General features: G+C 40.8%; 2 long non-coding RNA genes across 3 annotated transcripts; both read right to left on the bottom strand.

The window, feature by feature from the left end:
• Positions 1-26,479: 26,479 nt before the first annotated feature.
• LOC123740286 (uncharacterized) lies at positions 26,480-40,068 on the bottom strand. Of its 2 annotated transcripts, none has more exons than XR_006768279.1 (3): positions 40,036-40,068; positions 38,982-39,071; positions 26,480-26,535 (listed from the first exon to the last, which is right to left on the bottom strand). It is a non-coding gene; the product is annotated as an uncharacterized lncRNA (long non-coding RNA). The 2 variants fall into 2 exon arrangements; XR_006768278.1 differs by lacking the exon at positions 26,480-26,535 and adding an exon at positions 32,446-32,486.
• Positions 40,069-40,119: 51 nt separating this feature from the next.
• Positions 40,120-55,690, bottom strand: LOC123740285 (uncharacterized). The gene is made up of 4 exons (XR_006768277.1): positions 55,277-55,690; positions 53,120-53,224; positions 47,898-47,996; positions 40,120-40,151 (listed from the first exon to the last, which is right to left on the bottom strand). It is a non-coding gene; the product is annotated as an uncharacterized lncRNA (long non-coding RNA).
• Between the last annotated feature and the right edge of the window lie 16,399 nt (positions 55,691-72,089).

Raw genomic sequence — 72,089 nt, 5'->3', positions numbered from 1 at the left:
CGGAGAGACATCTTGTCAGTATATCCATAATCTTTGGTGTAGCCAACCCAACTCTCACATGGCTCTATTGGGGGTCACGGTGTGTAGTAAAACATCACTACATTAAAATCACTACATGCCGTGGCCCCCAGTCTGCGGTCAGCAGATAGACCCTCCTCAAATATATATGTTAAGTCACTTTTTGGAAACGGAACGGAGAAAACAAGGGGTAGCTTGTCTCTACGCCCGTCTGATTCTAGACATATCAGTCATCATCCCAGGGCCCTCCGTTGAAGAGGTATTGACGAGCCAACTCCGAATATCCAAAGTTAAAAACTAATTGAAGGCGGTACTTACTGGTGTTACTCAGATCTCCTGTCTCCTCCTCTTCATCTTCCAATGTGACAGTAATCTCTCCTTCCTTCTTCACTCCAAAAACAGCATCATCCTCTTGTTTAACTGTAACGTCTTTCTCTTCTTCTTTCACTGTAACAGCCTCACCCTCTACTTCTTGTTTTACTGTAACATCCTCTTCTTCCTTCTCCTCTTTCACGACAATGTTCAGCCCCAGAGCTTCTTTCTCCGTCCAGCAGACCTCCTCTTCTTTAACAGGAGGGGAGTAGTTTAGGGAGCTCATGTTCGGGGGATGTTAGCTAGCTAGCTAGCTATCATTAGCGACTAGGCTAATGCTAACTTAACCAGCCAGCTACTATAGCTGACTAATAAAAAATAACGTAATATTAAATTAAATAGGTTAACAAGTAGATACGACAGAAGTGTGTCTAAAACACAGTAGCTAATATAGACCGAAAGCGTATAAATAGCTTGATTCTTTCGGCTATGTTGGCTAGCAAGCTACCGAGGTGGTTGACGAGCTGTTTATGAAGAACCGTCCACTAGATTATACGTCACGCTGCGCCTGAAAGACGCACATCGCCGTCTGCTGACTGGAGGGAAACGCAGTTGAGGATCAGATTTTATTTTCAGACAAAGATTATTTTACATGGATTTAATTAAATAATACTATTATATTGAGACATACAAACACAGGGATGTGTTGGTTGATTAGTGAGAATAAAACATGTTTACCACAGCACATTTAAGGCAGTTTAATTAAGTCAAACAACATCTAAATAAGTAGCCATCTACTATCGGTTGATACTGCTCCTACATGGACTAACAATACATCATGTAGATGTATATAATGAACAGACTAGGTCTATACTGCTCCTACATGGTGTAACAATACATCATGTAGATGTATATAATGAACAGACTAGGTCTATACTGCTCCTACATGGTGTGACAATACATCATGTAGATGTATATAATGAACAGACTAGGTCTATACTGCTCCTACATGGTGTAACAATACATCATGTAGCTGTATATAATGAACAGACTAGGTCTATACTGCTCCTACATGGTGTAACAATACATCATGTAGATGTATATAATGAACAGACTAGGTCTATACTGCTCCTACATGGTGTAACAATACATCATGTAGATGTATATAATGAACAGACTAGGTCTATACTGCTCCTACATGGTGTAACAATACATCATGTAGATGTATATAATGAACAGACTAGGTCTATACTGCTGCTACATGGTGTAACAATACATCATGTAGATGTATATAATGAACAGACTAGGTCTATACTGCTCCTACATGGTGTAACAATACATCATGTAGATGTATATAATGAACAGACTAGGTCTATACTGGTTCCAAATAATCCATAGTTATATCCAAATAGCTGCGTTTGGTCTTGCGATCAAGACACTATCCGAAGGGTGAAGCGCCGGCGCGTATCGTGAAAAAAAATTCAAAATATTCCATTACCGTACTTCGAAGCATGTCAAACGCTGTTTATAATAAATTTATATGCGATTTTTCTCGTAAAATAGCGATAATATTCCGACCGGGTCGACGTTGTTTTTGTTCAAAGACTGAAAATGTAAAATGGACTCTTCACGTGCACACGTGCGCCCGTTTCATTGTTCTCAGATCGACCACTATCCAAATGCGCTACTGTTTTTCAGCCAGGGACTGCAGAGTCATCATTCATAAACAGGTTAAACCGCAGCCGTCGACACAGCAGTTCTTAACCTGTTAGGGCTAGGGGGCAGTATTGACACGGCTGGATAAAAAAACATACCCGATTTAATCTGGTTACCACTCCTACCCAGTAACTAGAATATGCATATACTTATTACATATGGATAGAAAACACCCTACATTTTCTAAAACTGTTTGAATGGTGTCTGTGAGTATAACAGAACTCATTTGGCAGGCAAAACCCTGAGACATTTTCTGACAGGAAGTGGATACCTGATGTGTTGTATTACCTTTAAACCTATCCCATTGAAAAACACAGGGGCTGAGGAATATTTTGGCACTTCCTATTGCTTCCACTAGATGTCACCAGCCTTTACAAAGTGTTTTGAGTCTTCTGGAGGGAGATCTGACCGAACAAGAGCCATGGAACGATGATGGCCCATTAGACACCTTGCGCGCGAGTTCATGTTGGGTACCCTCGTTCCAATACGTTATAAAAGAGTATGCATTCGTCCACCTTGAATATTATTCATGTTCTGGTTAAAAAAGGCCCTAATGATTTATGCTATACAACGTTTGACATGTTTGAACGAACGTAAATATATTTTTTCCCCTCGTTCATGACGAAGTCCGGCTGGCTTAGATCATGTGCTAACAAGACGGAGATTTTTGGACATAAATGATGAGCTTTTTTGAACAAAACTACATTCGTTATGGACCTGTGATACCTGGAAGTGACATCTGATGAAGAGAATCAAAGGTAATGGATTATTTACATAGTATTTTCGATTTTAGATCTCCCCAACATGACGTCTAGTCTGTATCGCAACGCGTATTTTTCTGGGCGCAGTGCTCAGATTATTGCAAAGTGTGATTTCCCAGTAAGGTTATTTTTAAATCTGGCAAGTTGATTGCGTTCAAGAGATGTAAATCTATAATTCTTTAAATGACAATATAATATTTTACCAATGTTTTCTAATTTTAATTATTTAATTTGTGACGTTGACTTGACTGCCGGTTATTGGAGGGAAACGATTTCCTCAACATCAATGCCATAGTAAAACGCTGTTTTTGGATATAAATATGAACTTGATAGAACTAAAAATGCATGCATTGTCTAACATAATGTCCTAGGAGTGTCATCTGATGGAGATTGTAAAAGGTTAGTGCATCATTTTAGCTGGTTTCATGGTTTTGGTGACCCTGTCTTTGAATTGACAAAACATTACACACAACTCTTGTAAATGTACTGTCCTAACATACTCTAAATTTATGCTTTCGCCGTAAAACCTTTTTGAAATCGTAAAACGTGGTTAGATTAAGGAGATGTTTATCTTTCAAAGGGTGTAAAATAGTTGTATGTTTGAAAAATTTGAATTTTGACATTTATTTGGATTCAAATTTGCCGCTCTTGAAATGCACCTGCTGTTGATGGAGTGCACCACGGGTGGCACGCTAGCGTCCCACCTAGCCCATAGAGGTTAAAGAGGAAGTAAACATAGACAAATCTATGTTAAAATTGTCAGTCTAGAGCATCAGTGAAAGGGATTTCGAAATGGGAGAAGTTAGGAGCAATTTATATAAGGACGGTATTTGGTATCATGATAAGTTACCAATACTACCTAAGTCAATGTTTAGAGATGCAGCAAGATTGACACATGGGCAGAGCCATGTGTCAACAGGGGGGATAGTAGAGCAGGTTCGGAAACACTTTGTGGCCTATTGGATAACGAACTATTTAAAAAAACATTTTTTATAATAGATAAGTATATTAAATGGGAAGAAGCGGTCCCAACTTACTGGGTGGACACGATTAGGGTAGTTGGTTTACTAGGATCTATCTCTTTAAATAATGGATTACATTTTAGCTGATCAGGTAAACCATATAGAATGCCAGAGTTAGGGAGGCCAGAACAGGTAGACATAGAAGTTGAAGATATACTAACAGAACACATGGTTAACCAAACCCGTATGTCCGAGACTTTGTGTCCAACAGATGAATTACAGAAGACGATTCACTCAATCCAACCAGGAGACTGGGTGTGGATCCAGTCCCTGAGGAGAAAAGAACTGGAAGCAGCCACGGTGGGAGAGCCCATACCAAGTGTTCCTGGTAATAGCCTTCGCGGTGAGAATAGCTGAAAGAGCTACCTGGGTTCATATCACACATTGCGGGAGGGTAAGACACACTGACACTGTCGAACAATCACAGAGTTAGGAGAAGAACCGAATACCTATAAGGTTCGGGGGTTACCTCTCTAACGAAGATTCCCTAACCCGCGCGATACTCACTGTGTGCGTTCATAGAAGTGAAAGCGTGGATTGGCCTCTAGCCAGTGATATATTCTCCAGGAGGGGGTGGGGCTTTACAGGGGTACTGGTCAGTCTGAGCTGTCTGATTGTGGGAGCCATATTCCTAATACACCAGGAACTACTCGACAAGTCAGAAAGTGGTAACTTGACCCATAGTCTAGAAGATGAGGAGTTTTTATGGCCTAGGTACAAAAGGTCACTCGATCTGGATAAAAAGGAAGTGAGATTAGAGTTAGGGAAGGATGTCTCAATAGAGTTCTATGCAGACCAAATGGGGTCCCTAACCTCCTGGCAGTCTAGGACTCGGACTTCATGGGGAAGATATCTGTGTAGATCCCGGTGTAACTCATGGAATCATAGCTCACACAGAGAGAGAAGGCTATGTCAATCCACACACCCAATATAGAAACAGATGGAATATAGTGAAGGCCAGGGTTTTTGACTGCAATCCAGAGCAAGGGAAGTATTGCTTGAAGATAGGAATGACCATTAAAAGCATAAAGAAAGAGGATTTAGGGTTATGGTATGTTGGCCTTGACCAGACCATTGTCGACACTGCGGTACCATTCCGAGTAGTAGAGGTTAGGACAGGAGATAGTTCTACCGCCAGCCAGAATACCAGTAGTACCCCTGATAAAACTGACATTACCCGTGTAGTCATCCAGAGCCAAGGACCGGTGAGGATAGTTCAGACGAAAGATCTTAAGGAAGTGATTGAGGTGGAGACTTGGTTTGGGGATTCCAACCTATGGCTGGAATGGATTCAGTATACAGCTAGATCAGTAGCTAAAGAAGAAGGTTATGCCTGCGCAACAGCCAAACTTCAGTTGACAACCATCCCCTTTCTACTCGATGGAATTAATTTACCAAGGGGAATGGCCTGTATGGTAAAGCTGTTCATGAAGGCAAGGAAGCCAGACAGTTGCACTGATCTGCATTATCTGTATCCAATGTGCCCATTAGATCCAGACTTCCCCCTTTCACAGTCACAGGAGGAGACTATTATTGTGTGGTTGCCCTTCACCCTTATACAACACAAAGACCTAGTTTGATCTAGTTTGATTTTGTGTGACATTTCTGAATCCAATAAAAATAGATGTGTTATAGTGTATGTGAAATATTTAGCCAATAGGGTGGATTGTAATGGAAATAATATGATTAAAGGTTTGACTAAATGATATCACCCTGAAAAGGTATAACCGAGTGATTATAAGATGAATGTGTGTGTGTGTCGGAAAAGTTGGAGCTTAATGATTTAGCAATGCAAGCAACCAGACAGCAGACAACTGTCTGGTTGATTATGTAACATGGGGCAATATGATAAGCAATGTATGAGATGGAGAAGACTTGTAAATTAGCATTGACTGTGTTAATTGAAGTTCGGTTTATGAACATTGGGAACAGAATTCCCATGACAGAAGGTAGAAACTAAGGCCTGTAGGACCTGCCTTGTTGATAGTGTTGTTAAGAAGGTAGAGCAGGGCTTTATTATGGACAGACTTCTCCCATTCTTAGCTACTGTCGTATCAATATGTTTTGACCATGGCAGTTTACAATCCAGAGTTACTCCAAGCAGTTTAGTCTCCTCAACTTGCTCAATTTCCACATTATTCATTACGAGATGAACAGGTGAGCAGTACGCGTCTATGAAATGAGAGCATGAACAGTGTGAGGACCGTTAAAACGTCTTAGGGCTAGGGGGCAGTTTTCCGAAGTTCAGAGAGTCTGGCGAGCCCAAAGTAAAATGCCTGTTACTCAGGCCCAGAAGCTATGCATAGAATTGGTAGATTTGGAAAGAAAACACTCTGACGTTTCCAAAATTGTTAAAATAATGTCTGTGAATATAACAGAACAGATATGGCAGGTGAAAACCCAACCAAAAAAAATAAATAAATAAATAAAATCACAGGCTCATATTTTGTAAAGCTATTGAAAACTCCTATGTCCGTCACCCAGATTGCAATTCATAATAGCTTCCACTAGATGTCAACAGTATTTATTCAAGGTTTTGAGGCTTCTATTTTGAAAAATAAATAAATATTTACACTTTCAGTGAGCTGACTGCTTGGGTCACAGTGTTTTTGCGCGCGATGGAGAGGGTGCACACTTGCAAATTTGGCATTCCTATTGAACACAGTACTTTCCGTATTAACCTCTATGGGCTAGGCGGGACGAATTCGTCCCAACTACGTAACAGCCACTTGAAGCCTGTGGCGCGATTTTCAAAACCTTAAAAATCCTATTACTTCAATTTCTCAAACATATGACTATTTTACAGCTATTTAAAGACAAGACTCTCGTTAATCTAACCACACTGTCCGATTTCAAAAAGGCTTTACAACGAAAGCAAAACATTAGATTATGTCAGCAGAGTACCAAGCCAGAAATAATCAGACACCCATTTTTCAAGCTAGCATATGATGTCACCAAAACCCAGAAGATAGCTAAATGCAGCACTTTTTACATTAGCATGTGACGTTCAGAACTAGCATACCCCCCGCAAACTTCCGGGGAATTCGCTAACATTTTACTAAATTACTCACGATAAACGTTCACAAAAAGCATAACAATTATTTAAAGAATTATAGATACAGACCTCCTCTATGCACTCGATATGTCCGATTTTAAAATAGCTTTTTGGTGAAAGCACATTTTGCAATATTCTAAGTACATAGCCCAGGCATCACGGGCTAGCTATTTAGACACCCGGCAACTTTAGCACTCACCATAATCATATTTACTATTATAAAAGTTTGATTACCTTTTGTTGTCTTCGTCAGAATGCACTCCCAGGACTGCTACTTCAATAAAAAATGTTGGTTTGGTCCAAAATAATCCATCGTTATATCCGAATAGCGGCGTTTTGTTCGATGCGTTCCAGACACTATCCGAAATGGTAAAGAAGGGTCGTGCGCATGGCGCAATTCGTGACAAAAAAATTCTAAATATTCCATTACCGTACTTCGAAGCATGTCAACCGCTGTTTAAAATCAATTTTTACGCCATTTTTCTCGTAGAAAAGCGATAATATTCCGACAGGGAATCTCCTTTTCGGCAAACAGAGGAAAAAAATCACAAAGGCGGGGGCGGTCGGGTCACGCGCCTAAGCCCAGAGTCCCTTGATCGGCCACTTGAGAAAGGCGATAATGTGTTTCAGCCTGGGGCTGGGATGACGACATTCTGTTTTTTTCCCGGGCTCTGAGCGCCTATGGACGACGTAGGAAGTGTCACGTTAGAGCAGAGATCCTTAGTAAAAGATAGAGATGGAAAAGAAGTTCAAGAAATGGTCAGACAGGCCACTTCCTGTAAAGGAATCTCTCAGGTTTTGACCTGCCAAATGAGTTCTGTTATACTCACAGACACCATTCAAACAGTTTTAGAAACTTTAGGGTGTTTTCTATCCATATGTAATAAGTATATGCATATTCTAGTTACTGGGTAGGAGTGGTAACCAGATTAAATCGGGTATGTTTTTTATCCAGCCGTGTCAATACTGCCCCCTAGCCCTAACAGGTTAAATATTATAGTTTATTTACATTTTAGACAACCTGAAGATGATATAGACACGTTATTTGACTTGTTTGGACGAAATACACTGGTAGCTTTTAGAACTTCTTTGTCTGCATGTTGAAGGAGTGGATTTCTGAAGTCATGGCTCCCGCTAAACAGACTATTTTGGGATATAAAGAAGGACTTTATCGAACAAAACGACCATTCATTGTGTAGCTGGGACCCTTGGGATTGCAAATGGAGGAAGATCTTCAAAGGTAAGTGATTTATTTTATCACTATTTGGGATTCTGTGACGCCTGTGCAAGTTTGGAAAATATGTTATTGTGGGGTGCTGTCCTCAGATAATCGAAAGCTATGCTTTCACCGTAAAGTGTTTTTGAAATCTGACAACGGAGTTCGATTGCCAAGATTTTAAGATTTTAAATGATGTATGACACTTGTATTTTCATGAATGTTTAATATGTTTCTATGTTGAATTTGGCCCTCTGCAATTTCACCGGATGTTGTCGTAGGTGTTTTGCTAGCGGTCCACGAGCCCTAAGAATTATTAAAACCATGTGCCCTGATTTAGATAAAACTGGTTCCATCAGAGCCATTACAAAACCTTTTACAACTGATTCATCACTGTCATACCAGAGTTTTCCTGGTTAGGTCAACAGATAAGGACAAACTCTGGGCCCCAGGGCAAAAAAATTGCCCCCCCCCACTCTGGGACCTATGGTTGCCACCAGTCTGCTTGCCGTTCTCAGTTATCGTCAGGTACTGTATGTGCATGATCAGGGCTTTATTCAGAAAAAGTTTCTTGGGCTACTTTGGTTTGTCAAGTGGGTGAGATGTGAATTCCGTGTATATCTTCATGGACAAACTTGTTGTTTTAACCTACGATGGCTCAGCTTCAAGGGAACGTATCTGCTATTTGTATTTCCAGCTGAGTCCCCTCCTGTTCCATGATTTAACAAGCGATGACCACTCCACTACCATTCAACTACCTCCTCACATGAACTGGAAGCCACGTCTCATGTGGCCCACTCATCCACTGGCACATTGAATGTTTCCTCTCCAAGCACAGTGAGGGAACCCCTGTCAATTTTTCTGTCATTACTTTATGTAGAGTCAATCACAATCACATTATTACACATCTATGATTTGACTCCTTGCTTGGACTAACTCATTCTTAGCTCTTTTGTCTCACTGTGTAGTGTTTTTGTGTTATTGTCTTCCCGGTCAAATCCTGTCCTGCACTGGTCAAGCCTCTGAACACCTCAACTCATGCCTCATACCCTCATTCAATCACTACTGTGATCCCTTCCCAAAATGGTGTAAGAAGCCCTCTCATTCCTATTCCCCATAATATTGTACTATAAGTGTCTTTATTAAATGCTTCAGGTTAAAATAATTACTCTTTGACGATTTTTGAAAAACATTTTGACGTCTCTGTGGGTCTCCCATCCTCCTCAACAACAGAAATGTCTAATAACGTCTAATACAATTCATAATTAATAATTCTGCAAGTTTTCTGTGTTCAGAAGCCTGATTCTACTCACTGTGGTAGTGTGGAAGTGTTGAGCTGTATTATTTGGCCTGTGGTCCTGTTGCCCCCAGTCCCAGTGGTGAAGATAATGTCTTAATTGAGCTTCTTGTCTGTGACTGAGATACGTAATCTGCACATTTACTAAAACGTCAGCTCTCATCTCTCCCAATGTTCTCAATGTCAAACGATGAAGGCTGGGTAGTTTTTTTTCATGATTGCAACCCAGGTCATTTTAGTCGGCTGGCCCTCGCTACATATTCGTCGCCAGACCCACTGGCTCCAGGTCATCTACAAGTCTATGCTAGGTAAAGCTCCGCCTTATCTCAGCTCCCTGGTCACGATAACAACACCCACCCGTAGCACGTGCTCCAGCAGGTACATCTCACTGGTCATCCCCAAAGCCAACACCTCCTTTGGCCGCCTTTCCTTCCAGTTCTCTGCTGCCAGTGAATGGAACGAATTGCAAAAATCACTGGTTGGAGACTCATATCTCCCTCACCAACTTTACACATCAGCTATCTGAGCAGCTAACCGATTGCTGCAGCTGTACATAGCCCATCTGTAAATAGCCCACCCAATCTACCTACCTCATCCCCATATTGTTTTTATTTACTTTGCTGCTCTTTTGTACTCCAGTATCACTACTTACACATCATCATCTGCTCATCTATCACTCCAGTGTTAATCTGCTAAATTCTGATTACTTTGCTACTACGGACTATTTATTGCCATACCTCCTCACGCCATTTGCACACACTGTATATAGACTTTCTTTTTTCTTTTGTGTTGACTGTACGCTTGTTTATTCCATGTAACTCTGTGTTGTTGTTTCTGTCGCACTGCTTTGCTTTATCTTGGCCAGGTCGCAGTTGTAAATGAGAACTAGCCACCTTGTTAAATAAAGGTGAAATAATACAAATAAAAAGATCCTATATCATAATGAATCAGATTACATGGAGAGGGGGGACCTGATCCTAGATCATAATGAATCAGAATACATTGAGAGGGGGACCTGATCCTAGATCATAATGAATCAGATTACATGGAGAGGGGGGGACCTGATCCTAGATCATAATGAATCAGATTACATGGAGAGGGGGGACCTGATCCTACATCATAATGAATCAGATTACATTGAGAGCCGGATATATATAATATACTGTGGCAAACCTCTTCAAAGTTAGGAGCGTTTGTCACAAATTAAGTGGGAAACTGTCACCAAAGTCAGCCCAGAATGAAAGTTCTTTCGAACATGACAGTACCTGTGTGTTTGTTTCGCTGTCCTGGTCCACCCAGGCCGCAGGTAAGGTCAAGGATAGCAGGGTTCGGTACACAAATCTTCGGTAGGTCCAGGTCTAAACGGCAACAGGTAAGTCCAAAACAGTCCAGCTCGTACACGGTAAATCCAGCCAATGTAGATTGTCTCTTTCTCTATGGTTCATAGATCCTTCCCGCCCTCTCTCTCTCTTCCTGGTTTTTCTTGACCTTTTATCTGTGGGTCGGCTCCACCTTCTGAGGGTTCCCCTTGCTTCTGGGAATTGTAGTTTTGGCAGTCGGCCATTTTGTGATCTGTAGTTCTGATCGGGGTGGCCATTTTAGTGATCGGGCAGAGCCCGTTTATTAGTTCTGCCCTCACATATCTGCCATTTATCACTCGACCCCCTTCTTTGCCACAATACCCTACTATTTTTTAATATTTAATATGCCATAAACAGTTTTTTTTAACAGTTTCATTAATTCATTGTAATTAACTTAATCATTATGTCACACCCCTCTCTATTGTCATTGGTTGCATTAATTGCACTGTTCGTTTACATAACCTGGTTCAAGTATTGATGACATCACCCTGAAGAAGGCACAGTGATGCTGAAACGTTGGTAAATACTGTCGTGGCTTTGGCTATGCCGGATTAAGTGATATGACATGCTAACTTATAAAATGATTTCTCTGTAATTAATATTACCTGATTAAGCTAATCATGTAAAAGTAATTAACTAGAAAGTCGGGGCACCACGGAAGAACGTTTATAGAGCCGTTATCTTCCGAATAAACTCTTAAAATACTTTGTAATATTTTACATCGATAGCAGTCAATATTAACCCTTGTTTTATTTTCAGTCTCATAATGAAAGTTTTAAGTTCTTGGCTATTTTCATGAACCCTGGCTAACAAGTTGAATCAGCAATACAAAATTGGGTTTAATTATTTATTTACTAAATAAACTAAGCACACAGAATTACAAATACACAGAATACAGATGATGTCATACAGAAAACGTCCCGGTGGACGGAACCTGTATGACGGCTGGTTACACAAAGGAAAGGGGTTGGGCTTGAATGAAAGAGCGGGAAGATTTAGGAACACAGAAACAGCAGCTATGCTATCGTAAATACATTATCTTATGCATTCTAAATTACCGCCCATTTGGAAAAGGAAAATGCAATAAATATTTACTCTGAGCTGCGCTTCAGTAGATTGGTCGTAGATGCTGGCCGGGTTGGCCAACAGATCTTCCTGTTTTTGGAAGAATGTCAATGGTGGTCAATTGGATACGTGGTGGTATCTTCATCTGGTTGTTAGACTGGATCCGTCGTCCGTCCTTTCCTAGCCCACGTCTACAGCGGCCGCTGCTAACTCAACGGCTAGGAAGTATCACTTCTGTAGTGAATAAGCTCAAAGTTCATACCATTCGCCACCAAAGCTCACGCCGATGTTGGCTTAGTTCTGTACTTGACATGTGTGTCCTTCTAACGTAGAGGCTGAAGACCTCCCGTACTGGAACAACGTGATTATCTTTTCGTCAAAGGCTTATATAGTGGAGAGGGGGGAAGGATGTGTTTCATCGTTTATAACCCCTCCTCTTCACAGGGGTGGGCCACTGATCAAGCAGGGCACTTTCCTTATGAAAACCCAATTCTCTCATTTGGAAGCTAAAATTACATTTAATCTCCTAACAAACAATTCCAATATCAAACATTTCAATTGCATAACAATTCCATGTTACTCTGATAACTAGAGGGTGTATACTTTCTCAGGTACAGTTTATGTCGTCCTGTCATCAGTCATAATGTCTCAGATGACAACCGAACCTTACATGCATACTCATTACGTTCCCAAGCATATTTCCAACTGGTTTTATTACCAAAATATGGTTCCTTTCCCCATTTGTTTGATGTTCCCAGACTCTCTATATTTAACACAGGCTATTCAAGTCCTTCAGTAGGGTCAGAGAGGGGAAGGGAGAAAGGTATTTATGGGGGGGGGTCATAAACCTTACCCACAGGCCAACGTCATGACAATACCATTCCACTTATTCCACTCCAGCCATTACAAGCCTGTCCTCCCTAAATAAGGTCCCACCAACCTCCTGTGGTACAAACACAAACAGTAAAATATATCATAAAAAGGCAAAGTGGAAAAAGATCAGAAAATATTACAAGCCTGTCATGTGTGAGTGTCCAGTGTGTGTTTGTCCATTGTGTGTGTTCAGTGTGTGTGTGTTCATTGTGTGTGTGTGTGTGTGTGTGTGTGTGTGTGTGTGTGTGGTCCAGTGAGTGTGTGTGTGTGTGTCCAGTGGGTTTGTGTGTGTGTGTTCAGTGTGTGTGTGTGTGTGTGTGTGTCTGTGTTTATGTGTGTCAGTGTGTGTGTGTGTGTCAGTGTTTGTGTGTGTGTGTCCAGAGTGTGTGTGTGTGTGTATCCAGTGTGTTTGTCAAGCATGTGTGTGTCAAGCGTGTGTGTGTCAAGCGTGTGTGTGTGTGTCCAGTGAGTGTGTGTGTGTGTCCAGTGAGTGTGTGTCCAGTGTGTGTGTGTGTTCAGTGTGTGTGTCTGTGTCCAGTGTGTGTGTGTGTGTGTGTGTGTGTGTGTGTGTGTGTGTGTGTGTGTGTGTGTGTGTGTGTGTGTGTGTGTGTGTTCAGTGTGTGTGTGTGTGTCTGTGTTTATGTGTGTCAGTGTGTGTGTGTGTGTGTGTGTCAGTGTTTGTGTGTGTGTCCCCAGAGTGTGTGTGTGTGTATCCAGTGTGTTTGTCAAGCATGTGTGTGTCAAGCGTGTGTGTGTCAAGCGTGTGTGTGTGTGTCCAGTGAGTGTGTGTGTGTGTCCAGTGAGTGTGTGTCCAGTGTGTGTGTGTGTTCAGTGTGTGTGTCTGTGTCCAGTGTGTGTGTGTGTGTGTGTGTGTGTGTGTGTGTGTGTGTGTGTGTGTGTGTGTGTGTGTGTGTGTGTGTGTCCAGTGGGTTTGTGTGTGTGTGTGTGTGTTCAGTGTGTGTGTGTGTGTCTGTGTTTATGTGTGTCAGTGTGTGTGTGTGTGTGTGTCAGTGTTTGTGTGTGTGTCCCCAGAGTGTGTGTGTGTGTATCCAGTGTGTTTGTCAAGCATGTGTGTGTCAAGCGTGTGTGTGTCAAGCGTGTGTGTCAAGCGTGTGTGTGTGTCCAGTGAGTGTGTGTGTGTGTGTCCAGTGAGTGTGTGTCCAGTGTGTGTGTGTGTTCAGTGTGTGTCTGTGTCCAGTGTGTGTGTGTGTGTGTGTGTGTGTGTGTGTGTGTGTGTGTGTGTGTGTGTGTGTGTGTGTGTGTGTGTGTGTGTGTGTGTGTGTGTGTGGCCAGTTATTATTTCAGGGACACTGAGGAGTCAACATCACAAACCCTAAACCCTGGATAGAGGGGCTCAGGGAATGTGGAGGTGAATGTGATCAGGTGGGTCAGTGTGTCAGAGGAGGCTCTATAGAAGGACAGAGTGCCGGCTGGCCAGTCCAGATACACTCCTACTCTGTGGGGGCTGGAGGAGGGGACGTCTATGGTAGTGGGATTATTATTGTGACAGGCAGTGTATCTGTTGTCAGAGCAGAACAGACACCAGGACTTGTCATTGTATCCAAGACAACAGTCCTTAACCCCTCCTCTCCTGCTGATTCCTTTATATGTCACTCCTATATCAGCCCCCCCATTCCACTCTACCTCCCAGTAACAGCGCCCAGTCAGACCCTCTCTACACAGCACCTGTCTACAGTCCTCAAATCTCTCTGGGTGATCAGGATACAGCTGCTTCTCTCTCCTCCATGTCACATTTCTGTTCTCCTCAGACAGAGAGAGGAGTCTGTTTACTGTGTTTAGGTCCAGTGTGAGATCACAGACATCTGATGGATGAAACCAGACACAATATTAGAAATCATCATCATTCACATTAGAATGTTAACTCACTTTTCACTAATTCATTTAATGTAGATGTTTCTAGGTATCAAAAGGAGAAGTTAAGGTAACTTGAGACTTGTTGAATGATCATATGTTATACTGTATGGTAATATAATACACACTTATTCACATTAATTACACACACACACACACACACACACACACACACACACACACACACACACACACACCCACACCACCACACACCACACACACCCCCCCCACTCAACTCTTTGTAAACTTTGGTGTCCCTGATTTCTGCTTCTGTAGAACTCCAGCTGATATTTAATATGACCAAGTCAGTAATGATGGTGGTCTTTGACTTTGACTTAACTTGAATTAAGACTTATTCTTAGTCATATTCTTCACAGCAGTCAACACTCACATTTTCTAAGCCCAGGTTTCATTCTGATCTCTTCACCATGTTCCACACTGTAGCGGTAAGCAGAAAAACAGACAGTCATTGAGGGATACACCTGAACTCACACACACACACACACACACACACACACACACACACACACACACACACACACACACACACACACACACACACACACACACACACACACACACACACACAGCATATAATTTTGTCCAAGTGGTGGTCAGAATGTTTGTCTTAACTAGCCTGAAAAGTCAAACATGTCTGATATGAACATTGACATAAACCCTCTACATACTTGAGTTTCTCCAGTCTGCAGTGTGGATCCTCCAGTCCAGCAGTCAGCAGTCTGACTCCTGAGTCTCCTGGGTGATTGTAGCTCAGGTCCAGCTCTCTCAGGTGTGAGGGGTTTGACCTCAGAGCTGAGACCAGAGAAGCACAGCCTTCCTCTGTGACTAGACAGCCTGACAGCCTGCAAAGAGTAAAATCATATTAAAATCACACTGCTAGTCTTTGGTGGTGAAAATAGTGGCAGTATATTTCTTAAACATATTCAGATATATCAGTGTCCTGAAACCTTCCATATCTATTCATAAATTAATGTATCATATTATAAATTACAAATTATCAACGTTTTGCCTGCAGATAGAAACATGTATAGTACAAATATTTGAGTAGACTGACCAGACCAGTTTAAAAGCAGTATCAGTCAAAAGACAGACAGTGAGGTATCAGATTTAGATTGTATTGAGTATACAGTCCACACCATATCTATTTTGACAGTGAAGATAACATTTTAAATGTGGCTCTAAACTCCAACATTTTGGATTTGAGATCAAATGTTTCATATGAGGTGACAGTATATAATGTCACCTTTTATTTGAGGATATTTTCATACATATCTGTTTCACCATTTAGTAAAATGAAAGCACTTCATGTATCTAGTCCCCCTATTTAAATAAGTCATATGTTTTCTGACCAATTAAATCATAGTGTGTTAAAATAGTCAAAAGTTTAGTATTTGGTCCCATATTCTTTGACTGCAATGACGACATCAAGCCTGTGACTGCCATGATTGAGAAGGATCATGAAAAATAATGAGTGAAAAAAGTTACAGAGGCCACAACAAAACATGCTAACCTCTGTCATGACGTTGGCCTCTTTGGGTACAGGAAGGACAGTTGACCCCCCCTCCCCTTTGTACCAACACCCATACAGGACCAGGCTTCATTTGACAAGCTGTTCTATGGGCACTATAAAACACTCCCTGATTTACATTTCTCCAGACCAGGCCTACACTCCGTTGGCACATAGGTTCTACCTTCCAATTCCTCTACTGAAAGTGAACCATACCACGTGGTTAACTTTTAGACTATTGATACCGACAGAATAAGAACAAGTCTTTGATATTAATTATTAGTCTGCAGCTAAGTAAATTATATCATCGAACGCGAAGACCAACGAAACCACCATTCTATGACGACATTAATGAATGTTGCTTTGAAAGATCCATTCTAACCGAGAGAGAGACTCTCCAACAGAACCGAACTCTCCAACAAAGAACGACGACACACTGAGCGTAAATATATATTGATTGCAATTGTTCCCGAATGAGTGAGCCTTCAATTGTCAATTGTTAATATTAATGAACTCTGTGTAACTTCTCAGCGGACCGTTTATGACCCATTGTTCAACAGGCCGACCTGCCTGTTTAGCCCACAAGGGCACATTCCTCTACCAATCCTTTGTGACGATAATTACTGTTTGTATGTTTTTCTGTTAATTACTTAGTGTAGTAAATAAATGATTTTAAGACAATTGATGTATGGATGATTTTAGTAAAGACTGGGTTCGTGCAGATACAACAATTTATGACGTTTTGGAATGAGACTGGACTAGAGGTAAATACACCATTTAAACTTAGAAGATAATCGACCTATATTATAATAGAATATAATATTATAGTACAGGAAAGTTATATTAGGAAAATTATAGCTTTGTAATCTGAATATTCTCCTTGGTGCCCCGACCTCCTAGTTAATTACAATTAAATGATTAATCAGTTTAATCGCGTGATAATAATTACAGGGAGCTAATTGATAAACATATCTTCCGTTTAATGGTACCCCCAAAGACACGACACCTCTCATCATTACCAATAACAGAGGCTACAACAAAACATGCTAACCTCTCACCATTACCAATAACAGAGGCTACAACAAAACATGCTAACCTCTCACCATTACCAATAACAGAGGCTACAACAAAACATGCTAACCTCTCACCATTACCAATAACAGAGACTACAACAAAACATGCTAACCTCTCACCATTACCAATAACAGAGGCTACAACAAAACATGCTAACCTCTCACCATTACCAATAACAGAGGCTACAACAAAACATGCTAACCTCTCACCATTACCAATAACAGAGGCTACAACAAAACATGCTAACCTCTCACCATTACCAATAACAGAGACTACAACAAAACACTTGTGGACCAACTACAGGAATACTGACCTCAGAGTCTCCAGTCTGCAGTGTGGATCCTCCAGTCCAGCAGAGAGCAGCTTCACTCCTGAATCCTTCAGGTCATTGTTACTCAGGTCCAGCTCTCTCAGGTGTGAGGGGTTTGAACTGAGAACTGAGGCCAACACTTTACAGGATGTGTCTGTGAGTTTACAGCCAGTGAGTCTGCCAACACAGAAGAAATACAATGACAGACAGGTTGTATTAAAATTATATTCTTAGCTTTCCATGTTTACGCTGTTACCCGTTTACAAATAATGTGTTGGGTTTGACCACAGAGCTGAGACCAGAGAAGCACAGCCTTCCTCTGTGACTAGACAGCCTGACAGCCTGCAACGAGTAAAATCATCTTGTAGAGAGAAAAATATATAATACAAATATTTGAGTAGACTGACCAGACCAGTTTAAAAGCAGTATCAGTCAAAAGACAGACATTGAGGTATCAGATTTAGATTGTATTGAGTATACAGTCCACACCATATCTATTTTGACAGGAATAGATGAATGAGGCTGAGGGTGATGACTACAACAACGATGGTGATATTGATGGAGGAATAGATGAATGAGGCTGATGGTGTTGACTACAACAAGTATGGCAAAGTCAACAACGCAGCCACTGCTAGCTAGCCTACTTCACCAGCCAGCAGTACTGCATCATTTGTAATTTTAGTCAATAAGATTTTTGCAACGTAAGCTTAACTTTCTGAACATTCGAGACGTGTAGTCCACTTGTCATTCCAACGTGATATGGACCTGTGGACTATTGCGGAGGTTAGGAGGAGTATATCCAGGGCTTTGGAGGAATTAGGGGCAGGAGAAAAGCACCTCCCACGAGAACAGGTGGAGGCAGCGAGAGCGCGGCAACAAGGGAAGCACGAGAGGCAGACACACCCCCCCAAAAAATTAGGGAGATTGGCACAGTCAGGTTGGAGACCTGAGCCAGCTCCTCATGCTTACCGTGGGGAGCGAGTGACTGAGCAAGCACCGTGTTATGCGGTGATGCGCACTGTGTCGCCAGTGCGCATTCACAGCCCGGTGAGCTCTGTGCCTGCCCCACGTACCAGGCCTCCAGTGAGTCTATCCAGCCTGGTACGCCCTGTTCCTGCTCCTCGCACTTGCCCTGAGGTGCGTGTCACCAGTCGGGCGCCACCTGTTCCAGCCCCACGCATCAGGTCTCTAGTGCGCCTGCCCAGTCCGGTGTGTCTTGTTCCTGCTCCTTGCCCTGAGGTGTGTGTTACCAGTCTGGCGCCACCTGTGCCAGCCCCACGCATCAGGCCTCCAGTACGCCTTCCCAGTCCAGAGCTTCCGGCAACGTCCCCAGTCCGGAGCCTCCAGCGACGTTCCCCAGTCCGGTGAGACCTGTTCCGGCTCCATGTAAAAAGCCTCCAGTGATGATCCATGGTCCGAAGCCTCCAATGATGATCCATGGCACGAAGACTCCAGTGATGATCCATGGCACGAAGCCTCCAATAATGATCCATGGCACGAAGCCTCCAGTGATGATCCATGGCACGAAGCCTCCAGTGATGATCCATGGCCTGGAGTCTCCAGTGATAATCCATGGCAAGAAGGCTGTTGGGATGATCCATGGCCCGGAGCCTCCAGTGATGATCCATGGCACGAAGACTCCAGTGATGATCCATGGCCCGGAGCCTCCAGTGGTGATCCAAGGCACGGAGCCTGCAATGATGATCCAATGATGATCCAAGCTAATATTTTAAATGTGGCTCTAAACTCCAACATTTTGGATTTCAGATCAAATGTTTCATATGAGGTAACAGTATATAATGTCACCTTTTATTTGAGGATATTTTCATACATATCTGATTCACCATTTAGAAATGAAAGCAGTTTATGTATCTAGTCCCCCCATTTGAAGAAGTCATAAGTATTCTGACCAATTCATTTATAGTGTATTAAAGTAGTCAATAGATTAGTGTTTCGTTGTAAACTAGTTGGTTGCATTTGCAGTTTGTTTTGGTTGTGTTTTGCCCAATAATAAAATGGTGGATGATGACTGGATAATTTTCTGTCTAAGTGAGTAGATAACATGTTTCTAAACACTACTAAATGAATCCTGATTATGCCATGATTACTACAAATCATGAATGAATCATGAATAATAATGAGTGAGAAAGTTACAGAGGCTACAACAAGACATGCTAACCTCTCACCATTACGAATAACAGAGGATACAACAAAACATGCTAACCTCTCACCATTACCAATAACAGAGGCTACAACAAGACATGCTAACCTCTCACCATTACCAATAACAGAGGATACAACAAAACATGCTAACCTCTCACCATTACCAATAACAGAGGCTACAACAAAACATGCTAACCTCTCACCATTACCAATAACAGAGGCTACAACAAAACATGCTAACCTCTCACCATTACCAATAACAGAGACTACAACAAAACATGCTAACCTCTCACCATTACCAATAACAGAGGCTACAACAAAACATGCTAACCTCTCAACACTCCCAATAACAGAGGATACAACAAAACATGCTAACCTCTCACCATTAACAATAACAGAGGCTACAACAAAACATACTAACCTCTCACCATTACCTAAAACAGAGGATACAACAAAACATGCTAACCTCTCACCATTACCAATAACAGAGGCTACAACAAAACATGCTAACCTCTCACCATTACCAATAACAGAGACTACAACAAAACATGCTAACCTCTCACCATTACCAATAACAGAGGCTACAACAAAACATGCTAACCTCTCAGCATCACCAATGACAGAGGCTACAACAAAACATGCTAACCTCTCACCATTACCAATAACAGAGTCTACAACAAAACATGCTAACCTCTCACCATTACCAATAACAGAGGATACAACAAAACATGCTAACCTCTCACCATTACCAATAACAGAGGCTGCAACAAAACATGCTAACCTCTCACCATTACCAATAACAGAGACTACAACAAAACATGCTAACCTCTCACCATTACCAATAACAGAGGCTACAACAAAACATGCTAACCTCTCTCCATTACCAATAACAGAGGCTACAACAAAACATGCTAACCTCTCACCATTACCAATAACAGAGGCTGCAAAAAAACATGCTAACCTCTCACCATTACCAATAACAGAGACTTCAACAAAACATGCTAACCTCTCTCCATTACCAATAACAGAGGCTACAACAAAACATGCTAACCTCTCACCATTACCAATAACAGAGGCTACAACAAAACATGCTAACCTCTCACCATTACCAATAACAGAGACTACAACAACACATGCTAACCTCTCACCATTACCAATAACAGAGGCTCATTTATCATTATTCACGATTCATTCCTGATTATTCATAATCATGGTAGCATCCACATGAATGTAGAAGTGTTCAGAAACATCTTCTATTCTTACTGACAATACAAGTGAAGTGACTCCAAAATTACAGGACATTATTCACCATTAAGTTACTATTAGGAAAAATATTATCTAAAACACAACTAGGACAAACAGCAAATTAATTCAACAATTTAGTAGAATCACAAGCTTGATGTAATCACTGCAGGCATGAATATGGGACAAAACATTCAACTTTTGACTAAATACATTTGTCCAAATAATTAATAATTTTTAAATGTAAATATTGATTCATTGCTTCAACTTCATGTAATTGTCAATAAAAGCCTTTGACACTTATGAAATGCTTGTAATTATAATTCAGTATTCCACAGTAACATCTGACAAAAATATCTAAAGACACTGAAGCAGCAAACTTTGTGGAAATTAATATTTGTGTCATTCTCAAAACTTTTGGCCACGACTGTATATGTATGAATACGTTTAAATAAAAGGTGACATTCTGTACTGTCACCTAATATGAAACATCTCAAATCCAAAATGCTGGAGCATAGCACCACATTTAAAACTGTAAACTTCACTGTCCAAACACATATGGTGTGGACTATGTGTGTCTGGTAAACACATGTGGATCTGGTGAACAGTTATCACTTGTTGACCAACTACAGGAATACTGACCTCAGAGTCTCCAGTTTACAGTGTGGATCCTCCAGTCCAGCAGAGAGCAGCTCCACTCCTGAATCCTTCAGGTCATTGTTACTCAGGTCCAGCTCTCTCAGGTGTGAGGGGTTTGAACTGAGAACTGAGGCCAACACTTTACAGGATGTGTCTGTGAGTTTACAGCCAGTGAGTCTGCCAACACAGAAGAAATACAATGACAGACATTTTGTATTAAAATGATACGCTTAGCTTTCCCTGTTTACACTGTTACCCGTTTACAAATAATGTGTTGGGTTTGATCACAGAACTGAGACCAGAGAAGCACAGCCTTCCTCTGTGACTCCACAGGCTGACAGCCTGCAAAGAGTCAAATCATATTAAAATCACACTGCTATTCTTTGGTGGTGAAAATAGTGGCGGTATATTTTTTCAACATATGAAACCTTCCATATCTATTTGTAAATTAATATATCGTCATTAAAAATGACAAATTATCAAAGTTTTTCCTGCAGATAGAAACATGTATAGTACAAATATTTGAGTAGACTGACCAGACCAGTTTAAAAGCAGTATCAGTCAAAAGACAGACAGTGAGGTATCAGATTTAGATTGTATTGAGTATACAGTCCACACCATATCTATTTTGATAGTGAAGCAAAACATTTAAATGTGGCCCTACACTCCAGCATTTTGGATTTCAGATCAAATGTTTCATAAGAGGTGACATTGACGCATTTGCAGTTATTTTAATAATAATGAGTGAGAAAAGTTACAGAAGCTACAACAAAACATGCTAACCTCTCACCATTACCAATAACAGAGGCTACAACAAAACATGCTAACCTCTCACCATTACCATTAACAGAGGCTACAACAAAACATGCTAACCTCTCACCATTACCAATAACAGAGGCTACAACAAAACATGCTAACCTCTCACCATTACCACTAACAGAGGATACAACAAAACATGCTAACCTCTCACCATTACTAATAACAGAGGCTACAGCAAAACATGCTAACCTCTCACCATTACCAATAACAGAGGCTACAACAAACATGCTAACCTCTCACCATTACCAATAACAGAGGATACAACAAAACCTGCTAACCTCTCACCATTACCAATAACAAAGGACACAACAAAACATGCTAACCTCTCACCATTACCAAAAACAGTGGCTACAACAAAACATACTAACCATTACCAATAACAGAGGCTACAACAAAACATGCTAACCTCTCACCATTACCAATAACAGAGGCTACAACAAAACATGCTAACCTCTCATCATTACTAATAACAGAGGCTTCAACAAAACATGCTAACCTCTCACCATTACCAATAACAGAGGATACAACAAAACATACTAACCTCTCACCATTACCAATAACAGAGGCTACAATCTAAAACACAACCAAATGTACAACTGTAAGCTTCACTGTCCAAACACATATGGTGTGGACTATGTGTGTCTGGTAAACACATGTGGATCTGGTGAACAGTTATTACTTGTTGACCAACTACAGGAATACTGACCTCAGAGTCTCCAGTTTACAGTGGGGATTATCCAGTCCAGCAGAGAGCAGCTTCACTCCTGAATCCTTCAGGTCATTGTTACTCAGGTCCAGCTCTCTCAGGTGTGAGGGGTTTGAACTGAGAACTGAGACCAGAGAAGCACAGCCTTCCTCTGTGACTCCACAGCCTGACAGCCTGCAACGAGATCATCATGACTTCACAAACACACTGTTAATTTAACACCAGTAGTGTAGAAGGACAACGGTAGATGCATTTGGTTTATTCTCTCAAACAACATATAGATTCATCTTCCGTCTCCTAGAATTGTATGGTCATATTGTAATACTAGATTGAATATCTGATTCAATATGTTATTCAATTTAATATTATATACATATTATAATACACATTTTTCTCTAAACATAATATTTCTTTCTTCCTGATGATTACTTCTTATATGTCATTTTATTTACTCACAGAGCAGCTCTGGAGGCTTTGACCACTGGCAGCAGCCTCAGAAGACCTTCCTCTGATCTGGAGTATTTCTTCAGGTCAAACACATCCAGCTCCTTTTCTGAAGTCAGCAACACAAAGACCAGAGCTGACCACTGTGCAGGTGACAGGTTGGGTTTTGAGAGACTTCCTGATTTCAGGTAGCTTTGGATCTCCTCCACTAGAGAATGGTCATTCAGTTCATTCAGAGAGTGGAACAGATTGATGCTCCTCTCTGGAGAGGTATTCTCCCCTGATCTTCTCCTTGATGTACTTGACTGTTTCTTCATGGCTCTGTGAGCTGATTCTTGTCTTTGTCAGTAGACCTCGTAAGTGCTTCTGATTGGACTCCAGTGAGAGGCCCAGAAGGAAGCGGAGGAAAAGGTCCAGGTTTCCTGTCTCACTTTGTAAGGCTTTATCCACAGCACTCTTGTAGACAGTAACTTCAGGCTCGTCTCTGTACAGCAAAGAAAATATACTGGACTTTGTTTGCTGTTTGTCCATTAGATTCTCATTGTTGTTGATGAATGAGAGGAACACATACACAGCAGCCAGAAACTCCTGAATGCTCAGATGCACGAAGCAGTACACCTTCATCTGGTGCAGCACACATTCCTCTTTAAAGATCTGTGTGCACAATCCTGAGTACACTGAGGCTTCATTGACATCAATGCCAGCCTCTTTCAGGTCTTCTTCATAGAAAATCAGATTGCCATTCACAAGCTGTTGAAAAGCCAGTTTTCCCAGTGACAGAATGCTCTCGTTACTCAAGTGTGGATCTGTCTCTTCTTTCCCAAGATACTTTTCATTCTTCTGTTTGGTATGAAACACCACAAGGTGTGTGTACATCTCAGTCAGAGTCTTGGGCATCTCTTCTCTCTTATGTTTCAGCATGTGTTCGAGGACTGTTGCAGAAATCCAACAGAAGACTGGAATGTGGCACATGATGTGGAGGCTCCTTGATGTCTTTATGTGTGAGATGATTCTGCTGGCCAGGTCCTCATCACTGAATCTCTTCCTGAAGTACTCCTCCTTCTGTGGGTCATTGAACCCTCGTACCTCTGTCACCTGGTCAACACACCCTGAAGGGATCTTATTGGCTGCTGCAGGTCGGGTAGTTATCCAGAGGAGAGCAGAGGGAAGCAGATTTCCCTTGATGAGATTTGTCAGAAGAACATCCACTGAGGTTGACTCTGTGACGTCCCAACAGATCTTGTTCTTCTGGAAGTCTAGGGGCAGTCGGCACTCATCCAGACCATCAAAGATGAACAGAACTTTGTACTTGTTGTAATTGGAGATTCTTGATTGTTTGGTTTCCATTGAGAAGTGATTGACAAGTTCAATGAAAGTGTGTTTGTCCCCTTTCATCAAATTCAGCTCCCGAAAAGGGAATGAAAACACAAATTGAACATCCTGATTTGCTTTTCCTTCAGCCCAGTCCAGAATGAACTTCTGCACAGAGACTGTTTTTCCAATGCCAGCGACTCCCTTTGTCAGCACAGTTCTGATAAGTTTGTCTTGTCCAGTTAAGGGTTTGAAGATGTCGTTACATTTGATTGCAGTCTCTGGTCTTGCTTGTTTCCTGGTTGTTGTCTCAATCTGTCTCAGCTCATGTTCATTATTGACCTCTCCTGTTCCACCCTCTGTGATGTAGAGCTCTGTGTAGATCTTATTGAGAAGTGTTGGGTTTCCTTGTTTAGCGATCCCCTCAAATACATATTGAAACTTCTTCTTTAGATTAGATTTGAGTTCACGTTGGCAAATCACAGCAAGTTCATCTGAATGAAGAAATAACAAGGATTATATTAATATTACATTTGTTTTAATGCCTACAGTATTGTAGGACTGTTATAAAGTTAAATTATAATCATTTATTCTCTTAACTGACTGTATAAATGTGTAAATGTTTTCATAATGCATTACAGACTGGTGTGACTGATTACATTATTTTTGGTATTATTGATGGTATTATTAATGTTGTCTCTCTCTCTCTGCTGCTGCTACGTGATGAGGTCACTAGGTGTTGTGTTAAGGCTGCTACAATATCATTGAGTTACACAGCTACTTTAGCTGTACTTTAGCTACAGCTTTTAAATGTTATAAAACAGCATTCAACATGAGGCAGACAGATCTTACATTTCTCCAGTGTGTCAGCAAGCTCCTTCTGGTTCATTTTCCTCAGGATGTGCAGTGTGATCTTCAGAGCCCCCTCTCTGGCACTGCTCTCCTGCTTCTCATCTTCAGCATCCACCACTTCCTTATCCTGCTTCTGACTCTCAAAGCCTTCTGGGAGTTCTGGACTAAGAATCGTCTTGAACATCTTCAGCTCGTTCTTCACAAATGTCATCATTTTCTCTTCAAGCAACTGAAATAAATCAAGTAAATAAGTTAAGCAAGAGAAGAAAGGCTTTCTCATTAACACATTAATGAATGATTGACAGATCAACTTTACTTGAGGTCAACAAAAACAAATGTTCATAACAGGACCACATACACTGAATATGGAGGCCAGGTCTGTTTGATGACTCTGGGAAGACTGACCACTGAGAATCTCTGACTCTGATCTCTCCTGTTGGTTTCTGTGCACAAAACATGAGATTACATCTCCTCATCCAGGGAGTACACACACACACACACACACACACACACACACACACACACACACACACACACACACACACACACACACACACACACACACACACACACACACACACACACACACAAAGGGAGGGAACGTTGTGTTTGTTTAATATTGTTTTAGGACTATGAAAATGGACTAAAGAATTAGCCTATGGATTATGAAAACAACCAAAAGAAATGTGAAAATGGGAGAGGAGAAATGACTAGAGACAGTGTTGTTTAACTCACTGACCATGACCCATGAGTTCTTCTTACCTTTGTTCAGTAGAAAAGTCTCCCTCTCTAAACTTTATAGGTTGATCCATAGACTGGTCACTCTTCATGGACACACAGCTGGGTACAGGGGAGGCTGGTCTCTCCTGCTTGATTAGTCTTCAACACAACAGAGACAAACATTACATCTCTCATCTACTCTGAGCTCAGATGGGGAAACATAAGAAGAGTTTCATTACAAAACGCAACATTTCACTTTACAGAAATGTTCGTAAATTAGTCTTTATTGTTTAAAGAAATTAGTAAAGAGATTGGTGTGTTTTTTTCACTATCTAATCATTACATGGGGTAGTTCAACGACAGACATGTATTTGTTTAAAATCTATCACTTGATGGTTTCATTTCAGAGACAAATAATGTTTTTTGCTAAATGCAATATATCTGCCTCACTCTCAGAGAAATCAGTACTACTGCTAGGTTTAATACAGTAATAATATATATCTGCCTCACTCTCAGAGAAATCAGCAGTACTGCTAGGTTTAACACAGTAATAATATATATCTGCCTCACTCTCAGAGAAATCAGTAGTACTGCTAGGTTTAACACAGTAATAATATATATCTGCCTCTCAGAGAAATCAGTAGTACTGCTAGGTTTTACACAGTAATAATATATATCTGCCTCTCAGAGAAATCAGTAGTACTGCTAGGTTTTACACAGTAATAATATATATCTGCCTCACTCTCAGAGAAATCAGTAGTACTGCTACGTTTAATACAGTAATAATATATATCTGTCTCACTGTCAGAGAAATCAGTAGTACTGCTAGGTTTAATACAGTAATAATATATATCTGCCTCTCAGAGAAATCAGTAGTACTGCTAGGTTTAACACAGTAATAATATATATCTGCCTCTCAGAGAAATCAGTAGTACTGCTAGGTTTAACACAGTAATAATATATATCTGCCTCACTCTCAGAGAAATCAGTAGTACTGCTAGGTTTAATACAGTAATAATATATATCTGCATCACTCTCAGAGAAATCATACAGTCAAATATAACAAATTACTACATTTTTAATAAAGATATGTACAAATGATACATTTGTGACATCAATATATATATATATTTTTTAAAATATTCAAGAAATGTATATGTGATCTGTTTGTAAATTTTTTACATTTAACACTTTTTTAGCAGATGTTCTTATCCAGGGCCTGGTTTCCCAAAAAGCATCTGAAGGCTAAATTAATCGTTAGAACCTTCATAGGAACATCGTTAAATCTCAGAGCTTGAAAGAGAGCGACCCGTCTCTACCTATTTTACTGGTTTGTGACTCACTGACTCCACCCCCAGCCAGAGGGGAATAAAGTAGCCCAGGAGTTAACACACTCAGGTCAGGGAGAGTTGGAGAGGCAGGTTTATAGTTCCCCCTAGACACTCAGGAGTTAACACACTCAGGTCAGGGAGAGTTGGAGAGGCAGGTTTATGGTTCCCCCTAGACACTCAGGAGTTAAAACACTCAGGTCAGGGAGAGATGGAGAGGCAGGTTTATGGTTCCCCCTAGACACTCAGGAGTTAAAACACTCAGGTCAGGGAGAGATGGAGAGGCAGGTTTATTATTCCCCCTAGACTCTCAGGAGTTAAAACACTCAGGTCAGGGAGAGATGGAGAGGCAGGTTTATGGTTCCCCCTAGACACTCAGGAGTTAAAACACTCAGGTCAGGGAGAGATGGAGAGGCAGGTTTATTATTCCCCCTAGACTCTCAGGAGTTAACACACTCAGGTCAGGGAGAGATGGAGAGGCAGGTTTATGGTTCCCCCTAGACACTCAGGAGTTAAAACACTCAGGTCAGGGAGAGATGGAGAGGCAGGTTTATGGTTCCCCCTAGACACTCAGGAGTTAAAACACTCAGGTCAGGGAGAGATGGAGAGGCAGGTTTATGGTTCCCCCCTAGACTCTCAGGAGTTAACACACTCAGGTCAGGGAGAGTTGGAGAGGCAGGTTTATGGTTCCCCCTAGACACTCAGGAGTTAACACACTCAGGTCAGGGAGAGTTGGAGAGGCAGGTTTATGGTTCCCCCCTAGACTCTCAGGAGTTAACACACTCAGGTCAGGGAGAGATGGAGAGGCAGGTTTATGGTTCGCCCCTAGACTCTCAGGAGTTAACACACTCAGGTCAGGGAGAGATGGAGAGGCAGGTTTATGGTTCCCCCCCTAGACTCTCAGGAGTTAACACACTCAGGTCAGGGAGAGATGGAGAGGCAGGTTTATGGTTCCCCCTAGACTCTCAGGAGTTAACACACTCAGGTCAGGGAGAGTTGGAGAGGCAGGTTTATGGTTCCCCCTAGACTCTCAGGAGTAAAAACACTCAGGTCAGGGAGAGTTGGAGAGGCAGGTTTATGGTTCCCCCCTAGACTCTCAGGAGTTAAAACACTCAGGTCAGGGAGAGATGGAGAGGCAGGTTTATGGTTCCCCCTAGACACTCAGGAGTTAAAACACTCAGGTCAGGGAGAGTTGGAGAGGCAGGTTTATGGTTCCCCCTTGACGATCAGGCTCTGGTTGTGGGGGATGTTCAGCTTGGGGTTGTGAGGAGCTGATAACAGTAACCCGCATGGATTTCGTAAAAGAGCTGTTTCGTGAAACCATCAATAACATTACACTTGGAAAATGCTTGTGATCTACCTCCTGTCTTAGACCACTAGAACAGCTGAGTGATCTACCTCCTGTCTCAGACCACTAGAACAGCTGAGTGATCTACCTCCTGTCTCAGACCACTAGAACAGCTGAGTAATCTACCTCCTGTCTCAGACCACTAGAACAGCTGAGTGATCTACCTCCTGCCTCAGACCACTAGAACAGCTGAGTAATCTACCTCCTGTCTCAGACCACTAGAATAGCTGAGTAATCTACCTCCTGTCTCAGACCACTAGAACAGCTGAGTAATCTACCTCCTCCCTCAGACCACTAGAACAGCTGAGTAATCTACCTCCTGTCTCAGACCACTAGAACAGCTGAGTAATCTACCTCCTGTCTCAGACCACTAGAACAGCTGAGTAATCTACCTCCTGCCCAGACCACTAGAACAGCTGAGTAATCTACCTCCTGTCTCAGACCACTAGAACAGCTGAGTAATCTACCTCCTGCCTCAGACCACTAGAACAGCTGAGTAATCTACCTCCTGTATCAGACCACTAGAACAGCTGAGTGATCTACCTCCTCCCTCAGACCACTAGAACAGCGGAGTAATCTACCTCCTGTCTCAGACCACTAGAACAGCTGAGTAATCTACCTCCTGTCTCAGACCACTAGAACAGCTGAGTAATCTACCTCCTGTCTCAGACCACTAGAACAGCTGAGTAATCTACCTCCTGTCTCAGACCACTAGAACAGCTGAGTAATCTACCTCCTCCCTCAGACCACTAGAACAGCTGAGTAATCTACCTCCTGTCTCTGACCACTATAACAGCTGAGTAATCTACCTCCTGTCTCAGTCCACTAGAACAGCTGAGTAATCTACCTCCTGTCTCAGACCACTAGAACAGCTGAGTAATCTACCTCCTGTCTCAGACCACTAGAACAGCTGAGTAATCTACCTCCTGTCTCAGACCACTAGAACAGCTGAGTAATCTACCTCCTGTCTCAGACCACTAGAACAGCTGAGTAATCTACCTCCTGTCTCAGACCACTAGAACAGCTGAGTAATCTACCTCCTGCCTCAGACCACTAGAACAGCTGAGTAATCTACCTCCTGTCTCAGACCACTAGAACAGCTGAGTAATCTACCTCCTGTCTCAGACCACTAGAACAGCTGAGTAATCTACCTCCTGTCTCAGACCACTAGAACAGCTGAGTAATCTACCTCCTGTCTCAGACCACTAGAACAGCTGAGTAATCTACCTCCTGTCTCAGACCACTAGAACAGCTGAGTAATCTACCTCCTGTCTCAGTCCACTAGAACAGCTGAGTAATCTACCTCCTCCCTCAGACCACTAGAACAGCTGAGTAATCTACCTCCTGCCTCAGACCACTAGAACAGCTGAGTAATCTACCTCCTGTCTCAGACCACTAGAACAGCTGAGTAATCTACCTCCTGTCTCAGACCACTAGAAAAGCTGAGTAATATACCTCCTGCCTCAGACCACTAGAACAGCTGAGTAATCTACCTCCTGTCTCAGACCACTAGAACAGCTGAGTAATCTACCTCCTGTCTCAGACCACTAGAACAGCTGAGTGATCTACCTCCTGTATCAGACCACTAGAACAGCTGAGTAATCTACCTCCTGTCTCAGACCACTAGAACAGCTGAGTGATCTACCTCCTGTCTCAGACCACTAGAACAGCTGAGTAATCTACCTCCTCCCTCAGACCACTAGAACAGCTGAGTAATCTACCTCCTGTCTCAGACCACTAGAACAGCTGAGTAATCTACCTCCTGTCTCAGACCACTAGAACAGCTGAGTAATCTACCTCCTCCCTCAGACCACTAGAACAGCTGAGTAATCTACCTCCTGTCTCAGACCACTAGAACAGCGGAGTAATCTACCTCCTGTCTCAGACCACTAGAACAGCTGAGTAATCTACCTCCTGTCTCAGACCACTAGAACAGCTGAGTAATCTACCTCCTGTCTCAGACCACTAGAACTGCTGAGTAATCTACCTCCTGTCTCAGACCACTAGAACAGCTGAGTAATCTACCTCCTCCCTCAGACCACTAGAACAGCTGAGTAATCTACCTCCTGTCTCAGACCACTATAACAGCTGAGTAATCTACCTCCTGTCTCAGTCCACTAGAACAGCTGAGTAATCTACCTCCTGTCTCAGACCACTAGAACAGCTGAGTAATCTACCTCCTGTCTCAGACCACTAGAACAGCTGAGTAATCTACCTCCTGTCTCAGACCACTAGAACAGCTGAGTAATCTACCTCCTGTCTCAGACCACTAGAACAGCTGAGTAATCTACCTCCTGTCTCAGACCACTAGAACAGCTGAGTAACCTACCTCCTGTCTCAGTCCACTAGAACAGCTGAGTAATCTACCTCCTCCCTCAGACCACTAGAACAGCTGAGTAATCTACCTCCTGCCTCAGACCACTAGAACAGCTGAGTAATCTACCTCCTCCCTCAGACCACTAGAACAGCTGAGTAATCTACCTCCTGTATCAGACCACTAGAACAGCTGAGTAATCTACCTCCTGTCTCAGACCACTAGAACAGCTGAGTAATCTACCTCCTCCCTCAGACCACTAGAACAGCTGAGTAATCTACCTCCTGAGTAATCTACCTCAGAGCCCCCTCTCTGGCACTGCTCTCCTGCTTCTCATCTTCAGCATCCACCACTTCCTTATCCTGCTTCTGACTCTCAAAGCCTTCTGGGAGTTCTGGACTAAGAATCGTCTTGAACATCTTCAGCTCGTTCTTCACAAATGTCATCATTTTCTCTTCAAGCAACTGAAATAAATCAAGTAAATAAGTTAAGCAAGAGAAGAAAGGCTTTCTCATTAACACATTAATGAATGATTGACAGATCAACTTTACTTGAGGTCAACAAAAACAAATGTTCATAACAGGACCACATACACTGAATATGGAGGCCAGGTCTGTTTGATGACTCTGGGAAGACTGACCACTGAGAATCTCTGACTCTGATCTCTCCTGTTGGTTTCTGTGCACAAAACATGAGATTACATCTCCTCATCCAGGGAGTACACACACACACACACACATACACACACACACACACACACACACACACACACACACACACACACACACACACACACACACACACACACACACACACACACACACACACACACAAAGGGAGGGAACGTTGTGTTTGTTTAATATTGTTTTAGGACTATGAAAATGGACTAAAGAATTAGCCTATGGATTATGAAAACAACCAAAAGAAATGTGAAAATGGGAGAGGAGAAATGACTAGAGACAGTGTTGTTTAACTCACTGACCATGACCCATGAGTTCTTCTTACCTTTGTTCAGTAGAAAGTCTCCCTCTCTAAACTTTATAGGTTGATCCATAGACTGGTCACTCTTCATGGACACACAGCTGGGTACAGGGAGGCTGGTCTCTCCTGCTTGATTAGTCTTCAACACAACAGAGACAAACATTACATCTCTCATCTACTCTGAGCTCAGATGGGGAAACATAAGAAGAGTTTCATTACAAAACGCAACATTTCACTTTACAGAAATGTTCAGTAAATTAGTCTTTATTGTTGAAAGAAATTAGTAAAGAGATTGGTGTGTTTTTTCACTATCTAATCATTACATGGGGTAGTTCAACGACAGACATGTATTTGTTTAAAATCTATCACTTGATGGTTTCATTTCAGAGACAAATAATGTTTTTTGCTAAATGCAATATATCTGCCTCACTCTCAGAGAAATCAGTACTACTGCTAGGTTTAATACAGTAATAATATATATCTGCCTCACTCTCAGAGAAATCAGCAGTACTGCTAGGTTTAACACAGTAATAATATATATCTGCCTCACTCTCAGAGAAATCAGTAGTACTGCTAGGTTTAACACAGTAATAATATATATCTGCCTCTCAGAGAAATCAGTAGTACTGCTAGGTTTTACACAGTAATAATATATATCTGCCTCTCAGAGAAATCAGTAGTACTGCTAGGTTTTACACAGTAATAATATATATCTGCCTCACTCTCAGAGAAATCAGTAGTACTGCTACGTTTAATACAGTAATAATATATATCTGTCTCACTGTCAGAGAAATCAGTAGTACTGCTAGGTTTAATACAGTAATAATATATATCTGCCTCTCAGAGAAATCAGTAGTACTGCTAGGTTTAACACAGTAATAATATATATCTGCCTCTCAGAGAAATCAGTAGTACTGCTAGGTTTAACACAGTAATAATATGTATCTGCCTCACTCTCAGAGAAATCAGTAGTACTGCTAGGTTTAATACAGTAATAATATATATCTGCATCACTCTCAGAGAAATCATACAGTCAAATATAACAAATTACTACATTTTTAATAAAGATATGTACAAATGATACATTTGTGACATCAATATATATATATATTTTTTAAAATATTCAAGAAATGTATATGTGATCTGTTTGTAAATTTTTACATTTAACACTTTTTTTAGCAGATGTTCTTATCCAGGGCCTGGTTTCCCAAAAAGCATCTGAAGGCTAAATTAATCGTTAGAACCTTCATAGGAACATCGTTAAATCTCAGAGCTTGAAAGAGAGCGACCCGTCTCTACCTATTTTACTGGTTTGTGACTCACTGACTCCACCCCAGCCAGAGGGGAATAAAGTAGCCCAGGAGTTAACACACTCAGGTCAGGGAGAGTTGGAGAGGCAGGTTTATAGTTCCCCCTAGACACTCAGGAGTTAACACACTCAGGTCAGGGAGAGTTGGAGAGGCAGGTTTATGGTTCCCCTAGACACTCAGGAGTTAAAACACTCAGGTCAGGGAGAGATGGAGAGGCAGGTTTATGGTTCCCCCTAGACACTCAGGAGTTAAAACACTCAGGTCAGGGAGAGATGGAGAGGCAGGTTTATTATTCCCCCCTAGACTCTCAGGAGTTAAAACACTCAGGTCAGGGAGAGTTGGAGAGGCAGGTTTATGGTTCCCCTAGACACTCAGGAGTTAAAACACTCAGGTCAGGGAGAGTTGGAGAGGCAGGTTTATTGTTCCCCTAGACTCTCAGGAGTTAACACACTCAGGTCAGGGAGAGATGGAGAGGCAGGTTTATGGTTCCCCCTAGACACTCAGGAGTTAAAACACTCAGGTCAGGGAGAGATGGAGAGGCAGGTTTATGGTTCCCCCTAGACTCTCAGGAGTTAACACACTCAGGTCAGGGAGAGTTGGAGAGGCAGGTTTATGGTTCCCCCTAGACACTCAGGAGTTAACACACTCCAGGTCAGGGAGAGTTGGAGAGGCAGGTTTGTGGTTCCCCCCCTAGACTCTCAGGAGTTAACACACTCAGGTCAGGGAGAGTTGGAGAGGCAGGTTTATGGTTCGCCCCTAGACTCTCAGGAGTTAACACACTCAGGTCAGGGAGAGATGGAGAGGCAGGTTTATGGTTCCCCCCTAGACTCTCAGGAGTTAACACACTCAGGTCAGGGAGAGATGGAGAGGCAGGTTTATGGTTCCCCCCCCCTAGACTCTCAGGAGTTAACACACTCAGGTCAGGGAGAGTTGGAGAGGCAGGTTTATGGTTCCCCCCTAGACTCTCAGGAGTAAAAACACTCAGGTCAGGGAGAGTTGGAGAGGCAGGTTTATGGTTCCCCCCCCCTAGACTCTCAGGAGTTAAAACACTCAGGTCAGGGAGAGATGGAGAGGCAGGTTTATGGTTCCCCCCTAGACACTCAGGAGTTAAAACACTCAGGTCAGGGAGAGTTGGAGAGGCAGGTTTATGGTTCCCCCTTGACGATCAGGCTCTGGTTGTGGGGGATGTTCAGCTTGGGGTTGTGAGGAGCTGATAACAGTAACCCGCATGGATTTCGTAAAGAGCTGTTTCGCGAAACCATCAATAACATTACACTTGGAAAATGCTTGTGATCTACCTCCTGTCTTAGACCACTAGAACAGCTGAGTGATCTACCTCCTGTCTCAGACCACTAGAACAGCTGAGTGATCTACCTCCTGTCTCAGACCACTAGAACAGCTGAGTAATCTACCTCCTGTCTCAGACCACTAGAACAGCTGAGTGATCTACCTCCTGCCTCAGACCACTAGAACAGCTGAGTAATCTACCTCCTGTCTCAGACCACTAGAATAGCTGAGTAATCTACCTCCTGTCTCAGACCACTAGAACAGCTGAGTAATCTACCTCCTCCCTCAGACCACTAGAACAGCTGAGTAATCTACCTCCTGTCTCAGACCACTAGAACAGCTGAGTAATCTACCTCCTGTCTCAGACCACTAGAACAGCTGAGTAATCTACCTCCTGCCCAGACCACTAGAACAGCTGAGTAATCTACCTCCTGTCTCAGACCACTAGAACAGCTGAGTAATCTACCTCCTGTCTCAGACCACTAGAACAGCTGAGTAATCTACCTCCTGTCTCAGACCACTAGAACAGCTGAGTAATCTACCTCCTCCCTCAGACCACTAGAACAGCTGAGTAATCTACCTCCTGTCTCTGACCACTATAACAGCTGAGTAATCTACCTCCTGTCTCAGTCCACTAGAACAGCTGAGTAATCTACCTCCTGTCTCAGACCACTAGAACAGCTGAGTAATCTACCTCCTGTCTCAGACCACTAGAACAGCTGAGTAATCTACCTCCTGTCTCAGACCACTAGAACAGCTGAGTAATCTACCTCCTGTCTCAGACCACTAGAACAGCTGAGTAATCTACCTCCTGTCTCAGACCACTAGAACAGCTGAGTAATCTACCTCCTGCCTCAGACCACTAGAACAGCTGAGTAATCTACCTCCTGTCTCAGACCACTAGAACAGCTGAGTAATCTACCTCCTGTCTCAGACCACTAGAACAGCTGAGTAATCTACCTCCTGTCTCAGACCACTAGAACAGCTGAGTAATCTACCTCCTGTCTCAGACCACTAGAACAGCTGAGTAATCTACCTCCTGTCTCAGACCACTAGAACAGCTGAGTAATCTACCTCCTGTCTCAGACCACTAGAACAGCTGAGTAATCTACCTCCTCCCTCAGACCACTAGAACAGCTGAGTAATCTACCTCCTGCCTCAGACCACTAGAACAGCTGAGTAATCTACCTCCTGTCTCAGACCACTAGAACAGCTGAGTAATCTACCTCCTGTCTCAGACCACTAGAAAAGCTGAGTAATCTACCTCCTGCCTCAGACCACTAGAACAGCTGAGTAATCTACCTCCTGTCTCAGACCACTAGAACAGCTGAGTAATCTACCTCCTGTCTCAGACCACTAGAACAGCTGAGTGATCTACCTCCTGTCTCAGACCACTAGAACAGCTGAGTAATCTACCTCCTGTCTCAGACCACTAGAACAGCTGAGTGATCTACCTCCTGTCTCAGACCACTAGAACAGCTGAGTAATCTACCTCCTCCTCAGACCACTAGAACAGCTGAGTAATCTACCTCCTGTCTCAGACCACTAGAACAGCTGAGTAATCTACCTCCTGTCTCAGACCACTAGAACAGCTGAGTAATCTACCTCCTCCCTCAGACCACTAGAACAGCTGAGTAATCTACCTCCTGTCTCAGACCACTAGAACAGCGGAGTAATCTACCTCCTGTCTCAGACCACTAGAACAGCTGAGTAATCTACCTCCTGTCTCAGACCACTAGAACAGCTGAGTAATCTACCTCCTGTCTCAGACCACTAGAACTGCTGAGTAATCTACCTCCTGTCTCAGACCACTAGAACAGCTGAGTAATCTACCTCCTCCCTCAGACCACTAGAACAGCTGAGTAATCTACCTCCTGTCTCAGACCACTATAACAGCTGAGTAATCTACCTCCTGTCTCAGACCACTAGAACAGCTGAGTAATCTACCTCCTGTCTCAGACCACTAGAACAGCTGAGTAATCTACCTCCTGTCTCAGACCACTAGAACAGCTGAGTAATCTACCTCCTGTCTCAGACCACTAGAACAGCTGAGTAATCTACCTCCTGTCTCAGACCACTAGAACAGCTGAGTAATCTACCTCCTGTCTCAGACCACTAGAACAGCTGAGTAACCTACCTCCTGTCTCAGTCCACTAGAACAGCTGAGTAATCTACCTCCTCCCTCAGACCACTAGAACAGCTGAGTAATCTACCTCCTGCCTCAGACCACTAGAACAGCTGAGTAATCTACCTCCTGCCTCAGACCACTAGAACAGCTGAGTAATCTACCTCCTGTCTCAGACCACTAGAACAGCTGAGTAATCTACCTCCTGTCTCAGACCACTAGAACAGCTGAGTAATCTACCTCCTCCCTCAGACCACTAGAACAGCTGAGTAATCTACCTCCTGTCTCAGACCACTAGAACAGCTGAGTAATCTACCTCCTGTCTCAGACCACTAGAACAGCTGAGTAATCTACCTCCTGTCTCAGACCACTAGAACAGCTGAGTAATCTACCTCCTGTCTCAGACCACTAGAACAGCTGAGTAATCTACCTCCTGCCTCAGACCACTAGAACAGCTGAGTAATCTACCTCCTGTCTCAGACCACTAGAACAGCTGAGTAATCTACCTCCTGTCTCAGACCACTAGAACAGCTGAGTAATCTACCTCCTGTCTCAGACCACTAGAACAGCTGAGTAATCTACCTCCTCCTCAGACCACTAGAACAGCTAGTGAGTAATCTACCTCCTGTCTCAGACCACTAGAACAGCTGAGTAATCTACCTCCTGTCTCAGACCACTAGAACAGCTGAGTAATCTACCTCCTGTCTCAGACCACTAGAACAGCTGAGTAATCTACCTCCTGTATCAGACCACTAGAACAGCTGAGTAATCTACCTCCTGTCTCAGACCACTAGAACAGCTGAGTGATCTACCTCCTGTCTCAGACCACTAGAACAGCTGAGTAATCTACCTCCTGTCTCAGACCACTAGAACAGCTGAGTAATCTACCTCCTGTCTCAGACCACTAGAACAGCTGAGTAATCTACCTCCTCCCTCAGACCACTAGAACAGCTGAGTGCGTCATTAGATGCTTTTTTTGCCCTTCCACTTGACTTTATACACAGAAGATCTCTGCTAAACATAGAATCATATAGTTTATCCATCTCTCTGTGTCAGCAGATGATTTCAGAACAAAGTTGACTACAAATACGAAGTTGCCAATGTCTTTGCATTTGATAAAAACAAGCGACGCATAAAATTATTCTTCAAATGAAAACCGAGATGACTACATTAAAATATGAACAGTAGTCTTTAGGCCTATTTCAATCATATTGTTCAATATATTGAGTAATATTTTGATACTTGTAGGCTACTGTCTGAAATATGTCTCAATACATTTCATGATGTGTATCCAAACATGAACACAATGATGTGCCAAATCTGTGATTTAGTGCGTTTTTATTGGGTAAGCATTAGACTAAGCCTCCCCAATACTTGCAGCCATAGGTGCTAATAGAAGCTGATCCTGGGTCAGTATTGTGACATAACTATAATGTTAAGGAAATATCTGAATGGAGAAAACTGATCCGAGAGCAGCGCTCCCTTTCTTTCCATCCTAACAGTATTGATACATGCTCCACCAGACGTGATACCTTGTAGTGCTGCTGATCCAGATTCTACTGGTCTGACTGAGGATATGAACTCTGACCTGTCCACCAGACGTGATACCTTGTAGTGCTGCTGATCCAGTTTCTACTGGTCTGCCTGAGGATATGAACTCTGACCTGTCCACCAGACGTGATACCTTGTAGTGCTGCTGATCCAGTTTCTACTGGTCTGCCTGAGGATATGAACTCTGACCTGTCCACCAGACGTGATACCTTGTAGTGCTGCTGATCCAGTTTCTACTGGTCTGCCTGAGGATATGAACTCTGACCTGTCCACCAGACGTGATACCTTGTAGTGCTGCTGATCCAGTTCCTGCTAGTCTGCCTGAGGATATGAACTCTGACCTGTTCACCAGACGTGATACCTTGTAGTGCTGCTGATCCAGTTTCTGCTGGTCTGACTGCGGGTATGGAGCTCTGCCCTGTTCACCAGACATGATACGTTGACCTTATACCTTGTAAATAAAAAAAAGGAAATAGTAACACAAAATAACAATAATTACGCTATAAGGATTACCAGTACTGAGTCAATGTGCAGGGGTACCAGGTAGTTGAGGCAATAATGAGGCTATAAGGAGTACCAGTACTGAGTCAATGTGCAGGGGTACCAGGTAGTTGAGGCAATAATGAGGCTATAAGGAGTACCAGTACTGAGTCAATGTGCAGGGGTACCAGGTAGTTGAGGTAATAATGAGACTATAAGGAGTACCAGTACTGAGTCAATGTGCAGGGGTACCAGGTAGTTGAGGTAATAATGAGACTATAAGGAGTACCAGTACTGAGTCAATGTGCAGGGGTACCAGGTAGTTGAGGTAATAATGAGACTATAAGGAGTACCAGTACTGAGTCAATGTGCAGGGGTACCAGGTAGTTGAGGTAATAATGAGACTATAAGGAGTACCAGTACTGAGTCAATGTGCAGGGGTACCAGGTAGTTGAGGTAATAATGAGACTATAAGGAGTACCAGTACTGAGTCAATGTGCAGGGGTACCAGGTAGTTGAGGTAATAATGAGACTATAAGGAGTACCAGTACTGAGTCAATGTGCAGGGGTACCAGGTAGTTTAGGTGAGGTAATATGTACATGTAGGTAGGGGTAAAAGTGACTAGGCAATCAGGATAGAGATTATATCTCTTCATCCAGGGAGTGCAACCCCCCACACACACACACACAAAAAAAAAACACACACACACACACACACACACACACACACACACACACACACACACACACACACACACACACACAGGGAGGGAACGTTGTGTTTGTTTAATATTGTTTTAGGACTATGAAAATGGACAAAAGTATTAGCCTATGGATTATGAAAACAACAAAAAGAAATGTGAAAATGGGAGAGGAGAAATGACTAGAGACAGTGTTGTTTAACTCACTGACCATGACCCATGAGTTCTTCTTACCTTTGTTCAGTAGAAAAGTCTCCCTCTCTAAACTCTATAGGTTGGACCATAGACCGGTCACTCTTCATGGACACACAGCTGGGTACAGGGAGGCTGGTCTCTCCTGCTTGATTGGTCTTCAACACAACAGATACAAACATTACATCTCTCATCTACTCTGATCTCAGATGGGGAAACATAAGAAGAGTTTCATTACAAAACGCTATATATCACTTTCAGAAACGTTCATGAATTAGCTTTTAGGGTAGGGGGCAGAATTTTGAAGTTTCGATGACAAACGTGCCCAAAGTAAACTGCCTGTTACTCAGGTCCAGAAGCTAGGATATGCATATGCATGGTAGTATTGGATAAAAAACACTCTGACATTTCTAAAACTGTTTAACTTCTATGGGCTACGTGGGGCGCTAGCGCAAAAATCTAATAATTTCAATTTCTCAAATATATGACTATTTTACACCATTTTAAAGATACACTTCTCCTTGATGTAACCACATTGTCCGATTTCAAAAAGGCTTTACAGCGAAAGCAAAAGATTAGATTATGTTAGGAGAGTACATAGACAAAAATAATCACACAGCCATTTTCCAAGCGAAGACATGTGTCAATAAAACCCAAAACACAGCTAAATGAAGCACTAACCTTTGACGATCTTCACCACATGACACTCCTAGGACATTATGTTACACAATACATGTATGTTTTGTTCGATAAAGTTCATATTTATATCCAAAAACAGCATTTTACATTGGCGCGTGATGTTCAGAAAATGTACTCCCACCAAAACTTCCGGTGAATGTGCACATCAATTTACAAAAATACTCATCATAAACGTTGACAAAATATATAACAATTATTTAACTTCTTGGGACTAGGGGGAAGTATTTTCACGGCCGGATGAAAAACGTACCCAATTTAAACTGGTTACTACTCTTGCCCAGGAAATAGAATATGCATATTATTAGTAGATTTGGATAGAAAACACTCTGAAGTTTCTAAAACTGTTTGAATGGTGTCTGTGAGTATAACAGAACTCATATGGCAGGCAAAAACCTGAGAACATTTCAACCAGGAAGTGTAAGTTCTGAGAATTGTAGTTCTTATTTCTAGTCCCATTTCGAAACTACAGTATCTGTGGTTCAGTACGTGCACTCTGCCTTCTCGAGAAAACGAGGGCATGTTGAGGTAATTTTCTAACCACGAGGGTTGTACGATGTCATTTATTGGCAGGATGGAAGATGCAGTCTTGTCTTTTCTATTCCGAGGTTGTTTACTCACAATATCAGATATTTAAAATGATTTTTTATAATGCATCCTAATCTCAATGATAAGGTTGAGGTTCTGACTAGTGATTATTTACCCGGGGTTCAATACCTGCTATAGTCACTGTTTATTTGCTCTCCCAAAAGCAACACAGCCCAAATACAAGATATATAGCTACCTAAAGTAATGAGTGACCATTTTAGAAAATCATGGGACATATAGTCTGTGGTTGCATGCTATTTTATGTCAATCATATTGCTGCTTGTAGCCTATAACTGATGCTTCGTGGTCTTATGCTGCCATCTATGGGAAATATTTACCAATTAAAAGTTATTAATTCACATAAAGACGTAAGTGAGGCAGCTGAGAAATAAAGTGTATTTTTCTTGTAAATTCATTAGATCAGTCTCAAACCTGCCTCACCTATCCCACACCAATTGCTTGCTTGCGCGCCAGGAGGCTAGTTCCTTTTGGCCATTTATGCAAGTATATGGCGAAGCGCGTTACGCATATCTGTGAGTTATAAAAGTTATGAAAACAAAGTGTTTTGCAAATGTTGAACTTACAATATGGCTACTAATACTGGAGAAGCTAAATCAATGTCCAAGCATAGAGATTTTTGACGATATTCTTGCATACATTTTTTAGACAACAGCTAAAGGAGAGGACGCTAACGTTACCTGCTAACGTTACATTAGACTGGTAAGTGAAATACAAGTCTTCAGATTTATATTCTTTTATATTGAATCCGAAAGCCACAACATGTCAAAGTCAACATACAATATACATTGGCACCCGACTGGCACAGTTGTCTAACACACTGCCAGTACCTGGTTCGAATCCGTCCGTGATTTGGAGTCCCATAGGGAGGCGCACAATTGGCCCAGCGTCGTCCGGGTTTGGCCGGGTAGGCGTCATTGTAAATAAGAATTTGTACTGACTTGCCTAGTTAATACGTGTCACATATTAGTTTGCAAACAATGTAAAACAAATAATAATAAAGCTGCATACAAACATGCTTTTTTTGTTGTCTTGAGTTAGGCAGCTCCTAAATGCAGGTGTTTCAGCCTAGCTCAGTGCTTTCTGTGGTGGTGGGGCAGCCAGAGGAAAATACTGAGCGTAGGGGTTGGTAATGTTCTGTAGTTGCGCCTTGATTGGCTCAGTGTTCTGTCACTCATGGAGACACTACGTCACCGCAAAATCTACAGGGAGAGCTCAAAAATTCAAGCCCATTGGGTGCTGCCATAGAGTTACATTAGAAGTGCCCATCCAAAAGGCTCAAGGTCATTGGCCACAGATACAATTGTCAAATCACGTTATATCTACCATGGCTTTGATTGGACTGGTCCAATTCTGTGTTTAACCTGTCAAGGTATAGGGGGCAGTATTTTCGATTTCAGATGAAAAATGTGCCCAAATAAAACTGCCTGCTACTAGGGCTCAGAAGGTAGGATATGCATATTATTAGTATATTTGGATAGAAAACACTCTGAAGTTTCTAAAACTGTTTTAATGATGTCTGTGAGTATAACAGAAATCATATGGCAGGCAAAAACCTGAGAAAAATACAACCAGGAAGTGGGAAATCTGATGCATGTAGTCTTTTCAAGTCATTGCCTATCTAACACACAGTGACTTAGGGTTAATTTTGCACTTCCTAAGGCTTCCACTAGATGTCAACAGTCTTTAGAACCTAGTTTCAGGCTTTTGCGGTGAACACAGAGCGAACAAGAGGACCTGGAATTAGGTGACTCAGAAAATTACATGGGTTTTGTGACGCACATTCACGTGATGAGGTAGCTGTGTTCCATAACGTTTTTCAAGACATTGGAATCGTCCGGTTGGAATATTATTGAAGTTCTAAGTTAAAAAGACCCTAAAGATTGATGCTATACAACGTTTGACATGTTTCAACGAACGTAAATAGAACTTTTTTGTACTTTTTGTCGTGACATTTTGGCCGCGCTTTCTACATTTGGAGTAGCTTACTGAACGCGCAAACAACGAGGTATTTGGACATAAATTATGGACTTTATCGAACAAAACAACATTTATTGTGGACCTGGGAACCTGGAAGTGCCTTCTGATGAAGTATAATATACTGTCCCCTTCATATGTATTTGGACAGTGAAGCTAACATTTTTTAAATTATACTCCATTTTGGATTTGAGATCAAATTTAAGTGAATATTTAAGTGAATATTTCGAATGCGATTTTAGATGACTCCAAAATGGCGGGTACCTGTATTGCTTGATGTCTTTTTCTGAGCGCTGTACTCAGATTATTGCAAAGTGTGCTTTCCCCATGAAGCTTTTTGAAATCTGTCACAGCGGTTGCATTAAGGAGATGTTCATCTATAATTCCTTGAATAACAGTTTAATATTTTATCAACGTTTATGATGAGTATTTTTGTAAATTGTTGTGCTGATCCACCGGCAGTATTGGAGGCAAAATATTTTCTGAACATCACGCGCCAATGTAAAATGCTGTTTTTGGATATAAATATGAACTTTATCGAACAAAACATACATGTATTGTCTAACATTGAGTCCTAGGAGTGTCATCTGATGAAGATCATCAAAGGTTAGTGCATAATTCTAGCTGAATTTATGATTTTTGTGACCCCTCTCCTGCTTGGAAAATGGCTGTGTGGTTTTTCTTGTGTTTTCACTGTCCTAAAATAATCTAACTTTATGCTTATGCTGTAAAGCCTTTTTGAAATGGGACAACGTGGTTACATTAAGGAGAAGTGTATCTTTAAAAGGGTGTAAAATAGTCATATGTTTGAGAACCTTGAATTAGGACATTTTGTTGTTTTGAATTTGGCGCCCTGACATTTCACAGGCTGTTGAATAGTGTGAACCGTGGGTGGGATGGTAGCGTCCCAGGCAGCCCTGAGAAGTTAACCTCTGGGCGGGCTCCGTCCCGTATGCGGGACGGACATCCAGCGAAAAATCCTATCGCCATTAGCATAACAAAATGTACTATATATTTTTTCAAATATAGGACTAGGTTATATCGTTTTATAGATACACCTCTCCTGAATCGAACCACGTTGTCTGATTTCAAAAAGGCTTTACAGCAAAAGCAAAACATTAGATTATGTTAGAGGAGTATATCGTAAAAGTAGCCACATAGCATTTTCCGACCAACCACATGCATCACAAATAACCAAAAAACAGCTAAATGCAGCACTAACCTTTGACAATCTTAATCAGATGACACTCCTAGGACATCATGTTACACAATACATGCATTCTTTTGTTCGATAAAGTTCATATTTATATATAAAAACAGCATTTTACATCGGCGCGTGACGTTGACTAACAATTTTCCCTCAAATGCATCCGGTGAACAGCGCTACAATTTACTAAATTACTATTCGAAAACATTTTTAAAATGTAATATTGTCATTCTAGGATTTATAGATGAATATCTCTTGAAAGCACCTGTAATGCCAGATTTAAAAATAACTTTACTGGGTAATCACACTTTGCGATAAAAGGGGATGCGATACTCAGAAAAATAGGCTACCGTTACAGGTCAGCGCCATCTTGGAACAATCGCATATCAAATCTACTCTTGTATACCATTGTCAATAATCCCTTACCTTTGATTATCTTCATCAGAAAGCACTTCCAGGAATCCCAGGTCCACAACAAATGTATTTTCGTTTGAAAAAGTTAATCCTTTACGTCCCAATAGCTTGTTCTTGTTAGCGCGTTCTGAAGGCTGCTCCAAAAGTTCCGTCGGCCACGCGGGACTCCTCTTTCAATAAAATGCTATTTTTTTATTTAGGTTTGTTCAAACATGTCAAACGTTGTATAACATAAATCTTTAGGGCCTTTTTCAACCAGAGCTCCAATAAGATTCAAGAGGGACGATTGCATTGTCTTTCTAAACGTTTCGAAAGGGGAGGGTAGCCAGGGGCGCCGGCGTCATAATGGTGACGGCCCTCCTCATGTGACCACTTTCCACAGCCTCTCATTCTGTCAGTTTTCACAGTAGGAGACTCAAACCACTTTGTAAAGACTGGGGACATCTAGTGGAAGCAATAGGAAGTGCTCAATGAACCATTGCTCACGGTGTGATTTATAGGCAAAGTGATGAAGTTGAGTCCGCAATTCAGAATTCCACATCCTGTTACGATCGGTCTTGGGGTTTTGACTGCCATATGAGTTCTGTTATACTCACAGACACCAATCAAACAGTTTTAGAAACTTTAGGGTGTTTTCTATCCACAAGTATTAATTATATGCATATCCTAGCTTCTGAGTTTGAGTAGGAGGCTGTTTAAAATGGGCACATTTTTTTTTCAAAAATCGCTGTAGCGCCCCCTATCCTAGGCGACCGTCAAGAGGTTAATTAAGGGTCTCTTTTCCAAACTTAAAAGGATAAACATTCACATGCAACACCAAGGGACAGAAAATGTTGAATACATTGGCCATGCTGTGAATCCAGCATGACTTCTGCAACGTTCAAAACAACTGGAACCTGGGAAATATCAGACTTCAGTGAGTTCAGGACAACTAGAAACTCTGAAAAAAACGAGCTCCGACTGAGAAAATACGGTTTGAACGGTCATCCAACTCGAAATTCCAAGTGGGGATCTCGGCCTCTTTCTAGAGCTCCAACCTGAAGATCACTGACGTCATCATTAGAACTTCACATTTCCCAGTTGTCTTGAAAGCACCATAAATCCAGAGAATGACATACTTTGATGACAAATATTGCCCACAAGGACCGCCGCGCCACCCCACCCTATACGAAACACATCCCTTATTTTAAGTGTTTCTATAATTCCCTATGGGAAAACTGTACGGTAGAAACATGTTTGGATTTTGACAGCAATGCTAAGAAGTTACAGATAAATTCAAAATGAGAGGCTAAAAGGACAGAACTCTTGATGCAGCAATGATGAAAATATCTAAACAACCAACAGAGGAATTGCTAAAAACTCAACCAAAGAAGAAAAACAACCGTCTTTTGCACCAAGTACACCAAGTATTCTGATAGATAGCAATACTGGAAAAGCACTGGAATATTCTACAATCAGACAAAAATAAACACACACCTCTTCAAGGAACCTCCACTGGTGGTCTATAAGGAACCCCCACTGGTGGTCTATAAGGAACCCCCACTGGTGGTCTATAAGGAACCCCCACTAGTGGTCTATAAGGAACCCCACTGGTGGTCTATAAGGAACCCCCACTGGTGGTCTATAAGGAACCCCACTGGTGGTCTATAAGGAACCCCCACTGGTGGTCTATAAGCGTGGTCACAATATTGTAGATAGTTTGGTGAGATCTGACCTGCCCCCTGAGCCCATTCAGACACTCTTGACACCCATCCCAAATGGGAACTACAAACGTTGCTCATGAGCACAGTGCAACAGCACTATAAAAACATCCATCTTCAGACATCAACATACAGGTAGAAAAATCCCTGTTAGAGGGATCATCTCATGCAAGACCAAGGGAGTAATCCATCTCATCACCTGTTCATGTGGGAAAGCCTACGTAGGACAAACGAAAAGACAATTAAAACAACGCATAGCTGAACACCGCAGCTCAATCAGGTGTAAGAACATTGACTGTCCAATAGCAGCTCACTTTGTTGAAGCTGACCATCCAATCTCCTCCCTCAAATACACAGGCATTGAGCATGTTGCTCTACCAAGGAGAGGAGGTAACATGGAGATCCTACTACTACAAAGGGAGGCTTACTGGATATCCTGTCTAAAAACATGGACCCCTAGTGGTCTGAATATTGACTTTGATCTCAGGCCCTTATGAACAGTTCACTGTTTTAAATGGATATATTCTTTCTACAGCTTATCAGAGTACATCCAATATGTTCCCCTGTTGATGATGCTCATTATGCATTATGGTTGAACCAGATTGTATTCCTATTGAAATAGGAAACAATTAAATATGTGAAATTGAATAAAACAATAATGTATGTTGACGCTAATGTTATGTACAATTATCAGTTATGTTTCTATATGATAACAATAGCCTGATATATTCAATATGCCAGAAACTATAGTTTTTTTAACAGTTTCACTCAATTCATTCTAATTAACTTAATAATTATGACACACCCCTCTCTATTGTCATTAGTTGCACTAATTGCACTGTTTGTCTACATAACCTGGTTCAAGTATTGATGACATCACCCTGAAGAAGGCACAGGCTCTATAAAACTATTGGAACATTTCCCTGTTTGAACACAAGGTGTTATGGGTATTATAACACCTCCACTGTGGGGCTCTATAAAACTATTGGAACCATTTCCCTGTTTGACCGCTAGGTGTTATGGGTATTATGACACCTCCACTGTGGGGCTCTATAACGCAAATGAAGTGTGAGAATCTATGAATGCAGAATCTAGAGAATGCAACAATATTTGTGTCATCTTGCTGTGATGTTCTCAGTAAAATGGCATACGCTAAAATCTATGAATTTTAAATCTTAGAACAGTAATATTTTACACACCCATAAGCCTTAATTTCTGAAGAAAAAAACACAAATGAGAAGAAATGGTGGATATAGTGTTTTGGATATAAACTCTTGATAAATTCTTTACAAAACTAATCTCACCTCTTAGATTTGGTGCCATGTTCCCCAGAGACACTCCTTTTAGAGGCAGGGCCCTCCTCCTCTCTCTTCCAAGAGAGACTCATTTTAGAGCAGTGACCCCTAAACAGAGATCCAGCATGTTGGTTGTGGTTAACACAGTGGCAACTAAACAGAGATCCAGCATGTTGGTTGTGGTTAACACAGTGACAACTAAACAGAGATCCAGCATGTTGGTTGTGGTTAACACAGTGACAACTAAACAGAGATCCAGCATGTTGGTTGTGGTTAACACAGTGACAACTAAACAGAGATCCAGCATGTTGGTTGTGGTTAACACAGTGACAACTAAACAGAGATCCAGCATGTTGGTTGTGGTTAACACAGTGACAACTAAACAGAGATCCAACATGTTGGTTGTGGTTAACACAGTGACAACTAAACAGAGATCCAGCATGTTGGTTGTGGTCAACACAGTGACAACTAAACAGAGATCCAGCATGTTGGTTGTGGTTAACACAGTGACAACTAAACAGAGATCCAGCATGTTGGTTGTGGTTAACACAGTGACAACTAATTATTGATTGTCAATTGTTCTCATTTATTAATTATCTCTTTGAGAAATAAAACATTTACTAACAGACATAAAAACAGTCAGGTGACTTAAAGCTGTTGTTGTGACATTTCATCTCCATGGTAACTGTCAATAATAATAATAAGTCACTGTTTGTTAAGGTAGTTATAGACAGAACAGCAACAATAATAATAACAATAATAATAATAATAATAATAATAATAAGTAACTGTTTGTTAAGGTAGTTATAGACAGAACAATAACAATAACAATAATAATAATAATAATAAGTCACTGTTTGTTAAGGTATTTCTAGACAGTACAGCAACAACAATAATAATAATAATAATAATAATAAGTCACTGTTTGTTAAGGTAGATATAGACAGAACAACAACAATAACAATAATAATAATAATAATAAGTCACTGTTTGTTGAGGTAGTTATAGACAGTACAGCAACAATAATAATAACAATAATAATAATAAGTAACTGTTTGTTAAGGTAGTTATAGACAGAACAATAACAATAACAATAATAATAATAATAATAAGTAACTGTTTGTTGAGGTAGTTATAGACAGTACAGCAACAATAATAATAACAATAATATTAATAATAATAAGTAACTGTTTGTTAAGGTTGTTATAGACAGAACAATAACAATAACAATAATAATAATAATAATAAGTAACTGTTTGTTGAGGTAGTTATAGACAGTACAGCAACAATAATAATAACAATAATATTAATAATAATAAGTAACTGTTTGTTGAGGTAGTTATAGACAGTACAGCAACAATAATAATAACAATAATAATAATAATAATAAGTCACTGTTTGTTAAGGTAGTTATAGACAGTACAGCAACAACAATAATAATAATGATAATAATAATAATAATAATAATAATAAGTCAATGTTTGTTAAGGTAGTTATAGACAGTACAGCAACAATAATAATAATAATAATAATAATAATAATAATTCACTGTTTGTTAAGGTAGTTATAGACAGTACAGCAACAATAATAATAACAATAATAATAATATTAATAATAATAATAAGTAACTGTTTGTTAAGGTAGTTATTGACAGAACAATAACAATAACAATAATAATAATAATAATAATAATAATAAGTCACTGTTTGTTAAGGTAGTTATAGACAGTACAGCAACAACAATAATAATAATAATAATAATAATAATAATAATAATTCACTGTTTGTTAAGGTAGTTATAGACAGTACAGCAACAATAATAATAATAATAATAATAATAATAATAATAAGTCACTGTTTGTTAAGGTAGTTATAGACAGTACAGCAACAATAATAATAATAATAATAATAATAATAATAAGTCACTGTTTGTTAAGGTAGTTATAGACAGAACAGCAACAATAATGATAATAATAATAATAATAAGTAACTGTTTGTTGAGGTAGTTATAGACAGTACAGCAACAATAATAATAACAATAATATTAATAATAATAAGTAACTGTTTGTTAAGGTTGTTATAGACAGAACAATAACAATAACAATAATAATAATAATAATAAGTCACTGTTTGTTAAGGTAGTTATAGACAGTACAGCAACAACAATAATAATAATAATAATAATAATAATAATAATAATAAGTCAATGTTTGTTAAGGTAGTTATAGACAGTACAGCAACAATAATAATAATAATAATAATAATAATAATAATAATAATTCACTGTTTGTTAAGGTAGTTATAGACAGTACAGCAACAATAATAATAACAATAATAATAATATTAATAATAATAATAAGTAACTGTTTGTTAAGGTAGTTATTGACAGAACAATAACAATAACAATAATAATAATATTAATAATAATAATAAGTCACTGTTTGTTAAGGTAGTTATAGACAGTACAGCAACAACAATAATAATAATAATAATAATAATAATTCACTGTTTGTTAAGGTAGTTATAGACAGTACAACAACAATAATAATAATAATAATAATAATAATAAGTCACTGTTTGTTTAAGGTAGTTATAGACAGTACAGCAACAATAATAATAATAATAATAATAATAATAATAATAATAAGTCACTGTTTGTTAAGGTAGTTATAGACAGAACAGCAACAATAATGATAATAATAATAATAATAAGTAACTGTTTGTTAAGGTAGTTATAGACAGAACAATAACAATAACAATAATAATAATAATAATAAGTAACTGTTTGTTGAGGTAGTTATAGACAGTACAGCAACAATAATAATAACAATAATATTAATAATAATAAGTAACTGTTTGTTAAGGTTGTTATAGACAGAACAATAACAATAACAATAATAATAATAATAATAAGTCACTGTTTGTTAAGGTAGTTATAGACAGTACAGCAACAATAATAATAATAATAATAATAATAATAAGTCACTGTTTGATAAGGTAGTTAAAGACAGTACAGCAACAATAATAATGACAATAATAATAATAATAATAATAATAATATTAATAATAATAATAATAATAATAATAATAATAAGTCACTGTTTGATAAGGTAGTTATAGACAGAACAGCAACAACAATAATAATAAAAATAATAATAATAAGTCAATGTTTGTTAAGGTAGTTATGGACAGTACAGCAACAATAATAATAATAATTATAACAATAATTCACTGTTTGTTAAGGTAGTTATAGACAGTACAGCAACAATAATAATGACAATAATAATAATAATAATAATAATAATATTAATAATAATAAGTAACTGTTTGTTAAGGTAGTTATTGACAGAACAATAACAATAACAATAATAATAATAATAATAAGTCACTGTTTGTTAAGGTAGTTATAGACAGTACAGCAACAACAATAATAATAATAATAATAATAATAATAATAATAATAATAATAATTCACTGTTTGTTAAGGTAGTTATAGACAGTACAGCAACAATAATAATGACAATAATAATAATAATAATAATAATAAGTCACTGTTTGTTAAGGTAGTTATAGACAGTACAGCAACAATAATAATAATAATAATAATAATAATAATAAGTCACTGTTTGTTAAGGTAGTTATAGACAGTACAGCAACAATAATAATAATAATAATAATAATAATAATAATAATAATAATAATAATAATAATAATAATAATTAGTCACTGTTTGTTAAGGTAGTTATAGACAGTACAGCAACAACAATAATAATAATAATAATAATAATAATAATAATAATAATAATTCACTGTTTGTTAAGGTAGTTATAGACAGTACAGCAACAATAATAATAATAATAATAATAATAATAATAATAATAATAATAATAATAATAAGTCTCTGTTTGTTAAGGTAGTTATAGACAGAACAACAACAACAACAATAATAATAATAATAATGATAATAATAATTACTCTCTGTTTGTTAAGGTAGTTATAGACAGTACAGCAACAATAATAATAATAATAATAATAATAAGTCACTGTTTGTTAAGGTAGTTATAGACAGTACAGCAACACAAGGCCATGTCTCACAATATTTTTTATTCACTAACAGTAGGCTATTTATTGTCTTTCAATCTGTTCTTTTCTAAACGTATCTGAGAATGTAGACAGAAGGGCTAAAACGGACATGATTGATCTGAGGAGGAAATTGTTGATCCATTCAGAAAGTTTTTTTGCATCAAGTGAGAGATGTTATATTATGTAAAGTAAACTAGGTTATAATGTATAATAGCAGTTTGTTAGTGATATGCAGATCAAGGTCTATACCTCGGCTATAGCCTACATATCATAGATGACCAGTCTAAACCTGTTCAGATCAACATAATGTTATAGTCCTACCAGTAGCAGGACAGAGAATGTACTGTATATAACCTACATATCATAGATGACCAGCCTAAACCTGTTCAGATCAACATAATGTTATAGTCCTACCAGTAGCAGGACAGAGAATGTACTGTATATAACCTACATATCATAGATGACCAGCCTAAACCTGTTCAGATCAACATAATGTTATAGTCCTACCAGTAGCAGGACAGAGAATGTACTGTATATAACCTACATATCATAGATGACCAGTCTAAACCTGTTCAGATCAGTTCACATAATGTTATAGTCCTACCAGTAGCAGGACAGAGAATGTACTGTATATAACCTACATATCACAGATGACCAGTCTAAACCTGTTCAGATCAACATAATGTTATAGTCCTACCAGTAGCAGGACAGAGAATGTACTGTATATAACCTACATATCACAGATGACCAGTCTAAAGCTGTTCAGATCAACATAATGTTATAGTCCTACCAGTAGAAGAACAGAGAATGTACTGTATATAACCTACATATCATAGATGACCAGTCTAAACCTCTTCAGATCAACATAATGTTATAGCCCTACCAGTAGCAGGACAGAGAATGTACTGTATATAACCTACATATCATAGATGACCAGTCTAAACCTGTTCAGATCAGTTCACAGAGACCATCAGGTTTGTCGGCATGATAAGTGATCATAGCCTTATAATAGTTTGTAGGTAGTCTAGACCAACAGTACGAGAGTCTGCCCGTCTTTCCTACATACCAACACATTTATTCAATGTCACCGAGAAATATGTGCCACAGTTTCAACAGCCATTTTTGTAACTGCGTAGACAACACCCTTACTTTCACGTTCATATGAGGAAATCACAAAACTTCTGACAGTCACTGGTGCAGCCGCCTGTTTTCTTGCAGATGAAGTAGCTTTCACAGGCAACTCATTCAACCAGCCTAAACAACAGGAAATACAAGATGTCAAATGGTCAAAAGTGAATCTCAATAGAGCCATATACATTAGAGAGAGGTATATTGCTGCAGATGTTGGATCTTAATTTGAGCCAGTTTGCTACACCAGGAAAATAATCCTGCAGAAACAGGACATTTGAATTATTGTGTGGATTATAATTAATGAACAGTTTTAAAATGGAAAAGTGGAATTTATCATCTTCAGAAACCTTTTCTAAAGTTTAATTACACTCAAATACACTACAAGTTTAGTTTTTCTGCAACAGGGTGATCAAATTAAGATCCTACATCTGTACAGAGTTTATGTCTTTATCTGAAAAGGGCAGTTTGAGTTATTAGCAATAACATTGCAACTGTCAGCTGATGTAAACCTCTGTGATTGGATGTTATAGACCCCCATGCATATCCCCATGTACAATTATGTGTACAGATGTAGGATCTTAATTTGATCACCCCCCACTGCAGAAGAACTTTCCAGCAATGCAGGAAATGTAAAACTTGTAGTGTATTTGAGGTTTAAAAAGGCTTCTGAAGCTTGTAATTTCCACTTAGAAATTTCAGACTTGAGTTTTCTGTCTCAGTAGTAGTAGACTGTTAGGAGTGTTTTACTGTCATTCACTATACTAACATTACACCAACCTGTCTCAGTAGTAGTAGACTGTTAGGAGTGTTTTACTGTCATTCACTATACTAACATTACACCAACCTGTCTCAGTAGTAGTAGACTGTTAGGAATGTTTTACTGTCATTCACTATACTAACATTACACCAACCTGTCTCAGTAGTAGTAGACTGTTAGGAGTGTTTTACTGTCATTCACTATACTAACATTACACCAACCTGTCTCAGTAGTAGTAGACTGTTAGGAGTGTTTTACTGTCATTCACTATACTAACATTACACCAACCTGTCTCAGTAGTAGTAGACTGTTAGGAGTGTTTTACTGTCATTCACTATACTAACATTACACCAACCTGTCTCAGTAGTAGTAGACTGTTGGGAGTGTTTTACTGTCATTCACTATACTAACATTACATTTAATTTATCTACACACTTTACAATAATCCCTGGCAGTATTCTCACCTTGTAGCCTGACTTCATTGTGATTATTTTCTGTTCTGTTGTGTATATTCTGATGGGTGAGGCCTGAGCTGGAATGTGAAGCTAACTGAAGCTGGCTAGCTTTAGAAAACCAGTATATCAAGCCTGTATCATAGTATACCCCTCAGGCTACGTTCAGGTTTCAGCAAGAGGCAGGTATCAACATGCCGAGTCGTAGGCGACAACCTGGGTTGTATTCATTAGTTTACTCCACAGCCAACAGTTTTAAGATGTTAAATAAAACATAAACCGTTTACTCTAAACGCTGTACAATGTGACCTAAACGGTTTCTGTTGCCAAACGTTTTGCTACGGTGGGCACTAATGAATACACACAACCTGTTTTGAGGAAGTGTAAGTTGTTGTTAGTCTCTCGAACAATATTTTTTTGTCTCTCTTTCACAAAACATACCTTCCTGAGTGAAAAGAGTTAACTGTAGATTATAAAGAGAACATGTTTGTTTGTTACTTGTTGTGTTTTAAGCCTGTTTTGAGAAGACAAGTCTATAGACCTATGATACAGTACACTCTTAGAATAAAGGGTTCCAAACGGGTGCTCCTGCCGTCCCCATAGGAGAACGCTTTTGGGTTCCAGGTAGAACCCTCTGTGGAAAGGGTTCTCCACGGAACCCAAAAGTGTTCTACCTAGTACCAAAATATGTTCTACAAAGGGTTCTCCTATGGGGACAGCCAAAGAACCCTTTTAGATTGTAGATAGTGTAGGAGCGATCACCCTGGGGCACACAGATGGGCACAGAACGAATTCACCCCACGCATCTAATTTATATCCAAAACATTTTAAGGAGAGTAGGACTATTATAACACTGTCCACCAAAAATATCATCAACTATATGAATACACATAACAATATCACCAACTATATTAATACACATAACAATATCAACTATATTAATACACACAACAATCGTCGTCTTACCTTTTATCTCTCAATAGAAACAGTCTGAATGATCATTCGGTCGTTGAAAGTTGCTTTCGTTTGCTCTGCTCATTTACATATCAGGTTCTACCTGTTCTCTCTCCGAGTCCCTCTCTCTTTACAGCTCTTACAATGAGCCTTGGCAAACATTCTACAACTGTCTGGAAGTCTATTGGAGGGATGGTGGTGTTCTATTGTGTTGAGACCTGGTGACTGAGACGGCCGTGGCATATTGTGAAACATCAGCAAGTGCAGCAGTCTTCATTACTGAAGCTCCTGCCAATCATGCCCCAACAATCACCAATCACTAAGCTCTTCCCGAGCATGGTCGCAGTCTCTGCTGGTTGCAGTTCTTCTCACCCCAGGGGTAGCAGCTCCTCTCTCTCCCCAGGGGTAGCAGCTCCACTCTCCCCAGGGGTAGCAGCTCCTATCTCCCCAGGGGTAGCAGCTCCTCTCTCCCCAGGGGTAGCAGCTCCTCTCTCCCCAGGGGTAGCAGCTCCTCTCTCCCCTAGGATGTGAAGACATTGGTGGCTTAGCTCATAGCCAGTAGGGGGGTCCGGGACGGAATTTCAACTGCTAAAACCATGAATACAACACCAGTGTATTGCCAAAAATGACTCAACAACTTCAAACATAGACTCTGACCTGTCCAATGAGCCAAACTGATTAAAGTCTCTCTCTCTCTCTCTCTCTCTCTCTCTCTCTCTCTCTCTCTCTCTCTCTCTCTCTCTCTCTCTCTCTCTCTCTCTCTCTCTCTCACACACATATCCTATTCTTCTGTTGCTGTCTCTGTGTCTTGTCTGGTGTCTCTCCATCATATCCTATTCTTCTGTTGCTGTCTCTGTGTCTTGTCTGGTGTCTCTCTCCATCACCAGAATAATTGGTGAGGGTTAGGCCTACTGCAATACAACATTCAAAACATGAAAACACAACTACATAACTAGCCTGTTCAACCTCTCTTTCGTATCGTCTGAGATCGCTAAAGACTGGAAAGCTGCCGCGGTCATCCCCCTCTTCAAAGGGGGTGACACTCTAGACCCTAACTGTTAAAGACCTATATCTATCCTGCCCTGCCTTTCTAAAGTCTTCGAAAGCCAAGTTAATAAACAGATCACCGACCATCTCGAATCCCACCGTACCTTCTCCGCTATGCAATCTGGTTTCAGAGCTGACCATGGGTGCACCTCAGCCACGCTCAAGGTCCTCAACGATATCATAACCGCCATTGATAAAAGAAAATACTGTGCAGCCGTCTTCATCGACCTGGCCAAGGCTTTCGACTCTGTCAATCACCGTATTCTTATCAGCAGACTCAACAGCCTTGGTTTCTCAAATGATTGCCTCGCCTGGTTCACCAACTACTTCTCAGATAGAGTTCAGTGTGTCAAATCGGAGGGCCTGTTGTCCGGACCTCTGGCAGTCTCTATGGGGGTGCCACAGGGTTCAATTCTCGGGCCAACTCTTTTCTCTATATACATCAATGATGTCGCTCTTGCTGCCGGTGAGTCTCTGATCCACCTCTACGCAGACGACACCATTCTGTATACATCTGGCCCTTCTTTGGACACTGTGTTAACAAACCTCCAAACGACCTTCAATGCCATACAACTCTGCAACAAAGCATCCTTCACTCATGCTGCCAAACATACCCTTGTAAAACTGACTATCCTACCGATCCTTGACTTCGGTGATGTCATTTACAAAATATCCTCCAACACTCTACTCAGAAAATTGGATGTAGTCTATCACAGTGCCATCCGTTTTGTCACCAAAGCCCGATATACTACCCATCACTGCGACCTGTATGCTCTCGTTGGCTGGCCCTCGCTTCATATTCGCCGCCAAACCCACTGGCTCCAGGTCCTTTGCTAGGTAAAGCCACGCCTTATCTCAGCTCACTGGTCACAATAGCAGCACCCACCCGTAGCATGCGCTCCAGCAGGTATATTTCACTGGTCACCTCCAAAGCCAATTCCTCCTTTGGCCGCCTTTCCTTCCAGTTCCCTGCTGCCAATGACTGGAACGAACTGCAAAAATCACTGAAGCTGGAGACTCACATCTCCCTCACTAACTTTAAGCATCAGCTGTCAGAGCAGCTTACCGATCATTGCACCTGTACATAGCCCATCTGTAAATTGCCCAACCAACTGCCTCATCCCCATTTTGTTTTTTTTGTTATCCTTTGCACCCCAGTATCTCTACTTGCACATTCATCTTCTGCACATCTATCACTCCAGTGTTTAATTGCTAAATTGTAATTATTTCTCCACTCTGGCCTATTTATTGCCTTACCTCCCTAATCTTACTACATTTGCACACACTGTATATAGACTTTTCTATTGTGTTATTGACTGTACGTTTGTTAATTGTCATAAACTTCATCGTCTGAAGAGGAAAAATCATCGGACCAATATGCAGCGGGTATATTGCTCATCTTCGTATTTATTGAAGGTAAACACACTCAAACAAAATAACGACGATAACAGTCCAGTAAGGTGCACAGACTAAACCGGAAACAACCACCCACAAACACAAGTGAAAACGAAAACACACTAAATATGGCCTCCAATTAGAGACAACAACCACCAGCTGCCTCTAATTGGAGGTCATTGAAAAATACAACATAGAAAGAGAAACCTAGAATAAACATAGAAATAGAAAATATAGAACATACATTAAAACCCCGAAACACACAAAACAAACACCCCCCTGCCACGCCCTGACCAAACTACAATAACAAATAACCCCTTTTACTGGTCAGGACGTGACATTTATCACATGTGTAACTCTGTGTTGTTTCTGTCACACTGCTTTGCTCTATCTTGGCCAGGTCGCAGTTATAAATGAGAACTTGTTCTCAACTGGCCTACCTGGTTAAATAAAGGTACATAAAATAAGAAATAACACAGAACTCTCAACTAGTTCCATCAAACAGAAAAACAACAAGAAAGCTGGATAAACACATTCAGATTTCTAGATATTACACTTTTCTTTTGTGTTTTAGGGGTCATAGGTCAGATCAGTGGTCATGGTTGATATGCATGGACTAAAAAACAAACTTGAAACCATTTTTCTCAGATTCACTGTGTGTGTAGACTGCCCCTTGTCTTTTCTAGGGCAGTAGTTCAGGTGGCTGTTTGTGTAGACTGCTCCTTGTCTTTTCTAGGGCAGTAGTTCAGGTGGCTGTTTGTGTAGACTGCTCCTTGTCTTTTCTAGGGCAGTAGTTCAGGTGGCTGTTTGTGTAGACTGCTCCTTGTCTTTTCTAGGGCAGTAGTTCAGGTGGCTGTGTGTGTAGACTGCTCCTTGTCTTTTCTAGGGCAGTAGTTCAGGTGGCTGTTTGTGTAGACTGCTCCTTGTCTTTTCTAGGGCAGTAGTTCAGATGGCTGTGTGTGTAGACTGCTCCTTGTCTTTTCTAGGGCAGTAGTTCAGGTGGCTGTTTGTGTAGACTGCTCCTTGTCTTTTCTAGGGCAGTAGTTCAGGTGGCTGTTTGTGTAGACTGCTCCTTGTCTTTTCTAGGGCAGTAGTTCAGGTGGCTGTGTGTGTAGACTGCTCCTTGTCTTTTCTAGGGCAGTAGTTCAGGTGGCTGTTTGTGTAGACTGCTCCTTGTCTTTTCTAGGGCAGTAGTTCAGGTGGCTGTTTGTGTAGACTGCTCCTTGTCTTTTCTAGGGCAGTAGTTCAGGTGGCTGTTTGTGTAGACTGCTCCTTGTCTTTTCTAGGGCAGTAGTTCAGGTGGCTGTGTGTGTAGACTGCTCCTTGTCTTTTCTAGGGCAGTAGTTCAGGTGGCTGTGTGTGTAGACTGCTCCTTGTCTTTTCTAGGGCAGTAGTTCAGGTGGCTGTTTGTGTAGACTGCTCCTTGTCTTTTCTAGGGCAGTAGTTCAGGTGGCTGTTTGTGTAGACTGCTCCTTGTCTTTGTAGTGCAGTAGTTCAGGTGGCTGTTTGTGTAGACTGCTCCTTGTCTTTTCTAGGGCAGTAGTTCAGGTGGCTGTGTGTGTAGACTGCTCCTTGTCTTTTCTAGGGCAGTAGTTCAGGTGGCTGTGTGTGTAGACTGCTCCTTGTCTTTTCTAGGGCAGTAGTTCAGGTGGCTGCCCTTGCTCTTAGTCTGCCTCCTGTCTCTCCTATCATCATAGACAGTTGTGGAAAAAGTACTCAATTGTCATACCTGAGTAAAAGTACAAAAATATTTGGTTCTAAATATACTTAAGTATGAAAAGTAAAATTAAAAGTATAAATCGCTTCAAATTCCTTTTGTTAAGAAAATCAGGCGTCACCATTTTCTTGTTTTTAAAATGTATGGATAGGGGGCACATACCAAAACGAAGACGTAATTTACAAAAGATGCATTTGTGTTTCCTGGCTCCGCCAGATCAGAGGCAGTAGAGATGACCATTTTCCTGTCCTGTCTAAGCATTCAAAATGTAATGAGTTATTTTGGGTGTCAGGTCAAATGTATAGATTAAAAAGTACATTATTTTCTTTGGGACTGTAGTGATGTAAAATTTGCAAAAATATAAATTCAAAAGTAAAGTACAGATACCCCAAAAAAACGACTTATGTAGTACTTTATAGTATTTTTACTGAAGTACTTTACACCACTGGCCATGGGTACACCTTCCTGAAAACAATGACTCCATACTTTGCTGAAACCTGTTCTGCCAGTTCATGTCCTTAAAGACTAGAATGTTCCAATGTGGTTACCCAAAGAGATGACAAGATAGTTCACACATTCATCATCCAGGGTTACTATCAAACAGACATGTGACATTTCTGGTTCGTCCATAACTTGTTTCCTGCTTGTAGCAGCCCGTGTTTACAGGAATCCTTTTCTCTAACTAGAAATCATGTGATTTCATGAGAATATTTTTTTCTGCAGTGAGAGTGTAATGCAAGTCAAGCTGTCCTTGGATGTATGTCAACAAGATTTATAACCAGCATTGTTAAATTAACTGTTGTTATATAAAAAAAAAAATCAATGCTGTCATTTTCTATGTTAGCTTGCTTTAAAAATGTTTTATTGTCACAGACAGCGGATAGATGCAGTGAAATGTGTTGTTTTACAGGGTCAGCCATAGTAGTATGATAGGTGTTGTTTTACAGGGTCAGCCATAGTAGTATGATAGATGCAGTGTAATGTGTTGTTATACAGGGTCAGCCATAGTAGTATGATAGGTGTTGTTTTACAGGGTCAGCCATAGTAGTATGATAGCTGTTGTTTTACAGGGTCAGCCATAGTAGTATGATAGATGCAGTGAAATGTGTTGTTTTACAGGGTCAGCCATAGTAGTATGATAGGTGTAGTGAAATGTGTTGTTTTACAGGGTCAGCAATAGTAGTATGATAGATGCAGTGAAATGTGTTGTTTTACAGGGTCAGCCATAGTAGTATGATAGCTGTTGTTTTACAGGGTCAGCCATAGTAGTATGATAGGTGCAGTGAAATGTGTTGTTTTACAGGGTCAGCCATAGTAGTATGATAGCTGTTGTTTTACAGGGTCAGCCATAGTAGTATGATAGGTGCAGTGAAATGTGTTGTTTTACAGGGTCAGCCATAGTAGTATGATAGGTGCAGTGAAATGTGTTGTTTTACAGGGTCAGCCATAGTAGTATGATAGGTGTTGTTTTACAGGGTCAGCCATAGTAGTACGATAGGTGCAGTGAAATGTGTTGTTTTACAGGGTCAGCCATAGTAGTATGATTGGTGCAGTGAAATGTGTTGTTTTACAGGGTCAGCCATAGTCGTACGATAGATGCAGTGAAATGTGTTGTTTTACAGGGTCAGCCATAGTAGTATGATAGGTGCAGTGAAATGTGTTGTTTTACAGGGTCAGCCATAGTAGTATGATAGATGCAGTGAAATGTGTTGTTTTACAGGGTCAGCCATAGTAGTATGATAGGTGCAGTGAAATGTGTTGTTTTTCAGGGTCAGCCATAGTAGTATTATAGGTGCAGTGAAATGTGTTGTTTTACAGGGTCAGTCATAGTAGTATGATAGGTGTTGTTTTACAGGGTCAGTCATAGTAGTATAATAGGTGTTGTTTTACAGGGTCAGCCATAGTAGTATGATAGGTGTTGTTTTACAGGGTCAGTCATAGTAGTATGATAGGTGTTGTTTTACAGGGTCAGCCATAGTAGTATGATAGGTGCTGTTTTACAGGGTCAGTCATAGTAGTATGATAGGTGTTGTTTTACAGGGTCAGTCATAGTAGTATGATAGGTGTTGTTTTACAGGGTCAGCCATAGTAGTATGATAGGTGTTGTTTTACAGGGTCAGCCATAGTAGTATGATAGGTGTTGTTTTACAGGGTCAGCCATAGTAGTATGATAGGTGTTGTTTTACAGGGTCAGCCATAGTAGTATGATAGGTGTTGTTTTACAGGGTCAGCCATAGTAGTATGATAGGTGTTGTTTTACAGGGTCAGCCATAGTAGTACGATAGATGCAGTGAAATGTGTTGTTTTACAGGGTCAGCCATAGTAGTATGATAGGTGTTGTTTTACAGGGTCAGCCATAGTATTATGATAGGTGTTGTTTTACAGGGTCAGCCATAGTAGTATGATAGGTGTTGTTTTACAGGGTCAGCCATAGTAGTATGATAGGTGTTGTTATACAGGGTCAGCCATAGTAGTATGATAGATGTTGTTATACAGGGTCAGCCATAGTAGTATGATAGGTGCAGTGTAATGTGTTGTTTTACAGGGTCAGACATAGTAGTATGATAGGTGCAGTGAAATGTGTTGTTTTACAGGGTCAGCCATAGTAGTATGATAGATGTTGTTGTACAGGGTCAGACAGTAGTATGATAGGTGCAGTGTAATGTGTTGTTGTACAGGGTCAGACAGTAGTATGATAGGTGCAGTGTAATGTGTTGTTGTACAGGGTCAGACAGTAGTATGATAGGTGCAGTGTAATGTGTTGTTGTACAGGGTCAGACAGTAGTATGATAGGTGCAGTGTAATGTGTTGTTGTACAGGGTCAGACAGTAGTATGATAGGTGCAGTGTAATGTGTTGTTGTACAGGGTCAGACAGTAGTATGATAGGTGCAGTGTAATGTGTTGTTGTACAGGGTCAGACAGTAGTATGATAGGTGCAGTGTAATGTGTTGTTGTACAGGGTCAGACAGTAGTATGATAGGTGCAGTGTAATGTGTTGTTGTACAGGGTCAGACAGTAGTATGATAGGTGCAGTGTAATGTGTTGTTGTACAGGGTCAGACAGTAGTATGATAGGTGCAGTGTAATGTGTTGTTGTACAGGGTCAGACAGTAGTATGATAGGTGCAGTGTAATGTGTTGTTGTACAGGGTCAGACAGTAGTATGATAGGTGCAGTGTAATGTGTTGTTGTACAGGGTCAGACAGTAGTATGATAGGTGCAGTGTAATGTGTTGTTGTACAGGGTCAGACTGTAGTATGATAGGTGCAGTGTAATGTGTTGTTGTACAGGGTCAGACAGTAGTATGATAGGTGCAGTGTAATGTGTTGTTGTACAGGGTCAGACAGTAGTATGATAGATGCAGTGTAATGTGTTGTTGTACAGGGTCAGACAGTAGTATGATAGGTGCAGTGTAATGTGTTGTTGTACAGGGTCAGACAGTAGTATGATAGGTGCAGTGTAATGTGTTGTTGTACAGGGTCAGACAGTAGTATGATAGGTGCAGTGTAATGTGTTGTTGTACAGGGTCAGACAGTAGTATGATAGGTGCAGTGTAATGTGTTGTTGTACAGGGTCAGACAGTAGTATGATAGGTGCAGTGTAATGTGTTGTTGTACAGGGTCAGACAGTAGTATGATAGGTGCAGTGTAATGTGTTGTTGTACAGGGTCAGACAGTAGTATGATAGGTGCAGTGTAATGTGTTGTTGTACAGGGTCAGACAGTAGTATGATAGGTGCAGTGTAATGTGTTGTTGTACAGGGTCAGACAGTAGTATGATAGGTGCAGTGTAATGTGTTGTTGTACAGGGTCAGACAGTAGTATGATAGGTGCAGTGTAATGTGTTGTTGTACAGGGTCAGACAGTAGTATGATAGGTGCAGTGTAATGTGTTGTTGTACAGGGTCAGCCAGTAGTATGATAGGTGCAGTGTAATGTGTTGTTGTACAGGGTCAGACAGTAGTATGATAGGTGCAGTGTAATGTGTTGTTGTACAGGGTCAGACAGTAGTATGATAGGTGCAGTGTAATGTGTTGTTGTACAGGGTCAGACAGTAGTATGATAGGTGCAGTGTAATGTGTTGTTGTACAGGGTCAGACAGTAGTATGATAGGTGCAGTGTAATGTGTTGTTGTACAGGGTCAGACAGTAGTATGATAGGTGCAGTGTAATGTGTTGTTGTACAGGGTCAGCCAGTAGTATGATAGGTGCAGTGTAATGTGTTGTTGTACAGGGTCAGACAGTAGTATGATAGGTGCAGTGTAATGTGTTGTTGTACAGGGTCAGACAGTAGTATGATAGGTGCAGTGTAATGTGTTGTTGTACAGGGTCAGACAGTAGTATGATAGGTGCAGTGTAATGTGTTGTTGTACAGGGTCAGACAGTAGTATGATAGGTGCAGTGTAATGTGTTGTTGTACAGGGTCAGCCAGTAGTATGATAGGTGCAGTGTAATGTGTTGTTGTACAGGGTCAGACAGTAGTATGATAGGTGCAGTGTAATGTGTTGTTGTACAGGGTCAGACAGTAGTATGATAGGTGCAGTGTAATGTGTTGTTGTACAGGGTCAGACAGTAGTATGATAGGTGCAGTGTAATGTGTTGTTGTACAGGGTCAGACAGTAGTATGATAGGTGCAGTGTAATGTGTTGTTGTACAGGGTCAGACAGTAGTATGATTGGTGCAGTGTAATGTGTTGTTGTACAGGGTCAGACAGTAGTATGATAGGTGCAGTGTAATGTGTTGTTGTACAGGGTCAGACAGTAGTATGGTGACCCTGGTTTGTTATCCCTTTCCCTTAGTCTGCCTCCTGTCTCTCCTATCACCATGGTTGCACCTTCCTGAAAACAATGACTCCATACTTTGCTGAAACCTGTTCTGCCAGTTCATGTCCTTCAAGACTAGAATGTTCCATTGTGGTTACCCAAAAAGATGACAAGATAGTTCACACATTCATCATCCAGGGTTATTATCTAACACATATATGTACAATTTATGGTTCAATAACATGAGAATATTTTTCTGCAGTGAGAATGTAATGCAAGTCAAGGTGTCCTTGGAGGAATGTCATCAAGATCTGTTACCAGCATTGTTAAATGAATTGTTGTAATTGAGAGAAAAATACATAAAATGTTTTATTGTCACAAACACCATATTGGTGCAGTGAAATGTGTTGTTTTACAGGGTCAGCCATAGTAGTACGGTTCCCTTGGAGCAAATTAGGGTTAAGTGCCTTGCTTAACGGCACATAGACAGATTTACACCTTGACAGCTCAGGTATTCAAACCAGTGACCTTTCAGCTACATTCCCAACACTCTAACCACTAGGCAACATGACCAGTTTTATCATTGGAATGTGATACAAAATGAGGAAACGGTGTGATTTAGGACCATGTGGACACCTCCTAGTGGTGAGGTTGTTAGGAGTGTTTATCCGACCATGTGGACACCTCCTAGTGGTGGGGTTGTTAGGAGTGTTTATCAGACCATGTGGACACCTCCTAGTGGTGGGGTTGTTAGGAGTGTTTATCAGACCATGTGGACACCTCCTAGTGGAGGGGTTGTTAGGAGTGTTTATCAGACCATGTGGACACCTCCCTAGTGGTGTGGTTGTTAGGAGTGTTTATCAGACCATGTGGACACCTCCTAGTGGTGGGGTTGTTAGGAGTGTTTATCAGACCATGTGGACACCTCCTAGCGGTGGGGTTGTTAGGAGTGTTTATCAGACCATGTGGACACCTCCTAGTGGTGGGGTTGTTAGGAGTGTTTATCAGACCATGTGGACACCTCCTAGTGGTGGGGTTGTTAGGAGTGTTTATCAGACCATGTGGACACCTCCTAGCGGTGGGGTTGTTAGAAGTGTTTATCAGACCATGTGGACACCTCCTAGCGGTGGGGTTGTTAGGAGTGTTTATCAGACCATGTGGACACCTCCTAGCGGTGGGGTTGTTAGGAGTGTTTATCAGACCATGTGGACACCTCCTAGCGGTGGGGTTGTTAGGAGTGTTTATCAGACCATGTGGACACCTCCTAGTGGTGGGGTTGTTAGGAGTGTTTATCAGACCATGTGGACACCACCTAGTGGTGGGGTTGTTAGGAGTGTTTATCAGACCATGTGGACACCTCCTAGTGGTGGGGTTGTTAGGAGTGTTTATCAGACCATGTGGACACCTCCTAGTGGTGGGGTTGTTAGGAGTGTTTATCAGACCATGTGGACACCTCCTAGTGGTGGGGTTGTTAGGAGTGTTTATCAGACCATGTGGACACCTCCTAGCGGTGGGGTTGTTAGGAGTGTTTATCAGACCATGTGGACACCTCCTAGCGGTGGGGTTGTTAGGAGTGTTTATCAGACCATGTGGACACCTCCTAGCGGTGGGGTTGTTAGGAGTGTTTATCAGACCATGTGGACACCTCCTAGCGGTGGGGTTGTTAGGAGTGTTTATCAGACCATGTGGACACCTCCTAGTGGTGGGGTTGTTAGGAGTGTTTATCAGACCATGTGGACACCTCCTAGTGGTGGGGTTGTTAGGAGTGTTTATCAGACCATGTGGACACCTCCTAGTGGTGGGGTTGTTAGGAGTGTTTATCAGACCATGTGGACACTGCTGCATCAGTTGATACAGGTGATAATGTAGATAGACATACCCCATGCTTCAGCCTATGTATTTATAGACACTATGCTGCATCAGTTGATACAGGTGATAATGTATATAGACAAACCCCATGCTTCAGGCTATGTATTTATAGCCACTGTGCTGCATCAGTTGATAATGTTTATTGCTAATAGCTGATAATATACCATCCATACAGGTTTTTTGTTCCAATGTGTTAAAATCATTTATCATGTTTACCAATATCTTATTGGGCTCATTTCTGGAGGTGGAAATTATATTTTAGATGGTGTCAGCATAATTTTATTTTGATACATTTTGGAGTAGAATGTACTTTTATTTGGTCACCAGAACTGAGTTTCTCAGAACAGAGCTTCTCAATAAGTATCCCCAGGAGGAAGGGGACTGGAATTGTTAAAATGCACAGTTTAATACATTTACATAGTGATCCTCTATCACAGTTTAATACATTTACAGAGTGATCCTCTATCCCAGTTTAATACATTTACAGAGTGATCCTCTATCCCAGTTTAATACATTTACAGAGTGATCCTCTATCACAGTTTAATACATTTACAGAGTGATCCTCTATTCCAGTTTAATACATTTACATAGTGATCCTCTATCCCAGTTTAATACATTTACATAGTGATCCTCTATCACAGTTTAATACATTTACAGAGTGATCCTCTATCCCAGTTTAATACATTTACAAAGTGATCCTCTATCACAGTTTAATACATTTACAGAGTGATCCTCTATCACAGTTTAATACATTTACAGAGTGATCCTCTATTCCAGTTTAATACATTTACATAGTGATCCTCTATCACAGTTTAATACATTTACAGAGTGATCCTCCATCCCAGTTTAATACATTTACAAAGTGACCCTCTATTCCAGTTTAATACATTTACAGAGTGATCCTCTATCACAGTTTAATACATTTACAGAGTGATCCTCTATCCCAGTTTAATACATTTACAGAGTGATCCTCTATCCCAGTTTAATACATTTACAAAGTGGCGGCTGCAGGCCATGGAAACCCATTCCATGAATCTCCCAATGAACAGTGTTTGTGCTGACGTTGCTTTCAGAGGCAGTTTGGAACTCGGTAGTGAGTGTTGCAACCGAGGACAGATGATTTTTACGTGCTATCCGTTTCAGCACTCTGTGGTCCCATTCTGTGAGCTTGTGTGGCCTACCACTTCGTGGCTGAGCCGTTGTTGCTCCAAGACATTTCTATTTCACAATAACAGCACTTACAGTTGACCGGGGCAGCTCTAGCAGGGCAGAAATGTGATGAACTGACTTTGTGGAAAGGTGGCATCCTATGACGGTGCCACGTTGAAAGTCACTGAGCTCTTCAGTAGGGCCTTTCTTCTGCCAATGTTTTCCTATGGAGATCGCTGGCCGTGTGCTCGATTTTATACACCTGTCAGCAACGGGTGTGGCTGAAATAGCCGAATCCACTAATTTGAATGGGTGTCCATATATAGTGTGTATATATATATATATATATATATAGTGTATTTAATTTTGAGTTTGCCTCCCAATATTACACTTTATATACATCACAGAAGACTGAAATATAACAAAACCATTTGACACAGAAACACCATATTTTCGCAGTTTAAACCAATATAATGTTTATTAATGATGAAATGATGAAACATATTAATAAGGTTCCACCCATGAGGTCACTAGAGGGGAAATTTGGTCATTTGACTCACTTCCATCGCATCATTAATTGGGGTGTGTTTGTGTGTGGATGTGTGTGTGCGTGCGTAGCTATCCGACACATGTGCTTGCATGTGTGTTTTTGTCTGCACGTGTCTGCATGCGTTATCTATGTAGGCTACATCATATACATGTATAACCTTACAGAACTGTTGTTATTCAATGTGTTTCTGTGGGCTAATAGCAGTAAGGCCAAATTCAATGTCTAATCAAATATCTGTTTTCATTACCTACAGGGGTCCTAAAAGTCCAAATGAAATATCTAAATGATACTTGGTATGACCATCTTAAAACAATTCCCTATGTCAGCTTAGTAGAAACCCATCCCTGGGCCCTTAGACCTTTTTAAAGGCAATGTTCCTGTGTCAGCAGTGATGGAATTTATGGTAAACGCTGCAGATGTCGGTTGAAATGGAAATTACCTTTAACTGTCAAGTGTTCTCCAACGCAGCCTCCATTTGAATCCTGGCCTGAGTATACGACTTGGTTCCTGTTTTCCTCTGAGGAATGTGCACAAACATTCCATACAGGGCTAATGGCCAACAGAACATTAGACCATTCTTAGCCTCTATGGGCTAGGTGGGACGCTAAGCGTGCCACCCGTGGTGCACTCCATCAACAGCAGGTGCATTTCAAGAGCGGCAAATTTAAATCCAAATAAATGTCAAAATTCAAATTTTTCAAACATACAACTATTTTACACCCTTTGAAAGATAAACATCTCCTTAATCTAACCACGTTTTACGATTTCAAAAAGGTTTTACGGCGAAAGCATAAATTTAGAGTATGTTAGGACAGTACATTTACAAGAGTTGTGTGTAATGTTTTGTCAAGTCAAAGACAGGGTCACCAAAACCATAAAACCAGCTAAAATGATGCACTAACCTTTTACAATCTCCATCAGATGACACTCCTAGGACATTATGTTAGACAATGCATGCATTTTTAGTTCTATCAAGTTCATATTTATATCCAAAAACAGCGTTTTACTATGGCATTGATGTTGAGGGAAATCGTTTCCCTCCAATAACCGGCAGTCAAGTCAGCGTCACAAATTAAATAATTAAAATTAGAAAACATTGGTAAAATATTATATTGTCATTTAAAGAATTATAGATTTACATCTCTTGAACGCAATCAACTTGCCAGATTTAAAAATAACCTTACTGGGAAATCACACTTTGCAATAATCTGAGCACTGCGCCCCAGAAAAATACGCGTTGCGATACAGACTAGACGTCATGTTGGGAGATCTAAAATCGAAAATACTATGTAAATAATCCATTACCTTTGATTCTCTTCATCAGATGTCACTTCCAGGTATCACAGGTCCATAACGAATGTAGTTTTGTTCAAAAAAGCTCATCATTTATGTCCAAAAATCTCTGTCTTGTTAGCACATGATCTAAGCCAGCCGGACTTCTCGTCATGAACGAAGGGAAAAAATATATTTACGTTCGTTCAAACATGTCAAACGTTGTATAGCATAAATCATTAGGGCCTTTTTAACCAGAACATGAATAATATTCAAGGTGGACGAATGCATACTCTTTTATAACGTATTGGAACGAGGGTACCCAACATGAACTCGCGCGCCAGGTGTCTAATGGGACATCATCGTTCCATGGCTCTTGTTCGGTCAGATCTCCCTCCAGAAGACTCAAAACACTTTGTAAAGGCTGGTGACATCTAGTGGAAGCAATAGGAAGTGCCAAAATATTCCTCAGCCCCTGTGTTTTTCAATGGGATAGGTTTAAAGGTAATACAACACATCAGGTATACACTTCCTGTCAGAAAATGTCTCAGGGTTTTGCCTGCCAAATGAGTTCTGTTATACTCACAGACACCATTCAAACAGTTTTAGAAACTTTAGAGTGTTTTCTATCCATATATAATAAGTATATGCATATTCTAGTTACTGGGTAGGATTAGTAACCAGATTAAATCGGGTACATTTTTTTATCCAGACGTGCAAATGCTGCCCCCTAGCCCTAACAGGTTTTAAAGGGTCTCCAAAAAACCTCATATGCTATGACATCAAAGCGTTTCCAATGGCTGCCACTGTATAAGGTACATGTCCACCTGTTGAAGTAAAGCCCTTCAGTGTGATGATAAAAGCCATGTCTGCTGGTACTTGTACACCCTAGTGTCCTTATAATGTCCTTAGTGGAACCCTGTCCGTGTCCCACTATCTCAATAAGGTCTGCAAAATAAATTGTCAATGATCTCAACAGCTGAGACAGAGCCATTGCGCTTACACTATATCCCAAGGAAATCTGAGTGAGAAAGGCTTTGTCCTTCTTTTCTAACAAGAACCACACGCATTATCTATTAACATAACCTTACCTTTTTTACTTTCTGTTTTTATTAGAGTTTTTTGTATCAAGTTGTGCCCTAAAACTCTACTTTCTGAAGAGCGTCATCATCGTGGCTGGTCTGGTGCAGCTGGTCAGTCAGACAGACATGCCTTAAAGGGTCTCCTAACGCCTCTGCCATGTCTGCTGGGGACTACACTTCCATGTCCTTAGTGTGTCTTCACAGGAATCCTGTCCCACGGTCTTGTCTTGTCCTTATATAACAGGAATCCTGTCCCACGGTCTTGTCTTGTCCTTATATAACAGGAATCCTGTCCCACGGTCTTGTCTTGTCCTTATATAACAGGAATCCTGTCCCACGGTCTTGTCTTGTCCTTATATAACAGGTATCCTGTCCCACGGTCTTGTCTTGTCCTTATATAACAGGAATCCTGTCCCACGGTCTTGTCTTGTCCTTATATAACAGGAATCCTGTCCCACGGTCTTGTCTTGTCCTTATATAACAGGAATCCTGTCCCACGGACTTGTCTTGTCCTTATATAACAGGAATCCTGTCCCACGGTCTTGTCTTGTCCTTATATAACAGGAATCCTGTCCCACGGTCTTGTCTTGTCCTTATATAACAGGAATCCTGTCCCACGGTCTTGTCTTGTCCTTATATAACAGGAATCCTGTCCCACGGTCACAGTAAAGTCTCTTTATAATAGCTAATGTTCTCAATAATAACCAAGCCAGAGGCACAGGGCTAACACTTATCAAATTCCAAGAAAACCTGAGTAGTTAGAGGAAGTGGTTGGCCTACTTTCCCACCAAGAACATTTGCATTACATTTTCTACTTCCATTCTTCGTTTTGTATTAGTGTCAAGCTGTGCCCTAAAACCCTACTTTCTGAATACCGTCATTGTCGTGGCTGGTCTGGTGCAGCAGGTTGGTCCGACAGACACAGCTAGGTGGTCACTATGACGGCCAGTAAGACGTAGCAGTGGGAGCTCACCACTAACAGGTCATTTCCCTATCAGGCGCAGTGACTCCGCGCTTACAAAGGAACAGATGTGGAAACGTGGGGTGACATATCAGCCATTATTCCATCTTCCATTTCCATCATGTTGTCCTGAAACGTGGGGTGACGGAGGGGTAAACAGAACAGCCATTATTCCATCTTCCATTTCCATCATGTTGTCCTGAAACGTGGGGTGACGGAGGGGACAACAGAACAGCCATTATTCCATCTTCCATTTCCATCATGTTGTCCTGAAACGTGGGGTGACGGAGGGGACAACAGAACAGCCATTATTCCATCTTCCATTTCCATCATGTTGTCCTGAAACGTGGGGTGACGGAGGGACAACAGAACAGCCATTATTCCATCTTCCATTTCCATCATGTTGTCCTGAATCGTGGGGTGACGGAGGGAAAACAGAACAGCCATCATTCAATCTTCCATTTCCATCATGTTGTCCTGAAACGTGGGGTGACGTAGGGGAAAACAGAACAGCCATTATTCAATCTTCCATTTCCATCTCTTTCCCCCGTCCTCATCAAAGTAGGAACTGTGACTTTAATATTTCCCTACCATCTGACCCCTTTCAGAATAAGACTTAGTCTACTAGGGTCCAGCATCTTGGTCTTCCTATTGACATTGTTTGTGTCAGCTGCTTATGCTTGGTGTTGTGTTGCATTCGTAAGTGGGAGGTGGGAATTTACCAGTTGTTAAGTGGTAAATACCAGTTGTATGCATTCACGTGCTTTGAACTCATTGAGAAACGCCGATTAGCTAATGGCAACAAGCTGCGTAAAACATCAACTAAAAGTACAGCTATCATGCTTGTAAACAAATTATAGTGTTCCATAACCATATTAATAGATCACTTTTAATAAATAATGATTTGTTGTTGTATTAAACTGCCAAAAATTTTGTTATGGAGGTAATTTGGTTTGTAGGTGATGTCAGAGGTCAGCATGTGGGAGTAGTGGGAGCTCAGGATGATAGACGAGTTTCCCACTAGT

This window comes from Salmo salar, unplaced genomic scaffold (genome assembly GCF_905237065.1).
Source record: "Salmo salar unplaced genomic scaffold, Ssal_v3.1, whole genome shotgun sequence".
Taxonomy (NCBI): Eukaryota; Metazoa; Chordata; class Actinopteri; order Salmoniformes; family Salmonidae; genus Salmo; species Salmo salar.
Note: the sequence above shows the minus strand (reverse complement) of the source record. Positions and strands in the feature narration are given on the sequence as shown.